Genomic DNA, 72,089 nt, shown 5'->3' with positions numbered 1-72,089 from the left:
AAACCTGGGAGCATAGTTTCTCCAGCTTTGTTCTTTTTTAATCAAAATTACTTTGGCTATTTGTGTCTTCTGTAGTTCCATAAAAATTTTAGAATTATTTCTTGTAGTTCTGTGAAAAATACTATTGGTATTTTGATAAGAATTGCATTGAATCTGTAGATTACTTTGGGTAGTATGGACAATTTAACAATATTAGCTCTTCTAATCCATGAGCATGGAATATCTTTCCATTTGTTTGTATCAACTTCAATTTCTTTCATCAATGTTTTATAGTCTTTGGAGTATAGATCTTTTACCTACTAGGTATTTTATTCTTTTTGGTGCAATTGTGAATAGAATTATTATCTTAATTTTGATGTTAGCTGTGGATTTGTCATATGTGGTCTCTATGAGGTATGTTCTCTGTAAACCAACCTTTTGAAGAGTATTTATGATGAGAAGTTAAATTTTGTCAAATGCTTTGTCTGAATCTATTGAGATAATCATGTAATTTTGGTCTTTCGTTTTGCTGATGTGGGGTGTCTGTGGATGTATTTGCAAATATTAAGCCATTCTTGCACATCTGCAACAAATTGTGTGGTGAATTATTATTTTATTGTGTTGTTAAATATGTGTTGGTTAAGGATTTTTACATAATTTCATCATGGGTACTGCTCTTAATTTTATTTTATTTTTGTACTGTTTTTGTTTTTGGTATGAGAGTAATATTGATCTAGTAAAATGCATTTGGAAGCACTGCTTCCTCTTCCATTTTTTGAAATACTTTGAGATGGATACGTATTAATGTTTTAAATATTTGGTAAAATTCACCTGTGAAAGCATTTGGTTTTGGATTTTTGTTTGTTAGGAGGTTTTTTGTTTGTTTGTTTTTTTGTCTAACTTTTTTATTGAAGTATAGTTAACACGCAATGTTACATTAGTTTTAGTTGTACAGCATAATACTTGACAACTCTATACATATGCTATGTTCACAAAGTGTAGCTACCATCTGTCACCTCACAGTGCTATTATCATACCACAGACTATGTTCTCTGTGCTGTACTTTTTATCTCCATGGCTTATTCTTTGAATAACTGGAAGCCTGTACTCTTCATTCATTCATTTTGCCCATCTCCCCACCATCATCACAGCTAGCAACCATCAGTTTGTTCTCTGTATTTGTCTGTTCTGTTTGTTGGTAGGCTTTTGTTTTGTTTTTAGATTGCACATATAAGTAAAATCAGATGTGTTTTCCTTACTTATTTCACTTAATGTAGTGCCCTCTAGGTCCATCAATGTTGTAGCAAATGGTAAGATCTCATTCTTTTTTTATGGCTGACTAATATCTTACTGTGTATACCACATCTTTTTATCTACTCATTTATTGATAAAGACTTAGGTTGCTTCCACATTTTGGCTATTACAAATTGTGCTTCAATAAACATAGGGATGCATATATCTTTTCAATTTAACGTTTTCATTTTCTTTGGGTAAATACCCAGTAGAGGAATTACTGGATCATATGGTATCTATTTATAATGTTTTAAGGAAACTTGATACTATTTTCCATGGTGGTTACAACAATTTACGTTCCCTTTTCTCTGTATCCTTGCCAACATTCTTACTTCTCATCCTTTTGATGCTATTTTTTTTTGCATTTCCCTGATGATTAGTGATTTTGAGCATCTTCTCATGTATTTGTTGGCCATCTGTATGCCTTTGGAAAAAATGTCTATTCAGGTACTCTGCTAGTTCCTTAATTGGATTATTTTTGTTCGTTTGTTTTTCTTTTCTTTTTTTTTGGTGCCGTGTTTCTACAAGTTTTTTTACATATTTTGGATGTCAACTCTTATCAAATATCACTTGTAAATATCTTCTCCCATTCAAGTAGGTTCCTTTTTTGTTGTTGATGGTTTCCATCTCTGTTCAAAAGTTCTATTTTCATGTAGTTCCAATAGTCAATTTTGCTTTCATTTCTCTTGCTGAAAGAGACATAGCTGGAAAAATGTTGCTAAGATCAACGTCCAAGTGATTACTGCTTATATTTTCTTTAAGGAGTTTTATTATTTCAAGGTTCACATTTGAGTCTTTATTCAATTTTGAGTTTATTTTTGTATAAGGTGTAAGAAAATGTTCCCGCCCCTTTTCTATCGTCCTCGGCTGGGTGCCCTTCAGGAGACCTGAAACCCAGCGAGTCCCGGAAAAGCCCCTGGCTATCACCAAGCCCAGTTCTGTGCTAGTTAATAGGCACCTGGCGACTTTGGTTGTCCTCAGGAAAAATGACTTTGGCAGCACCAGGGCCCAGCACAAGTCTAGAATGGCTTCAGCTAGTTCCAGTGAATGGAGATAAATGCGATGTGATTCTGCCCAAAGTACATATTTTATTGGAAAAGTGATCACCTTTACACCAAAAGCTGATTAGTAGGCAGCTTACAGGAGGGAGGAGTAGGGGACCCCTTTTTCAGCCGGTCCTCTGAGTCGAGTTGGATAGGTACCAGACCAGCCTGAACATCCACAGAATCAGCCTGAGACACAGGAAGATACATCTGGATCTCTACAAATGAACATCTCCAGAGCTGAGTATTGAGGTACGAAGCGGGGAACCGTGACACTGTGCACAGATATTGGAAGATAAACGGAAGGGGGAGGGAGCTCCGCATTTGGGCACCGGGAAGCGGTAGCCACCTGCACGGGGGAGCTGGCGGACTTGCAGACTGCACCCATGAAAGAGCAGACTGAGACCGTGAGCCGGGGAACGCGTGTGACCAGATGGAAATGGAGCTCCGGTGCGCTCACTGGAACCAGACTGAGACCGGGAGCTCCAGAGCGCGAGGAGGTGGCTGGCAGCTGGCAGTGTTAGAAACACAAAGGTCAGAGACACGCAGGCCCTGGAAGTGAGGGCTGGGACACCAGGTGTGGGGCGCACATCCCAGGAAGCTGCAGGGTTGACCAGCACCAACAGAAACAGAGTTAAAGTGGCCAGAACATCAGTGAAGAACAGTCCGCGATCCCTCTGTTCTGAGACAGAGGCTGAGATTCGGCTACTGCTGCTCTGACTCTCAGAAGAGGCACAGCAAACCACCAGGGAAAGCCGCCAGAGAACAAAAGCCTGGAAATACTGGCTCACGGTGTGCCCATCCCCATGCCCCCTCACAGAGGACATGGAGACTCTACCCAAACAGGGTTGCCTGAGTATCGGTGCAGCAGGCCCCTCCCCCAGAAGGCAGGCTGAAAATCAAGAAGCCCACATCCCGGGGCGCCTGGGTGGTGCAGTCATTAAGCGCCTGTTTTCAGCTCAGGGCGCGATCCAGGTGTTCTGGAAAGGAGTCCCTCATCGGGCTCCTCCGCTGGGGGCCTGCTTCCTCTCCCACTCACCTGCTTGTGTTCCATCTCTCGCTGGTTGTCTCTCTGCCACATAAATAAATAAAATCTTTAAAGAAGAAGTCCACATCCCTAAGGTCCCTATAAAACAAGGGCCCACGGCCTGGGTCCCGGTCAATAATTTGGGCTCTGGACAACCCCACAACCTCTCCTCATCAGAATGACGAGAAGGAGAAATCCCCCCCAGCAAAGAAAAGACAATGAGTCTGTGGCCTCTGCCACAGAACTAATGGATATGGATATAACCAAATTATCAGAAATGGAATTCAGAGTAACAATGGTCAAGATGATGTGTAGACTTGAAAAGAGTATTAACGAAAATGTTAATGAGAATATAGAATCTCTAAGGGTGGAAATGAGAGCGAATCTGGCAGAAATTAAAAATCCTATGAGCCAAATGCAGTCAAAACTAGAGGCTCTGATGGCCAGGGTGAATGAGGCAGAAGAATGTATCAGCGAATTGTAGGATGGGTTAGTAGAAGAGAAAGCTAAAATAGAATCTGGGCTCAAAAAAATCCATTCTCAAGAATGTAGGTTACGGGAGATTACTGACTCAATGAAACAATCCAATGTCAGAATCATCGGCATCCCCAAGGGGGTGGAGAAAAACAGAGGTCTAGAAGAGATATTTGAACAAATTGTAGCTGAAAACTTCCCAAATCTAGCAAAGGAAACAAACATTCGTGTTCAAGAGGCAGAGAGGACCCCTCCCAAGCTCAACCATGACAAACCTACACCACGTCATGTCATAGTGCATTCGCAAATATTAGATCCAAGGATACAGTATTGAAAGTGGCCAGGGCAAAGAAATTTCTCATGTACCAAGGCAAAGGTATCAGAATTATGTCAGACCTGTCTACACAGACCTGGAATGAGAGAAAGGGTTGGGAGAGCATTTTTAAAGCTCTTCCAGAGAAAAACATGCAGCCAAGGATCCTTTATCCAGCAAGGCTGTCATTCAGAATTGATGGAGAAATAAAGACCTTCCAGAATCGCCAGTCATTGACCAATTTCGTAACCACGAAACCAGCCCTACAGGAGATATTAAGGGGGTTTCTATAAAAGTAAAAAGGCCCCAAGAGGGATACAGAACAGAAAGTCACAATCTATAGAAACAAAAACTTTACTGACAACATGGCATCATTAAAATCATATCTCTCAGGGGCACCTGGGTGGCTCAGTCGGTTAAGTGTCTGTCTTTGGCTCAGATCATGTTTCCAGTGTCCTCGGATCAAGTCCCACATCGGGATCCCTGCTCAGCAGGGAGTCTGCTTCTCTTTCTCCCTCTGCCACTCCCCCTGCTTGTGCTGCCTCTCAAATAAATACATAAAATCATATCTCTCAACAATTAGTCTCAATGTAAATGGCCTAAATGCTCCCATAAAACACCACAGGGTTGCAGATTGGATAAAAAGACATGACCCATCCATTTGCTGTCTACAAGAGACTCATTTTGAACCCAAAGATACATTCAGACTGAAACTAAAGGGATGGAATACCATCTTTCACGCCAATGGAACTCAAAAGAAAGCTGGGGTAGCAATTCTCATATCAGACAGATTGGATTTTAAACTAAAGACTATAGTTAGAGACACAGAAAGGCACTATATTATTCTTAAAGGATGTATCCAACAAGTGGATATGACAATTATAAATATATATGCCCCCACCAGGGGAGCAGCAAGATACACCCCCAGCTCTTAAGCAGAATAAAGAGATATATAGATAAAAATACGTTAATAGTAGGGGACCTCAACCCTCCACTATCAGCAATAGACAGAGCACTGGAGCAGAAAACCAACATAGAAAAAAGAGTTTTGATTGCCATACCCGACGAGTTGGACCTCATAGATATATATAGAACACTACACCCCGGAACCAAAGAATACTCACTCTATTCTAATGCCCATGGAATGTTCTCAAGAATAGACCATGTTCTGGGTCAAAAAACAGGTCTCAACTGATATCAAAAGACTGAAATTATACCCTGCATATTCTCAGACCACAATGCTCTGAAATTGGAACTCAACCACAAGGAAAAATTTGGAAGAAACTCAAACACTTGGAGACTAAGAATCATCCTGCTCAGGAATGACTTGATAAACCAGGAAATCAAAAATAAATTTAAACAATTTATGGAGACCAATGAGAATGAAAACGCAATGGTCCAAAACCTATGGGATACTGCAAAGGCAGTTCTAAGGGGAAAATACATAGCCATCCAAGCCTCACTCAAAAGAATAGAAAAATCTAAAATGCAGTTTTTATATTCCCACCTCAAGAAGCTAGAACAGCAACAGAGGGACAGGCCTAATCCATCCATGCATGAGGAAGCAGTTGACCAAGATTAGAGCAGAAATCAATGAATTAGAAACCAGGAGTACACTAGAGCAGATCAACAGAACTAGAAGCTGGTTCTTTGAAAGAATTAATAAAATTGACAGACCACTGGCAAGACTTATCCAGAAGAATAGAGAAAGGACCAAAATTAATAAAATTATGAATGAAAAGGGAAAGGTCACCACCAACACCAATGAAATTGGAAGGATTATTAGAAACTTTTATCAACAGCTTTATGCCAATAAATTAAGCAATCTGGAAGAGATGGAGGCCTTCCTGGAAACCTATAAACTACCAAGACTGAAACAGGAAGAAATTAATTTTTTAAACAGTCCAGTTAATTATGAAGAGATTGAGTCAGTGATAAACAACCTTCCAAAAAAACAAAACTCCAGGCCTGGACGGTTTTCCTGGGGAATTCTACCAAACATTCAAAGAAGAAATAATACCTATTCTCCTAAAACTATTTCAAAAAATAGAAACAGAAGGAAAGCTACCAAACTCATTCTATGAGGCCAATATTACTTTGATCCCCAAACCAGGCAATGACCCCATCAAAAAGGAGAATTATAGACCAATTTCCCTAATGAATATGGATGCCAAAATTCTCAAAAAGATCTTGGCTAATAGAATCCAACAGTACATTAAAAGAATTATCCATCATGACCAAGTGGGATTCACCCCTGGGATGAAAGGGTGGTTCAACATTCACCAATCGATCAGTGTCTTAGATTTTATCCAGAAGGAAAAAGCCAAAAATCATATGATTCTCTCCATAGATGCAGAAAAAGCATTTGACAAAATATAACATCCTTTACTGATTAAAACCCTTCAGAGTGTAGGGATAGAGGGTACATTCCTCAATCTCATAAAAAACCATCTATGAAAAGCCTACAGCAAATATCATTCTCAATGGGGAAAAGCTGGAAGCCTTTCCCTTAAGATCAGGAACACGACAAGGATGCCCACTCTCACCACTATTATTCAACATAGTACTAGAAGTCCTTGCAACAGCAATCAGACAACAAAAAGGGATAAAAGGTATCCAAATCAGCAAAGAAGAAGTCAAAATGTCTCTCTTCGCAGATGACATGATACTCTATATGGAAAACCCAAAAGAAGCCACTCCCAAACTATTAGAAGTTATAGAGCAATTCAGTAACGTGGCGGGATACAAAATCAATGCTCAGAAATCAGTTGCATTTCTATCCGCGAATAATGAGACCAAAGAAAGAGAAATTAGGGAATCCATCCCATTTACAATAGCACCAAAGACCATACGTTACCCTGGAATTAACTTAACCAGAGACGTAAAGGACCTATATTCTAGAAACTATAAATCACTCTTGAAAGACATTGAGGAAGACACAAAAAGATGGAAAAATATTCCATGCTCATGGATCGGAAGAATTAGCATAGTTAAAATGTCCATGCTACCCAGAGCAATCTACACTTTCAATGCTATCCCAATCAAAATACCGATGACATTTTTCAAAGAACTGGAACAAATAGTCCTTAAATATGTATGGAACCAGAAAAAGCCCCGAATCGCCAAGGAACTGTTGAAAAGGAAAAACAAAGCTGGGGGCATCATGTTGCCGGATTTCAAGCTGTACTACAAAGCTGTGATCACAAAGACATCATGGTACTGGCACAAAAACAGACACATAGACCAATGGAACAGAATAGAGAACCCAGAAATGGACCCTCGGCTCTTTGGGCAACTAATCTTTGATAAAGCAGGAAAAAACATCCGGTGGAAAAAAGATAGTCTCTTCAAAAAATGGTGCTGGTAGGGGCGCCTGGGTGGCACAGCGGTTAAGCGTCTGCCTTCGGCTCAGGGCGTGATCCCGGCATTACGGGATCGAGCCCCACATCAGGCTCTTCTGCTATGAGCCTGCTTCTTCCTCTCCCACTCCCCCTGCTTGTGTTCCCTCTCTCGCTGGCTGTCTCTATCTCTGTTGAATAAATAAATAAATAAAATCTTTAAAAAAAAAAATGGTGCTGGCTAAATTGGACAGCTACATGCAAAAGAATGAAACTTGACCACTCTCTCACACCATACACAAAGATAAACTCCAAATGGATGAAAGACTTCAATGTGAGACAGGAATTCATCAAAATCCTAGAGGAGAACATAGGCAGCAACCTCTACGACATCGGCCAAAGCAACCTTTTTCATGACACATCTCCAAAGGCAAGAGAAACAAAAGATAAAATAAGCTTGTGGGACTTCATCAAGATAAAAATCTTCTGCACAGCCAAGGAAACAGTCAAAAAAACTAAGAGGCAGCCCACGGAATGGGAGAATATATTTGCAAATGATGCTACAGTTAAAAGACTGGTATCCAAGATCTACAAAGAATTTCTCAAACTCAGTATGTGAGAAACAAATAAACAAATCATAAAATGGGCAGAAGATATGAACAGACACTTTTCCAATGATGACATACAAATGGCTAACAGACACATGAAAAAATGTTCAAAATCATTAGCCATCAGAGAAATTCAAATCAAAACCACACTAAGATACCACCTTACGCCAGTTAGAATGGCAAAAATTGACAAGGCAAGAAACAACAATTGTTGGAGAGGATGTGGAGAAAGGGGATCCCTCCTACATTGTTGGTGGGAATGCAAGTTGGTACAGCCACTCTGGAAAACAGTGTGGAGGTCTGTTAAAAAGTTAAAAATTGAGCTACCCTATGACCCAGCCATTGCACTACTGAGTATTTACCCCAAAGATACAGATGTAGTGAAGAGAAGGGCCATATGCACCCGAATGTTCATAGCAGCATTGTCCACAATAGCTAAATCGTGGAAGGAACCGAGATGCCCTTCAACAGATGACTGGATTAAGAAGTTGTGGTCCATATATACAATGGAATATTACTCAGCTATCAGAAAGAATGAGTTCTCAACATTTGCTGCAACATGGATGGCACTGGAGGAGATAATGCTAAGTGAAATAAGGCAAGCAGAGAAAGACAATTATCATATGATTTCTCTCATCTATGGAACATAAGAACCAGGAAGATCGGTAGGGGAAGAAAGGGATAAAGAAAGGGGGGGTAATCAGAAGGGGGAATGAAGCATGAGAGACTATGGACTATGAGAAACAAACTGAGGGTTTCGGAGGGGAGGGGGTGGGGGAATGGGATAGATTGGTGATGGGTAGTAAGGAGGGCACGTATTGCATGGTGCACTGGGTGTTATACGCAACTAATGAATCATCAACCTTTACATCGGAAACCAGGGATATACTGTATGGTGACTAACATAATATAATAAAAAAAACATTAAAAAAAATTTATCCTCCCCAAACAATTTTTACCAGTTCCTGGGCATATTGTCATAAGCTACAAGGTTTAAAGTTGAAACAGAAATACTGGTTTTTTATTAAGAATGTTGATTAGTGAGTAATTAAACAATATAATTAACATCATTAGATCTGTCAGAAGAGCATCACTGGTAAAATATGAAAGTTCTGTGAATTTTCTTGTGAATCTAGTAAGATACTTATTTTCCAACTGGCAGGGTAGTGGAGAGACACCCAGCTGAAAAACAGTGAATAAGCCGGACCCATAGACATAGCTGCAATATATAAATCATGCTGACAATGGGAATGAGGTTGGAAGTGGGTTTATTCTCAGTTGACTGCCAGATGAAAACACAGTTTGACCAACACCTCGATTACCGTTTTTACCATAGAAACAATTTTACCATATAACAGTTGTATTTTTTGGAATGGACCCTCATGGGCAAATTTTAAAGTATAGTATTGAATGTTTTTACAAATGAGTATATAAAAATATAAAGATCTTACACCATTAGGGAATTTAAATTAAAAGAATAATGAGATAGCAACTACAAACTTACTATGATAGCCCAAATCTAAAACCAGGCATCACTAAATGCTGGCAAGGATGTGGAGCAACAGGAATTCCCATTCATGGCTGATTGGAATGCAAAACAGCTACCTTTGAAGACAATTTGACAGTTTCTTACAAAACTCAACATACTTTCACCGTATGATCTAACAATCCCTCTCCTTGGTATTTACCTCGAAGAGCTGAAAACTTAGGACATCATAAAAACCTTCATAGAGATGTTTATAGAAGTTTTATTCATAATTGACAAAACTTGGAAGCAACCAAGTAGTCCTTCAGTAAGTAAATGGATAAATAAATATCCAGAGAAAGGTATATTATTCAGCGTTAAGAGGAAATGAACAATCAAGACATGAACAGAACAGAAGAAGCTTAAATGCATATTACTAAGGGAAAAAAAAACAATCTGAAAAGATTACACACTGTATTATTCCAACTATGTGACATTCTGAGAAGACAAAACTAGGGACACAGGAAAAAGATCCATGGTTGCCAGGAGCTTGGTAAGAGGGAGTGATGGCTAGGTGGAGCATAGAGGATTTTTAGGGCATATGATACTTTAATGATAGATACATGTCATTATACATTTGTCAAAACCTACAGACTATATAACACCAAGAGTAAACACTAATAAAAAATATGGACTTTGAGTGATAATGACATGTCAGTTATAGGCTTATCAATTGTAAGAAATGTACCATCTGGTGGGGGAGATGTTAAGGTTGGGGGAAGCTGTGCATGTGTGGAGGCAAAGGGAAAATGGTAATACCTATATTTCCTGCTCAATTTTACTGTGAACCTTAAATCATCCAAAGAAATAATTTAAAGGTCCATATAAACTAAGAAACATAGAAATGGAATGGAAACATTAGAGAATAAATTCCTTAACCTATTATATAAAAGTTAATATTTTACCAGCAGTTTATGGATATCCCATAAAACAAGGATTTATGAAATTCTCCTAGGTATGTGCAAAATTCTATATGCATGTGCTCATAAATGTATGGCAGGGCACGCAGGCTCAAAGAGATAAGCAATGAGGAGATAGTGTTTCAATGAAGTACGAAATAACTGTTGTAGAGCCCACTCCACGAGGTGCTAACTACTGATTCTGTACTAGGGTCTCAAGCTGTCTGTCTCTCAGTGCTGTCACCAGTAAGTGAAAACCAATGGTATATGTAAAAAGTTCAGTGATTGCATTTATTAAGCACTCTACTTTCACCTAGAGTATGAATTTATACTTACAACTGGGATTGGGAAAAAAATAAGTCTGTGTATATTTAGAAGGACATATGTATCTAGGAAACTGAATAAGTGGAATATGAAGTTAATATATGTACTAACAGTTCTGAGAAAATGAAATTTAAACATAAATATAGTTTTAAAACTATTTTTGGTATAACCTTGTTTTTACTCATAATGCCATTTTTTCTGTGTATCATTATCACAAAATGCTTTTTCATAGCATATATTTTTCTTTAGAAACTAAACCTTAACCATTTACTCGGTTCTGTATAAATGTTAATGTACCAGTATTTTAAGATATGGCATCAGTTTCATATGTGGTCACTTTTAGAAGAAAGACATTTAACACTAGTGTTGTGCATTCTCTGCAACTTAGAACACCCTTTTCCCTGAAAATAGTTGTGTACTTCGAAGGTTCTGGAATTTTTTCATCCTCGAAAGCTTATGTTTTGGGGCATCATGAAGCAAGCCCCTTCCTATCATTTAGATAGAGTATTGAGCTAAATTCTGAATACATAGAACAAAGTTTTATAATTAGTATCCTTGAAGCATTCAATGATTTTGGTTAAGAACAAAATGACTCTAATAATCACTATAGAGTATGGGCAGGGCTGTGGTGGCTTCAGAATTTCCATATAGGAGAAGCTTATGTTGGTAAGGGGTGCTTGTGGGGAGCTACAAGACTTGATTTAAACTGTATTTCTCCAGTTTTGCTGATTTTACTTAGATTGTGTTTTCTTTGGAATTTCAGGATACTGAGGAAATTTAATGCTCACTGCCTGCCCCTCCATCAACAAGTCGTAATTTAGCATTACCAACGAAATGTGTCATCAAGAAAATAAGCTTGATGAGAAAAGGGTTTAGGGAAGACTTCGGAGAATATTGAGGTGACTTGAGTCTTCAAGGATGAGTACAGTGAATCATGAGGAGAACCATGGTGATTTAATATACAGAGTAATGTTTGACACATAGAGGGCCACCACTACACGATGGATTTGAGAGGAAAGGATAAAAGGAAGGTTGCTCCATGCACAATACCATGGGGTAGGACGTCAGAGATATTAAAGAGTCGTCCACATTCAGGCTTTCTCCCTCCAGCATTTGCTTTGTTGTTATGTGTAAGAATTTGGAGAAGAAGAATATAAAGCTGGAATGTGCCTTGTGTTTGTTAGTTTACATTTATTTTAAAGGTGTTGAGGAACGATTGAGGGATTCTAAGGAGGTGAGTTAATGAGGAGATTTATACTTTTACCATGGACAACAGTAACTGTGATGAAGGATGTTTAGGGGACACTGAAGCCTGGAGCAGAAATGTCTGTCACAGAGGAGTGCAGTAATTCAAGTGAGGAATAAAAGGAAAAGTTTAAATTCTTAACTATAAAGTGTCAAAGGAAACAACACTTTTCAATAAAGGATAATATAAAGAATAATTTTTGCTCCCTGTTCAATAAAAGCCGAATGACATTCAAGTTGATTTTCTAGACCACTGAGAAAATCTTTATTTACAATAAATCTCAATAAAATTTGCATAAATATATTCCCTCCCTCCCCGAAAAAATAATTTTTGGGAAAATATATGAGTGAAAACATCTATTCAGTAAGATTCTAATCAGCATAACTAGTATTTTTTATTGAAGTATAATCGACATGCAATACCCTCTCAGTTTTAGATGTATGCTATAGCGATCTGATATTTTTTATACATTTTATACATTACAAAATTATCTCCACAATAAGTCTGGTTATCATGTGTCACTACACAAAATTATAATATTATTGACTATATTCTGAACTTTGCCCTGTATAAACTTTAAAATCACTTTGTCAATATCAACAAAATAATTTGCTGGGATTTTGATTGGTATGTACTGGATGTATAGGTCATGTTGGGAAGGACTAACATCTTGACACTATGGAGACTTCCTAGTTACAAACATGGAATATTTCTTCACGTACTAGTTGTTCTTTGATTTATTTCCTCAGAGTTTTCCTCATACATATCTTTGATATTTTGACTTATACTTTTGTACTTAGATTTTTGGGTTGCTAATGTAAATGATAGTGCACTTTTAATTACCACTCTAATTGCTCATCTAGACAAACAATCGATTTTGTATATTAACCTTGTATCCTGCGACCTTGGTATAACATAATCACCTATTATTAATTCCAGGATTTTTTTTTAGGATCAATTTGTTTGGATTTTCTACATGGACAATCCTGTCATTTATAACAAAGAAGTTTTCATTTCTGCCTTTCAAATCCATATACCATTTATTTCCCTTACTTCTCTTATTGCATTAGGTAAGATTTCCAGTACAATGTTGAAAAGAAGTATAGGCAGGAACATCCTTGCCTTGTTCTGAGTCTTACTGGGAAAGCTCTTAACTTCTCACCACTCAGTATGTTGTTAGTTTTAGGTATTTTTTATTAGTCCTTCTTCATGTCACAATATCTCCCCTCTTGGGCAAATTGATTTATTATAAACATGACTTCTTGATATTGCACAATATTTGTTGATTCGAAGTGGTTGAGAGATAAAGGTGAAGTAAAGAAAAATTTCAGAATTTTCTTCTGGTACACCTGAAAAGATAACGTGGTCTAAATCTAAAGTGAATGGTGCAGGGTTGGGAAGAAATTTGAGAAGGTTCAGTTTTAGACAGGTTAAATGTGAAGTACCCAACATGTGGTTCTTTGTAGAAAGGGATTGATGTGAGATACGGATTGGAGGTACAGATGGCCAGCACCCTGATGTCATTAATAGCCATGAGATCATAAAGGGAGGGAGGAAGAGTGGTAGGGAACAAAGGAGATAAACAGAAACTAGAAGAGAGTAAAAAGTGGACAGTGTGACAGCAGCGTCATAGTGCCTTGAGTTGTTCCTTCTCTCTGTCCTTTTTGATATACAAGTACTCCTAATTCATAAACAAAAAAAAGCACCTGTGCACAGCACAGCAAGGGAGCCAAGAGATCCATCCATCTGTGCCCACAAAACTGGGTAGACTGGCTTTTGAAGGAAACTGCAGAGTTAGAGTGTTGGCAGATAAAGCAGTTGGCAGATCAGGCAACGTTGCCTTCAGGACCTTTCTGGAAGAGAAGGTCGAGGGTGAAAACAGAGGGTGGGGCGTCTTCCTGGCTCTGAGTGCTGCAGATGGAAGAACCCATTTGCTATCTCTGAAGAGAGACCTGTGTGACTTAGAGTGATGGAAAGAAAAGAGGAAGGTAGGCGAAAAGAACTGAAGGAACTCATTTCCTTTCAATGCCTCCGGATTCTGGAAGAGGACTGCTCACAGACCTCTGAGACATCCCACTAGAGGATCCCTTTACTGTACCAAAAGCACCCCTGAAGCCCCAGGTGCCAAGCACAAGCCACCTCTGACGCTGCTTCCACTCTTCTTCCTCTTCTTCTTTTTTTTCCCCTTTCTGTGCCATTTTTAAAAAAATGTAGGCGCTCCCAATCTTAGAAGTTGTGTGTGCCTGTAAGAGAAACCAAAAACTTGTGCTATATCGCCACCTTCTGGAAGGTAAAAGGAAGGCTCCTAATTAACAACTGGTTCAATTGTTAAAACCAAAGTAAACAAAACCTTCAATAAGAAAGTCTCGCTACTTGTGCTGGTGGCAACAGAGGCATTTATCATCAAACACTGTGAAAAATCACTATAATACAATGCTGTAGGCAGTACTAAATCTTTACATATCAATAACCATCTGATGTAAATGGATTAAACTCACCAATCAAAATGCACAGAATGAATGGATGGATACAAATGCAAGACCAAACTGTATGCTGCCTACAGAAGACTCATTTCACCTCTGAAGACATGCAAAGGCTCAAAGTGAAAGGATGGAAGATGATATTCTAAGCATATGGAAACCAAAAGAGGCAGGCATGGCCATACTTACATTAGACAAAATGGATTTCAAGCCAAAAGGTAACAGGAAACAGAGATCATTATATAATGACAAAGAGGTCAGTATGTTAAAAAGATACAACAGGGGCGCCTGGGTGGCTCAGTCGTTAAGCGTCTGCCTTCGGCTAAGGACATGATCCCAGAGTCCTGGGATCGAGCCCCACATCAGGCTCCTCCGCTGGGAGCCTGCTTCTTCCTCTCCCATTCCCCCTGCCTGTGTTCCCTCTCTCGCTGGCTGTCTCTCTCTCTGTCAAATAAATAAACAAAATCTTTAAAAAAATAAAAATAAAAAGATACAACAATTGTAAATATATACACTCCCAACACCATAGCATCAAAATATATTAAGCATATAATAAAAGACCTTAGGGAAGAAATAGACAACAATAAAATAATATTAGAGGACTCCATGATCAGCAATGGATAGATCATCCGGACAGAAAATCAACAATAAAAGATTGGAATTGAACGACACATTAGAACAAAGATGGATTTAACAGACATATAAAGAACATTTCATCCAGCAGCAGTAGAATACACATTCTTCTCAAGTACATATGGAACTTTCTCCAGGATAGATCATACGATAGGCCACAACACAAACCTTAGCAAACTCAAAAAGATTGAACTCATTTCAACTATCTTTCCTGATCACGATGATATGAAACTAAAAAAAAATTATCAACAAAAGGAAATGAGAAGATCTACAAAGAAACTAAATAATACACTTCTAAACAACGATTGAGTAAAAGAACAAATTAGAAGGGAATTCAAAAATTAACTCAAAACAAATTAAAATGGAAATATAACATATCAATTACTGTGGGATGCAGGAAAAGCAGTTCTGAGGGAAAAGTTAATAGAAATAAATAAATATAATAAGAAATTTGAAAGATCACAAATAAACAACCTAGGTTCAGACCTCAGGTAATCAGAAAAAAAAAAGAACAAAAGCTGGAAGTGAAGGAAGAAAATAATAGATATCAGGGTGGAAATAAATGAAATAGAGACAAGAAAAATAATACAAAGGATCAACTAAACTAAGAGCAGATTCTTTGAAAAGATCATCAAAACTGACCATTTAACTAGACTAACTAAGAAAAAATGGGAGAAGATTCCAATACAATTAGAAATGAAAAAGGAGACATTACATCTGATACTTCACAAGTACATAGAATCATAAGAGACTATTATGAACAGTTATATGCCAAAAATTATATAAGCTAGAAGAAATGGATACATTCTAGAAATACACATACTAAGACTGAATCAGAAGAAAATAGAAACCTTAAACAGACCAATAATGAGTGGAGATATTGACTCAGTAATCAAAAAATTCCCAACACAGAAAACTCTGGGACGAGAGGCTTCATTGGGGAAGAATTAACATTTTTTTTGAGAGGAATTAACAATTAAAGAAGAATTAAAACTTAAAGAAAAATTAATATTGATTCTCCTCAAACTCTTGCAAAATACCAAAGAGGAAGGAACACTTCCAAACTCATTCTATGAGCCTGGTATTTTCTGGTACCAAAACCAAATAAGGATACCACAAGAAAGAAAACTATAGATCAATATCCCTGATGAATATGGAAACAAAATTTTTCAAAAATTTTTTAGCAAACCGAGTAGAAGAATACATTAAAAGAATTGTACATCATGACCAAGTGGGATTTATTCCTGGGATGCAGAGAATGTTTTGATATACAAAAATCAATAAATGTAATATATTACATCAGTAAGATGAAAGATAAAAATCACATGGCCATCTCAATAGATGCAGAACAGCATTTGAGAAAATACACCATCCTTTCATGATAAAAATTCTTCACAGATTGGGTATAGAAGGAACACGCCTCAGTATAATACTAGGTATAATTACCAAATCTACTACTAACATTATACTCGATGGAAGAAAAACTGAAAGCTTTTCCTCTAACATCAAGAACAAGGCAAGGATGTCCACTCTCACCATTCCTATTTAATATAGTACCAGAAGTCCTAGCTAGAACATCTAGGCAAAACAGAAATAAAAAGCATCCAAATCAGAAAGAAGAAGTAAAATCATTGTTACTTGCTGAGGTATGATATTATATATAGAAAACCCCAAAGAGTCAATCAAAAAAACTGTTGGAATTAATCAGTGATTTTGCTAAAGTGGCAGGATACAAGATCAACATACGAAATCAGTTGCATTTCTTTACACAAATGATGAAACATCCGAAAAAAGATAACTATCCTATTTACAATAGCATCAAAAAGTGATAAAACACTTACTTAGAAATAAATTTAACCAAGGAAGTGAAATTTCTATACAATGAAAACTACAAAATTTTGCTGAAAGAAATCAAAGAAGACACAAGGAAATAAAAAGACATTCTGTGTTCATGGATCAGAAGAATTAATATTATTAAAATGGCCATACTCCCCAAAGCCATCTAAAGATTCAACACAATCCCCAACCGAATACCAAAAGCATTCTTCAAAGAAATAGAAGAGGCAATTCTAAAATTCATGTGGAACCACAAAAGACTACAAATAGCCAAAGCAACCTTGAGAAAAAGAACAGAGCTGGAGATATCACACTTTCACACATACAGAACAGCTAATATCCAACAAAGGAGCCAAGAACACTCAATGAGAATAGTGTTTTCAACAAATGGTGCTGGGAACAACTGAAGAAATGCATGCAGAACAATGGAATTAGATCCAAGCTACGCCACTCAAAAAAAAATTAATTGAAATGGATCAGAGACTGAAGCAAAAGACCAATACCATAAAACTTCTAGAAGAAAACATATGGTAGAAGCTCATTGATATTCAGCTTAGCAATTAATTTTTAAACAAGATGCCAAAAGCACAAACAACAAAAGCAAAAACCAGCCAATGGTACTACATCAAACTTGGAAGCTTCTGCCCAGCAAAAGACACAGCAAAATGAAAAGACAACCTACAGAATAAAAGAAAATTCTTGTAAACCATATATCAGATAAGGGGTTAATATCCAAAATATATAAAGAACTCAATTTAATAACAAAAGAATCAATCTGATTAAAAATATAGGCAGAAGGACTAAACATACATTTTTCCAAAGATGAGAACAAAATTGCCAAGAGGCACATGAAAAGACTTTTAACATCACTAATCATTAGGGAAATGGAGATCAAAATCACAACGAGATATCACCTCTTAGAATGGTCATCATCAAGAAGACAAGAGACAACAAGGGGTGGTGAAGATATGGGAAAAGGGAACCCTTATACGTTGTTGTTGGAAATGTAAATTGGTTGGACCACTGTGGGAAAAAATATGAATAATCCTCAAAGACTGTAAAAAGAGCTACCATACACTCCAGCCATTTCACTTCTTGGTATATGCCCAAAGAAAGTGAAAACAGGATTTCAACAGATACATGCACTTGCATGTGTATTGCAGCATTATTCACAACAGCCATGATATGGAAACAAACCAAATGCCCATCAATGGATGAAGGGATAGAAAATATGAGATACATAAACACAATGGAATCCAGCATGAGAAAGGAGAATATATTGCCATTTGTGACAATGTGGGTGGACCTTGGACACATTATACCAAATGCTTTGAGTCTGACAGAGAAAGACAAGTACTGTGTGATATAACTTATGTGGAATCTAAAACACTAAACCCATAAAAAACATAAAGTAAAATGATAATCACAGGGGATGGGAGAGATAACATTGAGTGTATAAGGATGCAAAATTGTGGTGAATGGTGAATAAGCCATATAAATCTAATGCACATTATAATGAAGATAAACAATAATATTGTACAAGTATACAATGTAATATCACTACATCAGCAATCATATTATAACATATGTGTCTAAAAGTAACACACTTTACAGTCTAAACACACAACATTAAATAACAAATGTATTCATTAAAAAAAAAAAACTGGAAAAAATCTAAGTGAATGAATTGTGGATAAAGATAGTAACCAGCTAAGAATATGCAGAAGGAATGACCAGTGAAGTAGGAGGTAAAGTGAGATGTTTGTCCAAGACAAAAATGACCAAAGTATTTCGAAAAGAAGAGAATGAACCACCATGTCAAAATCTCTAATAGCTCAAGTATGATAAAGAAAAAAAGTATATACATATTTTTAAAGAATTATTTATTTATTTAAGAGGGAGAGCTTGCACAAGCAAGGGAGAAGAGCAGAGGGAAGGGGAGAGATAGAGTGTCAAGCTGACTCCCCACTGAGCTTGGAGCCTGATGCAGGTTCAATGTGGGGCTCGATCCCATGACCCCAAGATTATGACCTGAGCTGAAATTGAGAGTCAGTCGCTCAACTGAGACACACAGACACCTCAAAATTGATATTTTGATTTAGCAAGAACTGCTTCAGTGGCACGATCAAAGAGAAAGCATGACTGAAGTGAATTTAAGAGCTGTTTGGAAGCAAGGTCTTGGAGGCCATGAGTATAGAAAACTATTTCAAAGATCTTAAGTGCAAATGAGAATAAAATGGATCCAGAGAGGAAGAGGAATTGGGATCAAGGGAGGATTTTCATGAGATAGGGAAAGAATCAATATGGTTAGTTATCTAATTGAGAGTGGGAAGTGAGCAAGGAAGGGATAGAGAAGAGAGAATTGCTGAAATAATGTTTCAGAGTAAATCAGAGGGAATTAAATCCAATGCAAACTTAGAAGATTTGGCTTTGTATTTGAGCACAATTACTTCTATGATTACCAGAGAGAGGGTAGAATTGTTTGGTACAGGTATCAATAGATGGTGTTGGGAGTGTCTTTTGATTGTTTTGATTTCCCCTGTGATATGTAATCTAAACCAATATATTGATTATGTATATAGATATCTATATCTATATATCTATATATCTATATATCTCATTCTCTTTCCCTTTGAGTAGCTGATACCTCCAAAGTTAATCACAGTTGAAATATCTGTTGTAGGAGATGGATTCTGCCTAACTTTGAATTCAGCATGACTGGAATAAAACATTGTGTAGTCTTTTTTCTGACTTCTTTTACTCCCCACTCTTGTCCATGAAATGTGTTCATATTATTGTGTGGAATTAGTTCTTTTTGTTATTACTGTTTTACTTTATGGTTGTTGCACAGAATCCCATTGTGCAAATTTTATATTTTATTTTTCCATTCTATTGCTGAGAGAAATTTGGGTTATTTCCAGGTTAGGGCAATTTTAAGTAAAGCTTCTGTGAGCATTCTTGTACATGTTTTTGGTCCACTTAAACACTTCTTGATGTTTACATATACGGTCAAACTCATGTATTCATTAGAGTTCTTTTTTTAAATTTCTGAATTATTTCCATTACATCCAGTGTTAATTGCTAATTGCTGCCACTTTGGTCCTTCACTTTGTTATTTTCAGGTTTTCTCATATGCCTGGTCATTGTTCGTTTTCTGTTTTCCTTTATGAATAAAGGATACTTGAGTTTAATGTAGATAACTTGAAAGGGTTATTTCTATCAATATTTACCTATGAGGTTTCTATATTTCACAATAGAAAGTTGAAGGGTTCAATGAATCTGCATGAAAACATAATTATCTCTTTCATAGAGCATGGAAAAACAACAGACAGAAAAAGGAATCCTTCCAAATGCCAAATTGTGGAAGATTATGCAGCAAGGCACAATGCCCTCATTAGGCTTGCTGACAGTCCTAAATCTCCACACACAGTTCCTTAGTTTTAACCGAAAGTACATATTTTTCATTCACACTGGGAATGAGTATATAGAATTAACAGATTACAGATATGTAGCATACATATTACCATCATTCCTACCTTGTTCCTACTTTTCTTTCTTTGTAACTTTCTGACGCTCTGAAAGGAAGTATGGTTTCCATGTCTGACTAGACTTCCTCTGAAAATTCTTGTTACAAAATTCTTGTTAGTTTGATGATGTTGTGAACTCTTCCAGTCCTCCTCCAGTTGTACTGTTTTAAATTATTCTTATGTTCTTTATTTACTGACATTCCAACTGTGTTAAGGAAGGTTCTCAGAGTACCATCTTGAATTGCTGTATTTAGGCTTTGTATGCCTGTGTGTGTGTGTATGTGTGTGTGTGTGCGCACATGTGTGTGTGTGGTTTTATTGCACACTGCTTCTTGAAGGCAGAATTATTTTCTCTAGCACCTCAAACCCGTAAACCACTCAATTCCATCAAAACTTACATCCATGGGTTGTATCAGCATTTGAATAACATTTGCCTGTGCATGTCATCTATTCCCTGTCTACCCACTAGTCCAATTTAAATGTCATAGTCCAATTTTGTTTTATTTTTTTTCCTTTCCTATTTATTCAACTCCTTGGTTTCTTACTCTGTAGTCTTACTCTGTAAGTTGTCCCCATCTGGAACAAATATAACCATATTTGAGACCCATTATCTATAGGCTAATTGTCTGCTCATGTTGCAGACCTATTACGCTCCTCTTATTAGAATTTGAGCTCCACCAGAAATTTTGTAATATGCACAGTACCAAGAACCGTTGTGATGTCATATATGGACTATCAAAAGTATTTCATAATTGTGAAATAAATAAATGATCTTTTAATCTTTGGATATTGAATTCCTAAAATGTCTCTAGATCTTGATTAGAAACTCAATATTTTTGCTGAACTACAAAATAATTTCATACTACTTTTTCTTTTTAAAAAATTATTTATTTGAGAGAGAGAGAGCAAGCGGGGGGGGGGTGCGCAAAGGGAGAGGGAGAGAGAGAATCCTTAAGGAGAATCCCTGTTGAGCATGGAGCCCAACATGAGGCACTATCCCAGCACCCTGAGATCATGACCTGAACCAAAATCAAGAGTCAGGTATCCAACTGACAGAGACACCCAGACACCCCACATAGTAGTTTTCCTATTTCCCTTTTACTAATATAATTCTTACATATATTTTACCTGCTAATTACAAATTAAATGCATCCCATTATCTCTTAAAGTTCATACATTCTAAACAATTTAGAGCCCATATAAATACTGGGAGATCACAGAATTATTTCATTATATTCTGTATTTACACTTTACATCTTCCTTCATTAAATTTCAGCATTCCCCATTAATTACATTGTGAGGAATCCTCTCAAATGTTTTTATAAAGATGACTTCAGCCAAACAATATAAACAAAACAGAACAAAAATCTTTGTGTTGCCAGAAGTGGCTTTTGTGTTTTACCTGATTTGCTTGCTACTCTTGATTCATCAGAGCAGTTTTATCATGTCTCTACTTGCAAAACTTGAGATTCGGCAAACTGACATACACTCATGGAACAAACTGGCTGTATGTTCCTCATGGCATCCCCTGATTTATATGTTATCTTAGTTTTCACATCATATTTAAAGATACATCGTTTTGGGTGCCTGGGTGGCTCAGTCAGCTGTGTCTGCCTTCTGCTCAGGTCATGATCCCAGGTCCTGGGATTGAGCCCCGTGTAGGGCTCCCTGCTTAGTGGGAAGCCTGCTTCTCCCTCTGCTCCTCTCTCTCTCTGTCAAATAAATACATAAAATCTTTTTTCAAAAAGAAGCATAGTTTCTATTTCATGAGGACAAAGCTTGTTTTAACTTACGGGTTCAAACAAGTTTACTTCTATTCTCTGAGATCAGCACAGCATCTCAGTACTCCTACATGGTAGAAGATAAACAGCAAGTTGATACATTAGAAAAAATACTGTTCGTTAAGTCATTTATGGCCACCAAATAAGACAAATATGTGAATTCCTGGAAACTACCTCATATTTCACAGTTTTCAATATCATTATTTCATTTGTCAAATGAAAAGCTGTCTGAATTTTTATACTCAGTACATGAATTCTTACATAAAATGCCCTAAAATTTGGAGGTAACTTTACCCTTTGGGAACTAAAAAGAAAGACTGGGATTTGATTGATAAACATGTGACAGTCCTAAATCTCCACACACAGTTCCTTAGTTTTAACCCAAAGTACATATTTTTCATTCACACTGGGAATGAGTATATAGAATTAACAGATTACAGATATGTAGCATACATATTACCATCATTCCTACCTTGTTCCTACTTTTCTTTCATTTATGAAACAAGCAAAAAAGAATAATATAGCCTGATTTATAGTGTTAAAGTAAGTGATGAAAAATCTCTCTCACTGGATTGATTATAATATCCATGTGCCCACAGTTTTGAAAAAGGCCAGAGAAAGAGCCAGAATTTGAAATTGTTCATCCACCTGTTTTTAGAATAGAGGCACTCAGCCACCTATATGAGTGATTCCAGTGGTAGAGAGGTAAATATTTATCTGCACTAGTCAACTTGTTGCAAGAAACAGTACATAAATGGCGAAAGGGTGTAACTATAAATTAGCCAGTATTCCTGTTGGTCTTTTAATGCCCTGTACTGAATAATACATTAGCACGCCAACAAAGTTGTGTTCTTTTTCCTGAAAATCTCAGATCCAAACTCTGGACTGCGATCAGCTAACTAACCTACAACTATTCTGTTAAATATGTTGACAGTGGAAAATTTTCAGTATGAGATTCTTTTCATTTTATTTTATGTATCAGTCCCTGAGATAATCTGTGATATGTGTACAAATTTAAATCCCCCTGATCCTCTCTGCCTAATTCTATTGATTATTCTGATCATCTATTTTTTTTTCTGATTCTATACCACTATAGTTCTTAATTCAAGTAACATATTGCTAAGCGAGGGAAAAAAGTGTGTTCAGTAATCTTACAGAAGGGCAAAGAGTGAATGGACTCCAATATGTCATGTGGTTGCAGGAGGGCATGGATGGCCCTCATAATCTTAGAGGTGCATATGATGTGATTCAACTCCAAATGACCATGACTTTTTCTAGCCAGAGGTTTAGGCATAAGTCTGGGAGCCGTATTTTACCAGGGTTGGTAGTACAAATATATGCAGTCTTTATTCTGACTCCCACAGTGATCATTCTGCCTCTCATCTCTCTGTGTATTGGCTCCTTCAATTTAGTTTGGATCGGTCTTCCCAAATCCATCTTTTGTATCTCTGAGTTTTCACATGTCTTGTCCTGTTTTTACAGAATGGCTATTCACAATGGATTTTTTCTGTTCTTTTCAGTGCTGTATTACCTAGGTTTTCTTTTCTGTATTTGTGAGGCTTTTATCACTTTCTTTAGCTCTTGCAGAAAACTTGCATTGTCTTAGATTTGCATCATATCACAGACAAGAATCTTGTCAAATGTTCTTCTTTCTCAAAACATAGTTCCTTATCATTCTAGGTGTGAATAAGATCCTTAATTTCCGGGGACCATAACTGCTTGAACTTTGCTTAAGAACTCCATACAGGAGTGGGCAGAGAGGAGAGCCAGGACATCAGGCAGCTGTGATCTTGTCACTCTTCTGTCACTTTCTCATCCACCGTCCTGAGTCCATGTCCTTACTTCTGCTCAGGAGGACATTAGTTTACTAGCAACAAAACCACATGAGGTTTCTGCATCTGATGGTTTACCTATGTTCAGCTGTCAACAGTTGGTGCTTAAAGGCTTGAACCATTATCTCTTTTTATTTTTCGACACAAAATGCCTATTTCTGGCATAAATGAAGTATATATGCAGTTTTATTTTTTTCTCCACCTCTAATATTTGGCATAACTTTGTGTTCTGCCTTTGCCACCCTGCACTCCACACACCTGCCATTTCAAATAAGAGCAGGTTGATTTGGTCCTATGGGATATACCTGGTTTGAGAGAATTCTAGGTTTTTTTTATGTTTAAAAAAAATGTGTCGACTCATAGCATTCTCCTTTGATTGGGTAAAAAATTTACCATTTTTTTGACTGGTTTTATAAATCATTGCTTGTTTCAGTGTTTTTTCCCCCCCTTTCAAATCTTCAGTTATCTTTTGCTGTGTTAAAAAACAAAACAAAACAAAAACAAAATGAAAAAACAGAGACAAAAACTTGCCTTTCCTCCTGGTGCCCTCTTCCACTCAGTGCAGCTCTGGCCACACCACACAAGCTCAGGCTTCCCGGCTCCTTCTAAGCTCACACCACAGTCATGTTTCTCCAGCTGCCATCATGATCGTCTACCAGCACCTTATCAGCCATGATGCGATGTTCTCCACCTTCTACAAGATCCGGAAGATCACGGAGGTGCTGTGCCTGGAGGTAGAGGGCAAGATGGTCAGTAAATCAGAGGTTAACATTGATGACTCGCTCATTGATGGAAATGCCTCCACTGAGGGCCCCGAGGCCCAAGGTACCTAAAGCACAGTCATCACTGGTGTTGATATTGTTCTGAACCATCACTTGCAGGAAACCAGCTTCACAAAAGAAGTCTACAAGAAGTACATCAAAGGTTACATGAAATCAGTCAAAGGCCAACTTGAAGAACAGAGGCCGGAAAGAGTAAAACCTTTTATGACAGGGGCTGTGAAACAAATCAAGCACATCCTTGCAAATTTCAAAAACTACTAGTTCTTTATTGGTGAAAACATGAATCCAAATGGCATGATTGCTCTGCAGGACTACCATGAAGATCGTGCGAACCCATATGTTATTTCCTTTAAGGATGGTAAAATGCATTTTGACTCCTTTGAGAGAATTTAAATTTAGTTTAATACATATTTAAATCCATCCTGTATAGTGTCCTGGAGAAGCTAAATCCTGGTGGTAGAACAGTGCTAGAAAGCACAAGACGGCCTGCAGACAACTCCTACAGTGAAAAATTACTTCTGGGACTGGAGTATAAAAAACAAGAACCCAAAGTCTTTAAACTGAGCTCAAGTAAAGGGAAAGATTGTACTTATAACTATGCCAACATTTGAAGTGAATTCCTTACATATTTCAACATCTACAAGGAGAAGTAGTTAACTCTGGAAGAGATTACCAAAAGAAAAAAAAAGACTAATACAGTTGAAAAAAATAATAAATCTTGGGACTAGGTATCTGAAATCATCAACATTTACTTTCCTCCTGAATCTGTAATGTTCAATTAACATACCATTTCTCTCTTCCACTAGGTGATAGCTTCCACAGTATGGAGCAAATGAAGTAAGGTTGCTGGCTTCTATGTCTGGTATCCAAACAGTAGGAATCAAAAAGCTGATGCCTGGGACATCTCCAGCTCTTTAGAAATCATCATGTCTATCTGGTCTTACATGTGACTTTTACAGCATGACAATGTAAGGTATGTTCAACTTCCTACTTATCAGCACTGGGCTCTCATGGTCCATATGTTCAGGGAGATAAACCAGGTAGAAACTGTAACACCTTGCATAACTTAGACTAGGAAGTTATGCAGGGTCACTTCAGCCAGATCGTTCATTAGAAGCTGGTTACTAATGCCAGCTAATATTCAAGGGCATGTCTCTCCTTGGAGGAGCATTGATATACCATTGATAGATATACCATGGGTATATCATGGATAGAAGATAGATAGAGGTAGATTGCTGTAGCCATCTCTATAGAGTACAGTAATGAAATTTTTGGCTTTCTTTGCAGATCCATTTATTTCATTCTTTGCCCCAAGTGAGTCCCTTACATTTCGTAGTCATAAGAAGACCCTTTCCATATTAAGAGATCCTCTAAATTTGCTAACAATAATAAATGAAATAATCATAGGACTTGTGGGTACAAAAGCAAGATTGGCCAGATCTGGGAAAGAAGAGAATAAAACCAAAATAAACAACTGGTATTAAAGACTCATGAACAAAAATAATTCCAGGGTGATGTTTAAAGCCATCAGACAAACCAAAGAATAAAATAATAAATAGACTCTCAGAACAAAAATGTCCTGCTGACTTGGAATTGTCCCATCAGGTTATGATAATTTGAGGAGAAGAGGAAGACACAGAACAATAAGCACAAGGCTGGGCCAGGTGTACAGTTAAAGGTAAAGGAATTTGAGAGCTATGGACAAAACAGTAGTATTTGCATTGCAAAACAGCTAGGTTCCTTTTTACTGTGTTGAGGAGTTTTTCCCAGGATGTTGCTGATTATGGGTACCCTTGACAGAAATAGTGTTTACAAAGGTTTCCTACTATTATGGTCTTTGGATTTCTTATTTGTGAGATGGTCTCACTATCTTAGCATCCTTACCAGGAAACAACAAAAGCATAGAAGGGAAATCTGAATCAAGTTAATTTACCAACAAAAGAAAAGGAAATTCCTGAAAGCTTCCTTAGATAAGATTTCTACACTTTAACTTCTTTGGCTAGAGAACGAAGAGAGACAGGAGTGCCCAGGAAAGCTTCCAAGTGATTTTGCGTTGGGCATGAAAGCCAAAATAGGCATGCAAGGGGTTGCATTTGATATAAGACCTGGATTTGGAAGGAGCTAACCCATTGGAAGAACTCTGCCAGCTCTTCCCTAAAGTCTTTACAAGTACCACAGCCGAAATAGGTGGAAACCCCATCTGCTACAGGCCAAATGTGAAGCAGCCAGGAGTAAAGCTGCCCAGGAGAGGGCAGTGATTTAGGGAAGATCATGAAGCCAACATCTCCATAATACTCAAGTCACAAATAATACGAAACAATAACAGCTGCAGTAGATACAGTTACAGGCTTGTAATTTTGTTTTTTTCCAGGTTTCTAGCACATGTTTTGAGGAAACATTGGGTAAATTAATCATCTAGCTTTCTCCTTTTGGCCTATCCTCAGGTAAGAGGGATGTAGGGATACAGCTTGTACTACTGAACCCATAGGTAAAAGATGTTCCCATGTCTATTCCCTGGCTAAGAAACGGGTGTTTGACCTAGGTCCACCAATCAGATGCTCTTGACTACAATTTTGAGTCTTGAATATAGAGGACTGCAGAAGCACAGAGACTGCTTGCAATCATTCCCATGACTAAGAAAAGATTACTAAGATAAAGTATCTAAGGTATGTATATACATATATATAACATGCATACACATAAATTCACATTCTCTCTTTTATTTATGATCTATTTATCGATCTATCATCTATCTCCCCATTTCTTGAAATTCTTGGCACTGGTGATCTTTACCTCCTGTTTAAATTGACTTTTACATTTGCAGGATTTTCTTCTTCTTTCAGGGTAGTCCTTAAGAGAGGCTTTCAAAACTACCATACCTAAAGGAGTTGTTTGCTCCATGGCATGGAAGTAAGATATAAGTATACTTGTTTTAAAATATTGGTAAGCTTCCATATCAGTTGGTTATCTGTATAATATTAATTTTGAAAGTGTAAGAGTAATAAATTATATAAAGTATAATATCAATAACTTGAATTATAAAATTACCACTAATTATAATGAATTTTTACTTTAGTTTTAGCTTATTGTCATTGCATATGAGTAGTAAGCATGGAGGATGTTGATATTTATAAAAACAAAATTATTGGAATATTAAAAATAAATATCCAGACTTAAGGGATAATCCTGCGAGAATAAGTATTTTTGTATTCTCCTTAAATATTAAGTCATAAATCTTTGAATCTTTCTGATGCAAAATTGGAGCAGCTTAGAGCATTTCTAATGCCAATTAAAGTATGGACAAAACAAAATAATTTTTAAAAAGAAACTTCATTTTAATAAGTGTTATTTTACCAGTGTTGTCAATACTTTAACTTTACAAAGAGAGCAATATTTAGTTATTAAAACTGAAAATTTGACAAACCATAAAAATGAGAGAGCCTATAAACTAAATAAATGAAATTGCTAAAGGATGTAGACTATTTTACAGAATTTGGAAGTGATATGGTTTAATAATTTGAAAATGTGATGTGAAAAATAGGGTGAAAGCCTTTTAATTTGTTAACTTTTAATGCTTGGTGAAAAATGGTAAGCTGTATAGGATGAAAAAATACAATTTGTCGAAATTGACATATGATATGCTATTTTAATAAACAATTCACATGATTTAGGTGCTTGTAAAAATAATGGACTTATATACATAACAATTACACGTGATATCTAATAATTATGAAAAACTTAATGTTATTTCCATAAGTTCATCAGTGTCTGGATATTCTGACTGAGACACTTGAATCCAGAGTGCCCCTGGACACAGTGTTTGAATCTTTTTTAATTTTTGTCTGCACACATGTCCTTGGTGATCTAATTCTGTTTCATGGCTTCCTTTACCATCTCAAAGTTTAATAATTTGCAGCTTGTTCCAGGATGCTTTCCCTGAATTCCAGTTTTTTATATCCATCTGTAATAGACACCACCATTTGTACAGACAAGAGATGTCTCATATTAACACATCCCAGCTGAGCTCTAAACCAAACTCTAACACCTGAGCCTCCTCCACCAAACACACACACACACACACACACACACACACACACACACACACGGCCTCTCTATTTCTCTTTTCATTTTCAATTTATGCTGTCCCTGTCCTGGATTATTTTTATAGTCTATAATTAATCTTTTCTATTTATTCTCTTCCTCCTTCCATCTATTTTCATAGTAACAGCCATTATGGATCTGTTAAAATGGAAGCCCACTTTATTACAATACTGCTTATTATCAAAATGTCATTCACTGAGAATCACCACTAACCGGCCAAACTTAGAGGTGTGAGATCGGGCCTTGCAAAGTCTGGGTCCCTATTTATTCCTCACAGACCTTGGATGCCACTGCTCTCACCTGTGCTCACTATGTGGCCTCTCACACACACCTGACATGCTTCTACCTGAAACCATTGCTACCTTGGGATTTTTGCTTCTAGGTGTGGTCTTCTCTACCCACAATATTTACAATGTAGTAGTACCCTTAACTCTGTACTCTGCTTTCCTATGTAATTTTTCTTTAGAACATTATTACTGTCTGAAATACTACGTATTCCTTACTTAGTTTTGCTTAGTTTCTGTCTTCCTCACTAGACTGTAAACTCCAGGAGAGGACAGAATTTGACCTTTTGTCTAGTGCTATTCCCATATCTAGAATAATGCCTGGAGCATGACCAGAGCTGAATAAATATATACTAAATCAGTGAATGAACATTGGTTGTCAGCAGACATAAAAATTCACCTTGAAGGACGTCCATGTCCTGACCTCCAAACCTGTGCATGTGCTACTTTACGTGACAAAAGGATTGTGCTGATATGATTAAATTAAGCGTCTTGAGATGAGAAGATTATCCTGCATTATCCAGGATATCCCCTGTAATTACAAAGGTCTTCATAAGAGAAAAGCAGAGGGGTCAGCATCAGAGAAGGAGATGCAACCACAGAATACGGGGTCAGAATAAGAGAGAGATTGAAAGAACTTCACTGCTGGTTTTGAAGATGGAGGAATGGGTCAAAAAGCCTGGGAATGCCGATGATGGCTAGAAGCTGGAAAAGACAAAGGAAAGGACTCCCCCTAGAGTTCCAGAGGGAGCATGGCTCTGGATTTCAGACCCAGGCAAACCCATGTCAGACTTATGACCTCCAGAACAGTAAAATTTAAAAAAAAAAAGTGTGTTAGTTTAAGTCACTAAATTTATAAAATTTGTTATGCAGCAATAGAAAACTATTATAAGTACATTGCATAAATATCATTTTACTATTGAAAGCCAGGAACTATGGATTTTCCTCCAAATTATGGCATTTGAAGTTGTTAATTATATATAAATTTTATATACATGAAATCCAAAGAGTTTCCAGGTTTTCCTGACTCAGATAGCCACAAACAAATGTTTTATAAAAACTGTTCATTGTACATATAAAAATATCCAAATAAGTTACCTTTCTACTTAGAGGTTATCCAGTTTAAGAAGAGAACACAGGTGGGGTGCCTGGATGGTTTTGGTTTGAGCATCTGACTCTTGATTTCAGCTCAGGTCATGATTTCAGGGTCAGGGGACAAGCCCCATGTGTCAGGCTCCTCACTCAGCGGGGAGTCTGCTTCTCTCCTTCACCCTCTTCCTCTGCCCCTCCCACCCCCCCTCCTGTACACGCACTGTCTCTTGCTCTCAAATAAATAAATCTTTTTTTAAAAAAGAAGAAAACACAGGTAATTTATATAAAGGTTAGCAATTCAAGGCAGAGTTGTTGATTAGGAAACAACTTTTGCATCTTTATTTGAAAACAGAGCAACTCACTTAAAGATAGTAATAGTGAGTCAGGAGTAAGCAATGAAATAGCTCTGTGCCTTAGTTTCTTCATCTGCAAAATAGGAATAAAAGTAATACCTTGAATAACTTTTGAGACCAAAAAGTCTCGATAAGCAAAGTGTCTAGAACATTGACTTATTATAAATACATAAAAAATCCTAGTGTTTGCTATGACTTTTTAAATATGGAAGCCCATCGTCTACATCCTTCCCTATTGAATATTAAAAACATGTATTATTTGAGTCTAAAAATCAAATTCCATTAGAATGCTTATATCTTATTTTTCATTTGCTACTTTTTTCTTTGTGACCTTAGTTAATTTATAGAGACATAAATTTATAAGTGTAAATATTCTTTTTTACTCATTAGTGAAGGCCACAGATGAATTTCTTAAAAATGTTTTACAATGCTTTATATTTACATGGGGTAGAGCTCCACACATGTAATAATTCCAAACTTTGGTATCACTAGAAAATTAATATTCCTCTAAATACTTTATAGTGTTTACACAATTAATGAAACTAAACACTAATTAATATTTTAAAAAAATATTATATCTCAAATTCAACATTTATTGCACTATACAGATGGTCCCTGACTTACAATGGGTCAACTTACAATTTTTTGATTCTTCAATTGTGCAAAAGCAATACCCATTCAATAGAAACTTTACATTGAATTTTGGTCTTTCCCTGGGTTAGCAATATGTGGTATGATGTTTTCTTGTGATGCAGTCTTGTGGCAGTGAGCTGCAACTCCTTCTCAACCGTGTGATTTCAAGGGTAAACCACCAATACACGTAGAACCATTCTGCATCCATATAACCACTCTGTTTTTCACTTTCAGTGCAGTACTCAATAGATATTCAGCACTGGTCAAATAGGCTTTGTGGTAGATGATTTTCCCCAACTGCAGTCTAATCTAATTGTTCTGAGAACATTTAAGGTAGGCTTGGCTAAGCTATGGTGTTCTATAGGTTAGGCGTGTCAGTTACATTTTAACTTACAATATTTTTAACTTATAATGGGTTTATTACTATGCAACCCCATTTAGTTAAAACGTACAGAAATCTAATAACAAGCTTATTCTCTTAAATGTTTTAACATTTAAAATTAGATACATTATAACATAAAGAAAATGAAATAGGTCAGTTTATTTAAAGGATTAATTCTGTGAATAGCCAACCATTTCCCATTTCCAGTTGGAAAGAAAAAAAAAAAAAAGCAAAACCAAATCAAACCATATCACACTTTCATTCTTCTTCCTTCTCTCTCTCTTTCCTTCCCTCCTTCCCTCCTTCCTTCCTTCCTCCCTCCCTTCCTTCCTTCCTTCCTCCCTTCCTCCATCCCTCCCTCTTTCCCTCCCTCCCTCCACCCTTCACTCCTTTCCTTAATTCCTTTCTTTCTTCTTATTCACACGAAATGTAATTTTGTTTTTTTAAAGATTTTATTTATTTATTTGACAGAGAGAGAGACAGCCAGCGAGAGAGGGAACACAAGTAGGAGAGGAAGAAGCAGGCTCCCAGCGGAGCAGGGAGCCCGATGCGGGGCTTGATCCCAGGGTCCTGGGATCACGCCCTGAGCCGAAGGCAGACGCTTAATGACTGAGCCACCCAGGCGCCCCTCGAAATGTAGTTTTGGCTTAGTACATTTATATTTTGAAGGGTACTACTGATTTAACAAAGAAATGATGACTGTGTTTTCTGACTCCAAAGGCTGATACTTTACAGAAGGCATGGTCTGGGAGGACATAGAAAGGAAAGATAGAGCAAGTACTGTCACTCCCAGGACTAATGGCAGTTGCTGGAATGAGGAACACAGAAGCAGAAAGCACAGGAAGCACTAGGCACCTTCTCCAGTCACCATATGTCAAGAGCTCTGGAACATCCCCTGCTGGCAAAGAAGCCACCTGGCAAAGAAGTGTTATTTGCGAACTACTTATAAAGACAACACAAAGAGTGAAATAAAAGTGTAACTTTAGAACTTGAGTCAATAATTCAATAACCATGTCATGGCTTTCTATCATTTCAACCCAATAAAGTACTTGAAAATGTGAAAGCCTCAGTACCTCTTTGAATTTTTACATTTAACGCTTTTATATGCTTTCAATTGGATGAGTAGAGAAAAAGTCTGTCATAAAGTCAAATGAAATATAACATCTCAGATATTTTATTAGAAATCTAGCTAGACACAGGAAGAAAGGATGAGTTAGTTGATAAAGTACTTCAAATGTCCTACTAAAGGGTGAGGTATTGGAAATAATCCTGAGAAAGAGAGCGCAATTCCCTAACTACTCGCATGTTTAATTGGGCTGTTATCACATTTTCAGGGCTCATATGGTACTTCCCTTCTTTTATTTATTTATTTTTTAATGTTTTTTTATTATATTATGTTAGTCACCATACAGTACATCCCTGGTTTTTGATGTAAAGTTCGATGATTCATTAGTTGCGTATAACACCCAGTGCACCATGCAATACGTGCCCTCCCCTCCACCCATTTTGTTTCCTCTGTAAAAATGCCTAAGCAAACTGGAGTATCAGGCCATATTTATCTAGTATAGGAGACACTATTGGTGGTCTGTCCCAGTTCCCTTTAGTGGGCTGGTGCTCCCCTTCCCCGCCAGCTGGCTACCCCTCTTCACCTAAACTGACATGATGGTAGGCTGCTATGGACACACAGCCGTATTCTTCTCTTGAGAAATGTCCTTGAATCAACTTGAATAAGCCTCTGAGGCTGGATGGTTTTATAATCTTTTTCCTCCTTCTCTCCAACACTTGCTCACCCAAGTGGCCTGTAGCCTATGACTGATTGTTACTGAGCTACTGAGCTGGGTGAGCAAAAGGCCATTCCTCTAGCCTCCACATGAAATGTACTCAGTGATAAAGTTCATGTTCCAGAAATACTTGGGTGGATGAGCTCACATTGCATTCCAGCAAAAATGCATTCTTCCTTAGAACTGTCCCCTTCCCTACGCTGTTTCCTCTCCTTCCTAAAACTTTTCTGTCAGAGCATCATCATTCTAAAGCCCTTGAAGCTGATTCCCCATCACAGGATATGATTCTAGGGAACCTGATTAAGGTATTAAGAATCCAGAAATGTAACGTTAGAAGAATTTCCAATAAAAGCTCTTCCTTATTTTGAGAAGTGAGTGACAAGCTGCATAGTGCAGAAGTTTCTGTTACTCCTCTGGGGCCATTTATCTTCCAGTTATCATGGGAAGTTTAGAAGTTTAGGATTTGCAATAAATAGCTTGATGAAGTGTCCATGAAAACTGTAATTTCAGTGTCTGTTACCCTCTGAAGGACTTGCCCTTCTCCTGAGCTTTCTAGTTATATAACCAAGCCTCTCACCCTAAATGAGACATTGCCAAAAACAGGCAGATAGGCTAAAATGTTTTGAACAAGAATGTTAAGGGATCAACCAATTAAATCACTGTTATTATCTAGACAAAAATAGATAAAATGTGCTAATTAGAAAATAATAAAAAATAAGAACCACTAATCACCAAAAACACACATACAAATTATCTAGTTAGAGAAGAAGAAAGCAGCACTTCTGAGTGCAAATTACTGCACCTGAGATGCGGGTGTTTTGCTAAGCAGAAATAGAATTTTAAAAAGATGCCTTGTCATTTTGTATGGAGGGCAGAGGGCTAACCATTTTACAGCTGACTCAGAGAACAATAGCCAACCGACCTGGACTTTAATTGAGGTGGAAAATAATCTCTATGCAGATTTTCAGATAGATGGTTTTGGATGTATTTTAAGTCTCTGCATGAGTACCTTTGATGAAAGGATTCCAAAGCACTGCTGCAGTTATAAGCGTCTATACCACTTAAGAGGTACTTCACAGTGGAAGAACTCTGATATAAAAACAATGAAGAGTTAGATTCAAAAGTTCATAAATTCAGTTCCAGAAACCATTGTCAGGCCCAAACATCTTGCATTTTAAATCATGCCAACTAAAACTCGTGTTGACCTAGCTATAATTGCATTTAATGCAAGATCTGTAAATATGGTACAAAATAGCTGAGAAAATACAAAAAATGATTCTTAAAAATTGTGAATTAAAGCATCTCGTGGGCACCCAAAATAGCCCTCTACCCATTAAGTAATAATGGGCTGCCCGAATCTTCAGTATAATCATTTCTTTTTCTTTCTTTCTTTCTTTCTTTCTTTCTTTCTTTCTTTCTTTCTTTCCTTTCTTTCTTTCTTTCTTTCTTTCTTTCTTTCTTCCTTTCTTTCAAGATTTTATTTCTAAGTAATCCCTATACCCAATGTGGGATTCTAACTCACAATCCTGAGATCAAGATTCACATACTCTATGGACTGAGCCAGCCTGGCCCCCCTCTTTTTCCTTTTAGATAGAGAAGAGAACAAAGAGAAAGGTCTGATTACTGATGCTTTGTATTTTACTCTTACATGGACAGAAACTGTTGAAACAGCTAAATATTTATAGCTGGAAGTCTCTAAAGAGTTAAGCTTTACAGTCTCTGAATGCCAAATATCAAAAGCAGAAGTAGGAATCACATTGGGCATGAAAATCTGTGGAGTATTTTGTCCAGCTGGATGCAAATCAGTAGTTGAATAGATGTAAATCATAGTCAAAGATACCCAGATAAAAGTAACAGGGAGCTGCAAAGTAATAGACCGTTACCTGTATTGAACTCTTGCTTAGTCTTACGTTGACTAGAGATGGATACTCGATAGATGTTCATTAGCAACATATCTTTTAAGGATATTCACAACGCAAAAGCAACAAAATTGTGAGGAAAGTACTTTCCCTTGAGTTATTTAGAAGATTTGGGAAGGATGGTCTTCCCTGTCCTGATAGTGCAATTAACTTTCATATTTGTACAAAATCAATTATTATATATGAAGCCCTTGTAATTGATCTAAAGAGCAAACAGTTTAAACATTATTTGTATATGTCTGTCTATAGGGGGGGTATGTGTGAAGAAAGGAGAAATATATTTATCCAACAAGGAAAGATAGATCACTTTTCCATATTTTGCATTGCTGATTTGTAAAGCATTTAGTTAAAGATATGGAAAAATAAATTTTAGCAATTTTTATTTGTTAAAGAACTTTTTCTTTTCTTTTCTTTTTATTTTTTTAGAGTAGGGAGGGGCAGTAGGAGAGGGAAAGAGAGAATCTTAAGCAGGCTCCATGGGAGCCCAGCTCGAGGCTTGATTTCACGACCCTGAGATCATGACCTGAGCTGACATCAAGATTTGGATGCCTAACTGACTGAGCCACCCAGGAGCCCCATAAAAATTACATAAATTTTCAAATAAAAAGGGAACTATTCAAATATATATTAGGAATATAGCCTTTTTAATAAACAGATGTAAACAGGAACTTAATACTGACATCCTATACAAGCCCACTCATTCATATATTTGACCATGAAACCTACTGATGGTAGATGGTCATCACAGTATTTACAAACAAACCACACACTTCTAAGCAACTGCATGGTTCAAAAACAAAACACGAGGGGTATCAGAAAGATTTTGAGCTGAGTGAAATTGAATTAAAAAACAGACCAATCAATATATAAGGTTTATGGAATGCACCTAAATTAGTGCTTAGTGGAGAATAGGTTGTGTCAGTAACCTATACTAGAAAAAAAAGCAAAAGAAGAACAAGCTAAGCATAAACCAAGCTAAAGAAAGAAGATAATTAAGATGAAAGCATAAATCAATAAAATAGAAGACAGAAAAAATAGAAAAATCAATGAAATTAGAAGTTGGTAATTTAAACAGATTAACAAAAATGACAAACTTTAGCCAAATGATCAAAATAAAAGAGAAAAGATGGATGTAGACTCATTCAGCTAGACTTGAGGATAAATTCATTAATCCTTACCTAAATATTCAATTACTTTTCCAACAATATACCCAGCTAATTCTAGGGGACATAGACATGTCTTTTCTATAATTTTTATTTGGACAACTGGCTAGCCATGTGCATGAAGGAAAAAAAAAGATCTTAAACTCTTACCTCATGCCATCTGACAATTAACTCAAAATGAGATTGTAGACATAAATGTAAGAAAGAAAATCTACTTTAACTTCTAAGAGAAAACAGGGGAGAAAGTCTGTGTGACCTTCGTTTGGGCAGATGGTTTTAGTATGAAGGCAGAAGCATGACTCATAGAAGGGAAAAAAATAGGGTTCATCAAAATGAAAAGCTACATGCTTTTAAAAAAAACCATTATGGAAAAGAGACCTATGGACTGGAAGAAAGTGTGCTAATCATTCATCTCTACAAGACTTCATTCAAAATATATGAAGAATTCTTAAGACTTGTTAATAAGGGAAGACAAAAATCCAACAGAAAAACCCAGAAAAAGACATTTTTACAGACAATGTACTGAAGAAGGTATATGAACGACTCACAGGAAATTGAGAAGGTTCTTAGCATTGTTATTCATTAGGGGAATGCAAATGAAAGCCACAGAGAAATATCACTAAATTCACTAGAAATGCTATAATAAAAAAGAAAATATTAAGTGTGTGTAAAGATGTGAAGTACTGGAACTACCCCACATTACTTGTGGGAATGGAATGTGTTACAGACACTTAGGGAAATTAGTGTGATAGTTTTCTTAAAAGTTACACATACACTTACCATAAGAACTAAGAAAAATAAAAACATGTTCACACAAAGACATGTACTTGAAATCCTTGGAGGGATTATACACACTAGCCAAAACCTGGAAGCAATGTATTGCTTATGAACCAGTGAATGGATAACCAAAATATGGTACATCCGTACCAGTGGAAAGCAATTTACCCGTAAAAAAAATGAATTAAATGCTAATACAGTTTACAATATAAATCTCAAAAATGTTATTTTTAAATGAAAGAAACCATACACAAATGGCCATGTATAATGGGATTCCATAATATGAAATGACAAGCAAAGGTAATTTTAGAGCCAGTGGTTGCGGTGGAAGGAGGTGAGAACAGAATAAACTTCACATAGCACTGGAGAACTTTTTGAGATAATGGGAGTATTCTAAAACTGGATCGTAATCATAACTGCACAACTCCATGAATTTACTAAAAATAAAAAAAACATATGTAGACCTACGATGAGGGAATTTTATGATATGTAAGTTTGACTTGATAAGAAGTTAAATTTTAAAATACTTTAATAAAATAAATATTAGAACAATTGCTGGGGAATAGTGAAATAAAGTATCTTGTGTAGATTTAGGAGGCTAGTTCTCCGTTGGTTTTTCATTTTTTTTAATGGTCTGGCTTTGTCTTTTCAAGCGCATTCCCCTTGTTTACAATATAATGCTAATGGAGGCAAGGGGGAGATTTTTTTCCTCAATGGCAAGTACTCTGGTGGTGTTTTTTTCTTAGTCCTTGGTGGATTTCTGCGGTAAGTGGCAGAAGTGCAGCAATAGTTGCTTGTTAGAAGATACTTTCAAGAATTGATGAGTAGGTTCCAAATGTTCCCAACATTGGTCTAATTATTTTGCTGGAAATTGTTCCAGTATATTTGACATAAAAATTCGATTTTAAATGTTCATTTCTTGAGTCATTTGATTTCTCTTCAGGGTAGCTGAAGTTTGGATATTGCCCTCTTGCATCATTTAGATAGGAAGAAACAGATGAATCATCAACTCTTTTGTTTGTTTAATATGGAATGCTTCATAAATTTGTGTGTCATCCTTGCAAAGGAGCCATGCTCATCTTCTTATTCTTCCAGTTTTAGCCATGTGTTGCTGAAGTGAGCCCATCTACCAGCTTTTGAGATTACCTCTTTAATGCTTTAAGTAAATCAATTTAATGTGAATTCTTCACAGTATTGATTTTGTTTAATCTACTGTTGCCAATTTAAAAGAGAAAATAAAACACTTGGAAAATGTTACAAAATAAAATACTTTTATGAAAACTCCTTTCCAATAATATTTAACTAATTTTTAATTTTCCAGGTTTTGAAATTTCCAACTTAAGCTAATCAATATTTAAAGATACCAAAAAATTAATTTAATACCAAGTTTTGAATTCATTAAATTACTGGGTCTTGATGGAAGTATATAAATACATATGTATTATAATATTAATATTATATATGTTATAATATGCAATAATATGCATAATGATATGCAATATTAATATTGTAACATATATAATTAACCACCTAAAATGTTTAGTTGATGTCCAAGATATAAATAGAGAAAGGAAATAAGTAATTAGTGAGTGTAGGAATAGAATATGCCATCATTTAATGCACCGGGATTTTTTTTTTTTAAACATCAGTTTGAAATCTTAAGGTATAATCCTTAATGCAATACCAAATTAGAAAATTCCTCATATTAACTCACAACTACTATTGGTTGGGTTAAAAACATTTTGAAGAGTGATATTTTAAAAAATAAAGCATATTTGGTGATGCCTTATTTAAATACACTGAAGCAAAGGTGAAAAAAGTTACTTCTTAAAAACTATGTTTTTCACAGTACAGTTCATAATATAAGGCTTTATTTAGTAATAGCATTCGAAGATTTAGAAAGCTGTAATAATGTAAGTAATGGTAGTTCAGGTTAGTTCTAAATAGAACAATATCCTGTTAAATGTAAAAGCTCTGTTCAGATCAGTAGGATTTATGACCTATTTTATCTAGCAACACCACCAACAAAGAAGCCTCTTATGAAAATCCAACATTTTACTTTGCTGTCACTTGTCTTTCTCCGTTTAATTCCAAATAGTAAACATCCTTATGACAATTTCTGGAAAAGGATTTCTGATTCAGATATGAAAAGTTGTGATTAATTACTCCAGTGATTTTATTTTGGTTTTTATAAATATTTAGAGGTTTAGTTTTAATTTAAGAAATTTTATAAATTTGTAGAGATTTCCTAATTTTAGGTAGGGAAGAATAAAAGGAAAAACTCAAGTTTTAGTCAATGTCTTTTAGCCTTTGTGTGGGTTCTATTATAAATATAGCTTATCTGAATACTGTGGGCATGAGTTTGACAGGAAATTTAATTGTGCTATCTATCTGCATGCATTTGCATGTTCTTTATTATTAAATATCAAAGTGTAGGTTTAGCTCTAAGATGGTTTTAAATAGTCAAGAGCTTTCAAACATTGTTTTTTTTTTTAATTAAAGCATAGCTCTGAAATTTTGAAAAGGACTGTACATGACTGATTTATTTTCCTTATTTTATTCTCACAACATCATAACTATGCATTTTTTAAAAATTTGCTTAACTCAATTGCTATGAACCATAACATGAGAGGAAACTCTATATCATAGTTTTAAAAAGAAGTAGCCAAAATTTTTCTACAGTACTTGTACCATTTTCACTTTCCCACTAATAATGGTTGAAAGTTCTGGTGACTCCACATTTTTGTTAATATTGTAAATTGTAGCCATTCTGTTTCATTTTCTTAGCCGTGACTTTGTGTAGTGAGAAATTTTTTATTTTGATGAGCCTTACTTATCAATTTTTCATGTTTTCTTTTCCGTAGTCTATGATATCTTCATACGCTCCCATCTTGAAGATATTTTCCTATGTGTTTTTGCAAAACTTTTATGAGTTTTGTTTTTCAGTCAGGTCCACAGCCTATCTCAATTGTCTTTAGTATGTTATACAGTAGAAGTTAAGGTCCACTTTATTCTGTAGAGATGTACACGTATTTCAATATCATCATTTAAAAGACTTTCATTTCCCCCATTTTTCGTTACTGAAAAATGAATGACCATATAAATATTGTCCTATTTCCAGAATCATTATGTTGTTCATTGACCTAGCTGTTGAACATTATACCAGTACTATCGCGTCTTGATTACTGAAGCACTGCAGCAAGTCTGAAAACAGGTAGTGTTACTATAGCAACGTTTTACTTTGCGAAGATTGCTGTAGATATTGTAGATACTTTGAAATTCCATATAAATTTTAAAATGACTCACCGCATCACTCACCCTACCACACACACACACAGCCTGATAGAATTGTGATGAGGCTTGCATTGAATCTGTACCTCAATTTGGGAAGAATGGTTATCTCAGAAATAATGAGTCTTTATATCCATGAACATGATATAGATCTTCATTTTTCTAGTTCTTTTTAAAGATATTTCAGTAATACCATATGGTTCCCAAGAAAGAGGTATTGCACATAGTTGGTGAAATACCTATGATGTTTTTATATTGTGCATATAATTGTGCATGTAATTAACTTGCTAACTAACTGGTGCTGGTATAAAAACATAATTCATTTTGTAAATTTACATAGTGCCCTACCACTGACTAAATATATGCTTTACTTTAAGTATGTGTATTTTAAGGAGACCTTGGGCTTTCCTGTGAAACACCCATGTTATCTGTTAATCAATAATATTTGACTTTTTGTTTTAAATATGCAATATGATCTTGGAACTTCTTGTAATGCCAGAACATGAGGAAGTTCCTAAAAGACAACATGGTGGTATGTCAAAGGCACACAGGAACTAACTCAAAGTCCTCTCAAAGGTCAAACCTGAACATATTGTACATTTACAACATATTGTAAAATAAACGTCAGCCCATACTGATACAAATGAACGACTGAAGAGAGATGTAAATGTCCCGGGGAGAAGAGAACAGTTTCCAAGCAGAAGAATTCCAAATACCCTGTGTCAACACTCTGTCCTCAACTCCCACCCCTTATCTGTGAGCTATGGAGAGTGACTTCTTTCTAAATAATTCAGTGTGGGCAGGAGGAGGGGAATGGCATTACACTGAGCAACCTGAAGAAGACTCCCTGTGCCACAAGATGATTGCTAACATCACACGGATAAGTCATATTGATGGCATGAACCTTTGAGATGATGGATGAAAAATGTTAATTTATCTGTGTTGCCTTCCTCTCCAAAACCCATAACCCCTGTTTCACCATCAAAAAGAGATCCCTAAATTAAGGGCCTTTTGCAAAATACCTGAACAGTTCTCTTGAAAAGTGTCAAGGCCATTAAAAGACTCACAGCCAAGAGGAACCTAAGGAGGTATGGCAACTAAAAACAATATCGTACTCAGGACAACAACAACAACAACAACATTGGAAGGCAGAATGTCATAAGGAAAAGAGGAAAAAATGAAACAAGACAAAACCAGAGAAGGAGACATACCATAAGAGACTCTTAGGAAACAAACTAAGGTTGCGAGAGGGGAGGGGGGTGGGGAGATGGAGTGGCTGGAGGATGGACATTGGGGAGGGTGTATGTTGTGGTGAGCGCTGTGTATTGTGTAAGACTGATGAATCACAGACCTGTACCCCTGAGGCAAATAATACATTATATGTTGCCAGGAATGGCCAGCAACCCCTGTACTGGCGGATGAAAGATTACTCCAAACTTTGCTGTGAAAGAGAGAAGGCAAGGGGGGGTCAATGCTCAGAGACGAAGACCCTTTGCTCTTCTTTGCTTCCGCTTTTATTGGTCCTTCAGGATAATCACAAATCCTTATCACTGTTTCTCAAGCACGTGATGTGTGACAAGGAGTCTTACTGGAACTAGGAGGATCTGTTTATGGGAAAGATACGATATGCTAATATGTGTTCTACAAGTTCTGCTAAACATAGACTAAGGGACAATGCATACGTCTCTTAGATCACAGGGCGGCTGTTTGAGCTAAGAAAGCTTCAGGGAAAGCAACTCCCTGTGGCATTCCAAGGGCAGAGTGGTCACTCAGGCCTTGGCATTCCAAAAGCCTACTTCCTTCTCCAAAATCTTCCATCGCTCCCAAAACCTTCCATCACTCCCAGAAGCTTTCATGTTACATTTTAGCAGGCCAGGTATTATGGCTGATATCATGCTCTACATTAACCCCCAAAAATGTTAATTTAAAAAAATTAAAAATTAAAAAAATAAAATAAAAATCAAAATAAAGAACTATCAAAAACCTGAAGGAAAAAAAAACAACATTAGATACAAATGAAAGAAATTTGGAACAAGTATAGACATTAGTTAATAATAATGTGTAAACATTTTTCTCATTATTTGTGACAAAGGTATGCTAGCAAGGTAAGATTTAGCCATGGGAGAAACTGAGTGCAGGATTTGATTTATCAAAACTCTCTGAAGCATTTATGGAAGTTGTATACATCTGCAACTATTTTCTTAAAAAAAAGTTTACCCAATTTGTAAATAAATAAGAATATAAACAAAATTTACCTGGTTAAGGTGGTATAAACATAGGGAGTCTGACCACTATTTTATATTTTATAAATCATAGTAAACAATGGTTCTTATAACATTGTCTTTACATTAGTAAGAGTTTTCTTTTTTACAATAAAAAAATCCTTTATTATAGACTTTAATCTAAACATTAAGCTACTTTGGATATTTGTTTTAGGGATAAGAATAGTCATGTATTTATAACAAAGTGCCTAGAAACACTACTTCTTAAAAACTATACCTCGATTATGCTTGTGATAATAATATAATCAAATAATATCTTGACATATGAGAAATCTGGTAAGACAGACTAATCTTTAGCATTGAATATCAGTCAAATTAGAAAGGCATGCATTGTATTTTAGTATGACCATTGTATTTTAGTCATGAAATTTGCATATATTAAAAGAACTAGTAGATATAACATGTAAATGTTACACAAATAAGCATTCATGCAGAAAAATATTTTTAGAAAATTAGTGGTTAGTTGAAAAGTTTTTGATTCTTTTTATCATTCAGTTGTAACTGGTAAAAAGAAAAGGGTGTTTAACTATTGGTCAAGAGCACTGTCAAGAAAGGCAATTGTCTTATAATGGTTCCTTAATTTTGAATAAGCCTCTCTAAAACTTAACGTATTTTAGGCACAAATAGTTAGAAGGGATTAGCATAATGTAAATATCCAAAGTTAGGTGTTGTAAAGTTTATATAGGAAAGTAAAAAGCTCATTTAGCATGGAGACCAGGAGTATTGAGTAAATAAAATATGGAAAATACTGAACAGATATAATTATGTTAGCATCTAAGGTTTATAAGCTAAACAAAAACAAAAACCTTACCTATCAATAAGTTCTTTAAATATAAATGTGTGAAACTCTCCAATCAAAAACCATAAACTGGCTGAGTGGATCAAAAAACAATACCCAACTATATGCTGTCTACAACAATCACTTTAGATTTAAGAGCACACATAAATTGAAAGTGAAGGGATGGGAAAAAGGGTTGCCATGCAAATGGTAACCAAAAGAAATCAGTGGTGGCTATATTTACATCATACAATATAGACTTTGAGTCAAAAACTGTTACAAGTGATAAAGAAATTCATTATGTAATTCATATATAAAGCAAATATTTCCAGATCTGAAGGAAGAAATCAACAGCAATCCAATAATAGCAGGAGGCTTTGATATTCTAGTTTCAATAATATAAAGAAAATTAATAAGGAAATGGCATATTGAACACTATAGACCAAATGAGACATCTGAAGAACATTCTATCCAACAGCAGCAGAATATATATATTCTTCTCACATACACATGGAACATTCTTCAAGCTAGATTATATGTTAGGGCACAAAATAAGTCTTAATATATTTAAAAAGTATAGCCATCATATCAAGTATGTTTTCCAACCACAATGAAATGACTAGAAATCAATAACAGAAGGAAACTGGAAAAGTTATGAATTGGAGGAAAATGAACACAATCCTGAACAATCAATAGACTCAGGAAAAATCAAAAGAGAAAACAAACAAAAAATATCAAAACAAATGAAAACCAAAATACAAATACCAGAATTTATGAAATGTAACAAAAGCTCTATCAAGAGGAAGTTTATAGAGGTAAGCACTTAATTAAAAAAAAAAAAGATCTCAAATAAATCAATTTTAAACCTCCAACAATATGGGCAATCTAGTCTAACATTAGCAGAAGGAAGTAAATAATGAGTAGAATAGCAATAAATGTATTAGAAGTAGAAAAAAAATCAACAAAATTAAGAACTGTTTTCTTTAAAGATAGGCAAACTGGCAAACCCATAGTTAAATTAAGAAGGATAGAATAAAGAAGACTTAAATAATTGAAATCAGGAATGAAGAGGAGACATCATATTTGATGCAACAGAAATTTAAAAAGCTCATAAGCAAGTGCCATGAACAATTACATCCCAAGTCAGATAATCTAAAAGAAGTGGATAAATTTCCAGAAAAGGATGGCCTACCAAAGCCAAACGGTGAAGAATAGAAAATATGAAGAGAACAATAATAAATAATGACATGGAACCAGGAAACAAAAACTTACAAACAAAGAAAACATTAGGGCCAGATGGCTTTACTGGTGAATTCCACTAAACATTTAAGGGGTTAACACAAATTCTTCTCAAAATTGTCCAAAAACTTAGAAGGAATACTTTCAAAACTCAAATTGTTAGGTCAGTTTATCTCTTCCTTCCAAATCTGTATACCTTTTATTTCTTTCTTGTTTTATTGGGTAAGACTTCCAGTACAATGTTGAAAAGGAGTGTAGCAGGAGACATTCTTGCCTTATTCCCAATATTAGTGACAAAGCTGCTAATTTTTCATCATAAGTATGATGTTAGCTCTATGGCTTTTCTCCAGATATTTTTATCAGGTTGAGGTGATACTGTTATTTTTGCCTGAATATGTACAGCAGGTTACTGATTTTCCTGGCTTAAGTTATATCATTAGCACTTCTTCATTTCAAAGCATCTCCATTTCTTGGCCGGACTGAGTTTCTAAAAACAGATTCTAGATATTCCACGATAATTGTTGGTTGATTGAAAGTGGAGAGGTAAAATAAATAAAGGTGTAGTCAAGGAAAACTTTGAAGTTTAGTCTGACACAACTAAAAAGATAAAGTGGCTATAATTTTTTTTCATAAGTTATAATTTATCCACTTTTATAGTTGTTTATACAGAGAAACCAGTCCAAGGAATTGTTGAAAAGGAAAAACAAAGCTGGGGGCATCACGTTGCCAGACTTCAAGCTATACTACAAAGCTGTGATCACAAAGACAGCATGGTACTGGCACAAAAACAGACACACAGACCAATGGAAGAGAATAGAGAACCCAGAACTGGACCCTTGGCTCTTCGGGCAACTAATCTTTGACAAAGCAGGAAAAAACATCCAGGGGAAAAAAGACAGTCTCTTCAATAAATGGTGCTGGGAAAATTGGACAGCTATATGCAAAAGAATGAAACTTGATCACTCTTTCACACCATACACAAAGATAAACTCCAAATGGTTGAAAGACCTTGATGTGAGACAGGAATCCATCAAAATCCTAGAGGAGAACATAGGCTGCAACCTCTTTGACATTGGGCACAGCAACTTTTTTCATGACACATCTCCAAAGGCAAATGAAACAAAAGATAAAATGAACTTGTGGGACTTGCATCAAGATAAAAAGCTTCTGCACAGCCAAGGAAACAGTCAAAAAAACTAAGAGGCAGCCCACGAAATGGGAGAAGATATTTGCAAATGACACTACAGATAAAAGACTTGTATCCAAGATCTACAAAGAACTTCTCAAACTCAGTACAAGTGGCTGCAATTTTAACTGAAGAAGGTTTTGGAAAATATGTGAGGAGGTTCAGTTTTGGACAGGTAAAATGTAAAGTATCCAGTATGCAGATCAATGCAGATAAGAACTGATGTAAGATATGGACTGGGGATATACCAATGGCCAACACACTGATGACATTAATAGCCATGAGATCACAAAAGGAAGGAGGTAGAAAGACAAATCAGAGCCTAGAAGAGGATCAAAAATTGGGACAAATTAATTACATAGATTGTGAGTAAGGAGAGTAACCAGCTAAGAATATGTGGAAGGAATGTCCAGTGAAATAAGAGACAAACAAAGTAAATGATTTGTCCATGATAAAAGCAACCAAAATGTTTCAAAAAGGTGATACTGAACTACCCTGACCAATCTCTAATGGGTCAAGTATGATGAAAATTGAAAATTGACTTTGATTTCACAGAGGAAAATCACTGATGATATTGACAAGAACTTTTTCAGTGACATGATCAAGGAGAAACATGACTGGAGTAAATCCAAGAGATATTAAGAAGTGAACTTAGAAACATGTGTATAGAAAAAGCATTTCAAAGAGCACAACTGCAGATGACAATAAAATACAGCTAGAGAGGAAAGGGAATTGGGAACAAGGGAGGGTTCCCATAAGATAGGGAAAGTACCAACATGGTTAATTATCTAATTGAGAGTGGGAAATGACCAGGGAAGAGATAGAGAATTGCTGGATGGTATTCTTGAATAAACAAGAGGTACTGAAATCCAATGTGAACTTGGAAGATTGGCTTTATATATGAGCATGAACACTTCCATAATTTCAGAAGGAAAAGTAGAGTTATTTGGTATAGATATTAATAGATGGTGTTGGGAGTATTCTTTGATGGTTTTTTCTCCCAGTGAAAGTGATCTTAATGTACAGTTATACCTATAGATATAGATAATAGGTATAGATAAAAATATAGATAAATGGTGATAGATGATAGATAGATGCTAGATAGTAAATGATAGATAGATAAATAAATTAGATAGATAGATAGATAGATAGATAGATAGATAGATATAAAAAATACTCAGGTTAATGTAGACAATTTTCAATCAACTCAGTAGGCTTCCTCATTCCTTCTCATATTGAGTACCTAATACCTCCAAAGGTAATCACAATTTGAAACTATTACAGTAGATGAACTCTGCCTAACTTGGAACTTAACATAAATGGAGTCGTACAGTATGTATTCTTTTTTGTCTGACTTTTTCACTTTTCATTATGTCTACAAGATTTATTCATGTTATTATGTACACTTAGCTCTCTTTGTTGTTCATGTTTTATTTTATGATTGTTGCACAGAATTCCATTGTTCAATATTATGTTCAATATTCCACTACAATTGAGTGGAATTTGGGTTATTTTCAGTTTGTGGCTATTTTATTTTATTTTTAAAAAGATTTTATCTATTCATTTATCTGAGAGAGAGAGAGAGAGAGAGAGAGAGAAAGAGAAAGAGAGAGCAAGCATTAATGGGGGAAGATCAGAGGGAGAGGGACAAGCAGACTCTGCACTGAGCACAGAGCCTGATGTGGGGCTCAATCTCACAACCCAGAGACCATGACCTGAGTTGAAATCAAGAGTCAGACACTTAACTGAATGAGCCACCAGGCACCCCATGATAATTTTTTTAAAGATTTTATTTATCTATTTGACAGAGAGAGAGACAGCCAGTGAGAGAGGGAACACAAGCAGGGGGAGTGGGAGAGGAAGAAGCAGGCTCCTAGCAGAGCAGGGAGCCTTATGTGGGGCTCATGGATCCCAGGACTCTGGGATCATGCCCTGAGCTGAAGGCAGATGCTTAATGACGGAGCCACCCAGGTGCCCCTCCCCATGACAATTTTAAATAAAGTTTCTAGGAATATTCTTGTGTTTTTGATCCACATAAGCACTTCTTGATGTCTGTAAATACAGTAAATCTTAGAATATAGTCATTGGGATTAAAAAAAATTCTATGAATCATCTCCATTCCCTCCAGTATTGTTAATTGCTGTCACTTTGGTCCTTCTCTTTTTACATAAAGATTTTCTCATATATCTGGTCATCATCAGTTGGGTATCTGTTTATAAATAAAGGACATTGATTTAATGTAGGAAATTTTGTTGATCTTTTCAGAGAAACAGCTCCTGGTTTCATTGATCTGTTCTATTGTTTTGTTTTGTTTTTAGTTTTTCTATTATTTATTTCTGCTCTAATCTTTCCTTCCTCTAATCTCTTTCCTTCTTTCTGCTGGTTTGGGGTTTTGATTGTTCTTTTTCTAACTCCTTTGGGTGTATGGTTAGGTTGTTTATCTGAGATTTTTCCTGCTTCTTGAGGTAGACCCGTATTGCTATAAAGATCCCTCTTAGGACTGCTTTTGCTGTGTCCCAAACATTTTGGACCATTTTATTTTCATTGTCATTTATTTCCATGTAATTTTTTTTTCTTCTTTGACCCACTCATTGTTTAGGAGCATGTTATTTAAAGTCTATTTGTCCAGTATAAGTATTGCTATTCTGGCTTTCTTTTGACATCCTTTTGCATGATAGGTGTTTCTCATCCACTCACTTTCAATCTGCCAGTGTCTTTAGGTCTGAAATGAGTCTCTTGTGGGCAGCATATGGGTCTTGTTTTTTGTCCATTCCATCACCCTACATCTTTTGATTGGAGCATTTAGTCCATTTATGTTCAAAGTAATTACTGATAGCTACATATTTATTGCATTTTGTTACTTGTTACTTGTTTTGTGGTTGTTTTTGTAGTTTCTCTCTGATCCCTTTTTCTCTTGCTCTCTTTCATAGTTTGGTGACTCTGTTTAGTAATATGCTTGGATTCCTTTCTCTTTATTATTTGTATATGTATTACTGATTTTTGACTTGTGGTTACCATTAAGTTTGTATATAACATTTTCTTCATATAAATGTCTATATGAAGTTGATGGTCACTTAATTTTGAGCCCATTCTTTATTCCTCCCCCCCAAACCCCAGCACACACATGTTTTAGGCCTATGGTGTCAATTTTACATCCTTTTATTCTGTGAATCCCTTGACTGATATTTACAGAAATATTTATTTTTACTTTTTTTATGTTTCCTACTTTTCATACTCTCACTCATGGTCTTTCCATTCCACTCAAAGAGTCCCCTTTAATATTTCTTGTAGGGCTCATTTAGCAGTCATGAACTCCTTTGGTTTTTATTTGTCTGAGAAAATCTATCTCTCCTATTCTGAATGGTAGCTCTTCTGGATAGAGTATTACTGCCTGCATATTTTCCCCTTTTAGCACTTTGAATATATCATGCCACTTTCTTCTGGCCTGCAACATTTCTGATGAAAAATCTGCTGATAGCTTTATGGGTTTCCCTTGTATGTAAGAGTCTTCTTTACTCTCGCTGCTTTTATTTATTTTTTCTTTATTGCTACTTTTTGCCATTTTCATTACTATGTGTCTTGGTGAAGATCTCCTTGGGTTGATTTTATTAGGGGATCTCTGTGATATCCTGAATCTGGATATCTGCTTCCTTCCCCAAATTATGGAAGTTTTCTGCTATTGTTTCTTCAAATAAATTTTCTACCCCCATTTTTCTATCTTCTTCTGGAGTCCCTAGAATTCAAATGCTTTTATGCTTGGTAGAGTCACTGAGTTCCCTAAGCCTATTCTCATTTTTCATAATCCTTTTTTCTCTCACTTGCTTGGCTTGACTACTTTCTATTACTCTGTCTTCTGTGTCACTAATTCATTCCTCTAGTCTATTATTTATTCCATCAAGTGTATTTTTAATTTCAATTATTGTGTTCTTCATCTATAATTGGTTCTTTTTTACCTCTGTTAATGGGCTCACTGATGTCCTCCACTCTTTTTATAAGTCCATTGCATATCTTTGTAATCATTCCTTTAATTCTTTATCAGGCATATTATCTATTTCTCTTAGGTCTCTTGTGATTTTGTCCTGTTCTTTCATTTGGGACATATTCCTCTGTCTCCTCATTTTGCCTAACTCTCTGTTCCTCTCTGTTAGAAAATTCAGCTATGTCTGTTGCTCTTGAAAGTAGTGGGTAGGTGTACACTTTTAATAAGATATCCCTGGCGCTCTTCTCAAAGGATGTACAGCCATTGCCACCAAACCCAGGTTGGCCTGGGCCACTGCACAAAAAGCACACGGGTGGGGGTATGGTCCCACAAGCTGTGCATGCAGGTCCTCTTCCACTGGGGATATACAGCAACTGAGGAGACCGCACCAGTCAGGGCCACTCTATGAACTGTGGGCAAGCAAGTCATGATTTCCATTTTAACAAAGTACATACATCCTTTCACAGGAGGTCAGGAGATGCAGCGTTGGTAAGGTTTGCATGGGTCTTCTGGGGGGAGGGACCTGCAGTGCCAGTATTGAGGCAGGTCTGCTGGAGGGGGTGGGGTATAGTGTAAGCAAGTTAGGTAGGCAGCTCCCTACAAGCAGCTGTGTGATTATACTGGGAGATAGGGGACATAAATGGCATCTGCCAGCTTCTCTTTCCTGGAGAAGTCCATGAACAAACTCTGAGATTAGTAACTAACTCTCCCTTTTGTGTACCTTAGGCATTTTTTCAAACTGCTACTTCTAAGCTGTATCTCCTTGGGCTGTTTGTTGTGCTGTCTCTTTAAGGGTGAGGACTCAGCTTCCTATCGCCCTTTGGGCTCTCTCAGAGCCAAGCCCACTGATGTTTAAAGTTCTAGGCTTTAGGTCCTACTTGCTATAAGAATTCATGATATTTAGCCCCTTTGATTTTCAAATCCAAATGCTATGGGGATTTGTCTTCCCTGTGCAGGCTCCTTGGTGTGAGAGTTGGTTTCTTATCCTTCTCCATGCCCACAGCTCCCTCCCTCGAGTGGCCAGACCCAGGGGGTTTAGATCCCCACCACATCTCTGCCCTTCCTACCTCCTCCATGTGGCCTTCTCTACATTTAGTTGTGGAGTTTGTTCTGTCAGTCTTTGGGTCATTTTCTGGGTGATTTACATGGATGGGAGTGTTATCCACCTGCATCTGTGGGACATGATGAACCCTGGGTCCTCCTACTCTTCCATCTTCCCCTTGACCCCTATTCAACTATTATTTTCAATAGGAAAGATGTGGAAACAACTGAAGTGTCCATCAATGGTAAATAAGTAAAGAAAAATTGGAGCTTGGGAAGATGGCATAGCTAGGAGATCCTGAGCTCACCTCCTCTCATGGACATGTGTAGTCTGCAACTACATATGTGAAACTCGCTGTGAAAGTTATTTGAAGACTAGCAGAACAGCTCTTCCACAGCTAAGGATATAAAGAAAAAGCCACATTGAGAAGAGTAGGAGGGGCAGAGACATGGTTGGAAACCAAACTCAGCATGACAACCCACAAATGGGAGACATATCATAGGCATGGAGGTCCTTCCTCAAAAGCGAGTTGATTGAGCCCCACATTGATCACCCTCCAACCTGGGGATCTACAGTGGGAAGACCATCCCCCATAAAGTCTCACTTTGAAAAAAATCACTGGGCTTAGCTCAGAGAGCCTGAAGGTTTTAGGAAACTGAAACTCCATTCTTAATGGGCCAACGTAGTATACCACTCCATTGCAAGACCCAGCATAGAGTCAGCAGTTTGAAAAGCACCTGAGTTATAGGTGAAGGTGATTTATTGACTATTTAGGGCATTGCCAGAGGAGCAGAAATTTGTAAAAACTTTCCCAGGAACAGAAATTATGTTTGGCACCATTTTTCTTGTTCTCCTTTAGCCTAGCTGGTCCAACTCCTTTGGGAGCCAGTTCTGACACTCTCCATGTACCTTGCTAGCACCACTTGTCCTGCCTTGGCATTCCCCAGTAGACCTGGCCCATCTTACCCACACACCCTACTGGGCACCCCTCCAAAATAGATTCCACCTCACCACACCAACTGGTAATCCTTGATCAAGACTAGCATTCCCCCAAAGGTACTACTGCCCTACAACACATTGTGTAGCCCTGACCAAGACCAGCACCCCTCCAAAGCAACTCCTGCCCTCGGAAGGAAGACCAACCTGTCCAACAGCACACCCATAGCAGTTGCACTTAGTCCTCTCAGCTAGCTGTGCTGGGGTCTAGACTAACCTACAGGCACGCCTGCAATAACTGCAGCCTGGCCTTTCAATCAGCTGCTCCAAAAGTCAGCTCTGCAGAGGCGCCTGGGTGGCTCAGTCGTTAAGTGTCTGCCTTTGGCTCAGGGTCTGATCCCAGGGTCCTGGGATTGAGCCCCATGTCAGGATCCCTGCTCTGCTAGGACCCTGCTTCTTCCTCTCCCACTCCCCCTGCTTGTGTTCCCTCTCTCGCTGGCTGTCTCTCTCTCTCTCTATCAAATAAGTAAATCAATCAATCAATCAATCAATCTTAAAAAAAAAAAAAAGGTCAGCTCTGCACACCAACATGCATGCCACAGTCCCAGCACAATCACAACAGAAGGGCATGCACAGCTCACTAAAGAGACATTCCTAGAGTTCCAGGTTCTCTTGCCTGGAGGTATTATATTATTGGGCCTCACAGGATGCTATCTACACAAGGCCACTACTTTTAAGATCAAGAGACAAAGATGACCTACCTAATACATGGAAACAAAGAGTCTGAGAAAAAGAGGAGACAGAGGAATAAGTTCCAAATGATCAAACATAACAAAATCTCAGAAAAAAGAACTAAATATAATGGAGATAAGCAATCTACCCGAAAAAGAGTTCAAAGTAATGGTCAAAAGATGCTCACCAGATTTGAAGTAACGGTCGATTAACTCAGAAGAATTTCAACAAAGACATAGAAAATATAAAAAGAACCAAACAGAGATGAAGAATACAATAACTCAAATGAAAACTACACTAGAATCAACAGCAAATTAGAGGATGTAGAGGAATGGGTTAGCAATCTAAAATAATGGATAGCAGAAATTATCCAAGCTGAAGAGAAAAAAGAAAAAAAGAAATAATAAAGATTGTCGAAGAGAACTTTGGGACAACATCATTTTTACTCTGGGAGTAAAAATGTGGTGTTTTTAGGCTGTGTTCAAACTTAGGTGTCCATCAACTTAAAATAGATACTACATCCATAGGATGTTATATATGAACCTCAGTCAATTGAATTTTTTGGTTCCCCATACAAAAGTTTACACTACAATGTAGTCTATTAAGTGTGCAACAGCATTATGTATAAAAAACAATGTCAATAACTTATTTAAAAACACTTTATTGCTAAAAAGTGCTAACCATCATCTGAGCTTTCAGTGAGTCATAATCTTTTGCTGGTGGAGGGTCTTGCCTTGACACTGATGGCTGCTGACTGATCAGGTTGTTGGTTGTTGAAGGTTGGGTAGCTGTGGCAACTTCATAAAACAAGACAACAATAAAGTTTGTCACATTATTGACTCCTCCTTTCACAAATAATTTCTTTGTAACATGTAATGTTGTTTAATACTATTTTAACCACAGTAGAACTTCTCTCAAAATTGTAGTAAATTTTCTTTAACCATGCCAGTACTTTGTCAACTATTTTAATATAATATTCTAAATTCTTTGTTTTCATTTCAATAATCTTCACATAATCTTCGCCAGGAGTACATTCTATTTCAAGAAACCACTTTTTTTGCTCATCCATAAGAAGCAACTCTTCATCTGTTAAAGTATTATCATGAGATTGTAGCAAGTCAGTCACATCTTCATGGTCCATTTATAATTTTAGTTTTCTTTCTATTTCCACCACATCTGTAATTACTTCCTCCACTGAAGTCTTGAACCTCTCAAAGTCATCAAGGGTTGATTAACTTCCTCCACATTCCTATTACTGTTGATATTTTGACCTTTTCCCATTATTATGAATGTTCTTAATGGTAATAAGATGGTGAATCCTTTCCAGAAGATTTTCAATTTACTTTGCCTGGATCCATCACACAAATCAGTATCTATGGTAGCTAGAAGTATATTAAATGAATTTCTTAAATAGTAAGACATAAAAGTCAACATTACTCTTTGATTTATGGGCTGCAGCATGGATGCTGTGTTAGCTGGCATGAAAACAACATTATTCTCCTCATACATCCTCATCAGAGCTCTTGGATCACCAAGTGCATTGTCAATGAGCAGTCTTATTTTGAAAGGAAATTTTTTTCCTGTAGTAAGTCTCAACCGTGGGCTTAAAATATTCAGTAAACTGTGTTGTAAAGAGAAGTGCAGCCTCCAGGCCTTGTTATTCCCTTTATAGAGCACAGGCAAAGTATATTTAACATAATTCTTAAGAGGCCTATGGTTTTCAGAATGACAAATGAACGCTGGTCGCAACTTAGCTGCATTCTCCCCTAACAAGAAAGTCAGCCTGTCCCTTGCAGTTTTGAAGCCAGGCATTGGCTTCTTTCTGTGAAAGTCCTAGATGGCATCTTTTTGCAATAGAAGGCTGTTTGATATATATTGAAAATCTGTTGTTTAATGCAACCACCTTCATTTACTATCTTGGCTAGATCCTCTGGATTACTTGCAGCTTCTACATCAGCACTTGCTGCTTCACCTGGTACTTTTACGTTTTAGAGAAGACTTCTTTCCTTAAACTTCATGAAGCAACCTCTGCTAGCTTCGGACTTGTTCTGCAGCTTCCTTACCTTTCTCAGCCTTCAAAGAACTGAAGAGAGTCTGGGCTTTGCACTAGATTAGGCTTTGTCTTAGGGAATATTGTGTCTGGTTTCATCTTTTATTCAGACCACTAAAACTGTCTCCACATCAGCAATATGACTCTTTCATTTTCTAATAATTTGTGTTCATTGGAATAGCACTTTTCATTTCCTTCAAGAACTTTTCTTTGCATTCACAACTGGGCTAACTGTTTGGCCAAGAGGTCTATCTTTCAGCCTATCTTGGCTTTTGACATACCTTCCACACTAAGCTAACTTATTTCTAGCTTTTGATTTAAAATGAGAAAAGTATAACTCTTCCTCTTACTTGAGCACTTACAGGCCATTGTAAGGTTTTAATTGACCTAATTTCAACATTGCCATGACTCAGGGAATAGAGATGCCCAAGGAAAATGAGAGAGATGAGGGAATAGCTGGTCAATGGAGCAGTCAGAAGACACACACCATTTATTGACTAAGTGACTTTCTTACATAGGTGCAGGTTATGGCAATCCAAAACAGTAACAATAATAAAATCAATGATCATTAATCAGAGATCACTGAAATTAATATAATAATAATGAAAAAGTTTGAAATATTGCAAGAATCACCACAATGTGATACAGAAAAAGTGAGCAAATGTTAAAAAAAATGATGCCAATAGATTTGCTTAACATAAGGTTGCCACAAACCTTTAATTTGTTAAAAAAAAAGTAATAACTGTGAAGAAGGAAAAAAAAAGCATAATAAAATGAGATGTACCTGTATTATATTCAAATTGCAGGAAAGTAAAGACAAATAGAAAATCTTGAAAGAAATTGGTGGACAGGGACACCTTACAGAGGAATTAGGTTAAGAAGGACACCCAGTTTCTCTCCTAAAATAGTGCAAACAAAAAGATAGTGAAGTCAAATATTTAACACATTGAAAGAAAAAAAAAATAAACACTGCCATCCTAGAACTCTACACATAGCAGAATTATCTTTCAAAAGTGAAAGAGAAATATCTTTTTATCAAAGAAGATACACAGATAGCAAATAAGCACATGAAAAGATGCTTCATATCATATGTCATCAGAGAAATGCAAATTAAAACAATAACAAGATACCACTGCATCTATTAGAATGGCCCAAATCCAAACCACTAATAATATCAAATGCTGGTGAGGAATAGGAACTCTCACTCAGTGTTGATAAAAATGCAAACTGATACAGCCACTTTGGAAGACATTTAGGCAGTTTCTTACAAAACTAAACATACATTCACCAAACAATCCAACAATTATGCTTATTGATATTTACCCTAAATATCTGAAAATTCATGTATGCAAAATCCAGCATGTAAATATTTATAGCAGCTTCATTCATAATTGCCAAAACTCAGAAGCAATCAAGATGTCCTTCAGCAGGTGAATGGATAAATAAACTGTGGTAAACTCAGACAAAGGAATATTATTCAGTGCTAAAAGGAAATGAGCTATCAAGCCATGGAAAAAGCATTGAGGGACCTTCAAGACGTATTACAAAGAAGCCAATCTGTAAAGTTCATGTGCTTTGTAATTCCAACTATATGCCATTTTGGAAAAGACAAAACCATAGACACAGTAAAAAATTTAGCGGTTGCCAGGCATCTTAAAGCAGGAAGAGTTGAGCTGGAGAGCACAGAGGAATTCAAGCCCAGTGAAACTATTGTGTATGATACTATCATAGTGTATACATGTCATGATATATCTTTCAAAACCCATATAACGTATAACTCCAAGGGTGGATCCTAATGTCAACTATGGACTTTGCATGATAATGCTGTGCCAACGTAGCTTCATCAGTTATAACGAATGTATCCCTCTGTTGGGGGATGTTAGTAATGGGGGAGGCTATGCATGTGTAGAGGCAGAGGTATAGGGATATCTCTATAGCTTCCTCTTAATCTTGTTGTGAACCCCAAATTTCTCTTTAAAAAAGTCTATAAATTTTTAAATCCATTTAAAAGCACCAAGAAAAGTACTTGGGCATAAATCTAACAAAATATGTGCAGGAATTATTTGTAAAGGTCTACAAAAAGTTTATGACATGAATCAGAGAAGATATAAATACATGGAAATATATTTCACATTCACAACTTGATGAAGGAAAATGATGCTGGATCAATTGGATATCCGTATGCAATAATAATAATAATAATAATAATAATAGTAATAATAATAATCCAGACAGAGACCTTACACCTTACACCAAATCTCAAAATGAGTCATATACCTATATGTAAAATGTAAAACTGAAAACTTCTAGGAGAAAATCTGTCATTTCCATGGGTTTGGTGATAAATATTTAGATGCAACACAAAAAAACACAATCCATGAAACAAAAATTGATAAGTAAAACTATTTAAATTAAAAGCTTAAATTCTAAGGAAGACAATGTTAACAAAATTTTAAGACTGAGGGGGGAGAAAAACTGTTGTATATCATATACTTGATAAAAGATGCATTGAATATATATAAAGACCTCTTACAACTCAACAATGAAAAAACAAACTACTGAATTAAAACTGGGCTAAAGATCTGAGAAGACACAACACCAAAGAAGAAATACACATTGCAAATAAGAATAGAAAAAGATGCATGCATTAATTTTATTGGGAACAGGCACATTAAATATACTTTAAATATAGTTTTACCATATGACAAGCAATCATGCTTCTAGATATTTAGCAAACTGAAAGCATATGTCCACACAAAAAACAAGTGCATGTTTATCACAGCATTGCTCATAATTGCCAAAACCTAGAAGTAACAAAGCTGTCTTTCAATAGGTGCCTGATTAAGCAAATATATATATATATATATATACAACACAATCCCTCTCAGTGATGAAAGTAATAAACTATCAATTCATGCAACATGGATGAAACTTAAATTTATAATGCTAACTGAGAAATGGAAGTCTCAAAACGCAGCACATCGTATGGTAGTCAAGTCTAGTTTATGATACTTTGATAGGTCAAAACCATACAGATAGAAAACAGCAGTGGCTTAAAAACCCTATGGCTTGGGTTGGGTGGGAGAAATGAAAACATGAAGAATAAGGGATTTTTTTTTAACACAATGAAAATTTTCTGTATGATATATAATGGAGGATACATGATATTTGAATGTATCTAACACTCAGGGAACTTTAATGCACAAAAAGTGAAACTTAAGCAACTTCCAAAAATCAATACTAAGCTATGGAATTCTGGAATGGAATGCAGACAGTAGCAAAAAAAATTTAATTGTATTGCAAATATAACATAACTTCACCGAAGTGAGATGGAAAAAAATGTTGATAACCTAAATAACTTTTGAAAAATTGGACAAACTGTAAGACAACTCTGTGTGGTAAATTTGTTTCTCATGAGGATAAATGTTATTAATTCTGAAACCACTGCATATACGGTGATACTGAGCAACTAAGTAAATAAACAGTGAATGATAAGAATGAAATTCCTCAGTATTGCATTGTTTGAGGTGGGAGACTACCGGTAATCAAGAGGTAAAGACTAGAATAAACCACGTGGTAGTAATGTGGAATGAAACGCATCAGCACATTGGAATAACTCATTTGTAGCTTAATATAGATTAAGTTAATATATCTTTATATGTGTGTGCATGGGCACACACGCAAACTCACTGCCTATATCTTAGTTTCTGATACTATTCCACAATAAAAGGAATTAGGGTTTCTTGGAGAGATGACTAATTCTAGGACCGAGAGATAATATACAAAATGAGTGTGTCTTATAATACCAGAATAAGGAAATGCTGATATAAAAAATGACCTTCCTATGTCAAAGGGACACAGGAACTAACTGCAAATCTTTCAACGGCTAAAGCCAGAACAATTTGAGTGGTAAAATGTAAAGTAAATATCCTTGATTCCATACTAATATAGATAAATTACTGAATAAATAAATAAAGATGGGGGAGGACCAATCTCCTATACAGAATAATTCTGAATAATTTATGTAGATATTACCCCCAAGGAGTTGGAACTTGTCTCCTCACCCCATAACTGTGGGCTACGTATAATGATTGCTTTTCAAAGAGTAGAGTCTAGAAATAAGGTTAAAGGAAATAAAATTATCTTTAGAAACCAAAAGCTAATTCGACAAGGTGATAAGGTAAACATCATCACTGATAAGTCCTGCTGAAAGCATCTACTCTCAAAAACATGTTGATGAAAATGGCAGTTTACCTCTGTGATCCTGCTCCTTAAAATTCATAATCCCAGTTGAAATAGAAAAAAAAATCAGACAAATCCAAATTGAGGGACTTTTTTTTGATTGATTGATTTTTTATTTTTATTTTTTATATTTTTATTTTTTAATGTTCAATTAGACACTGTATAGTACATCATTAGTTTTTGATGTAGCATTCAATGATTCATTAGTTACATATAACACTTAGTGCTCATCACAACACATGCCCCCTTAATACACATCACCCTGTTAGCCCCCACCCCCTCCCCTCTGAAACACTCAGTTTCTTTCCCAGAGTCCATAGTCTCTCATGGTTCATCTTCCTCTCTGATTTCTCCCTCTTCAGACTTTCCTCCCTTCCCCTATGGTCCTCCATGCTATTCCTTATGCTCCACATATGAGTGAAACCATATGATAATTGTCTTTCTCTGCTTGACTTACTTCACTTAGCATAACCCCCTCCAGTTCCAACCATGTCAATGCAAATGGTATGTATTCATCCTTTTTAATGGCTGAATAATATTCCATTGTAGATATGTACCACTTCTTTTTTATCCATTCATCTTTTGAAGAGCATCTCGGCTCCTTCCACAGTTTGGCTATTATGGACATTGCTGCTATGAACATTGGTGTGCATGTGCCCCTTCTTTTCACTACATCTGTATCTTTGGGATAAATACCTACTAGTGCAATTGTTGGGTCATAAGGTAGCTCTATTTTTAACATCTTGAGGAACCTCCATAGTGTTTTCCAGAATGGCCATACCAGCTTGCATTTCCACCAACATTGTAAGAGGGTTTCCCTTTCTCCACATCTTCGCCAACATTTGTTCTTTCCTGCCTTGTTAATTTTTGCCATTCCAATTGGTGTAAGGTGGTATCTCATTGTGGTTTTGATTTGTATTTCCCTGATGGCTAGTGATGTTGAATATTTTTTCATGTGTCTGTTAGCCATTCGTATGTCTTCTTTGGAGAAGTGTCTGCTCATGTCTTCTGCCCATTTTTTGACTGGATTATTTGTTTTTTGGGTGTTGAGTTTGAAAAGTTCTTTATAGATCCTGGGTATCAGCCCTTTATCTGTAATGTCATTTGCAAATATTTTCTCCTATTCCGTGGGTTCCCTCTTAGTTTTTTTGACTGTTCCTTTGTTGTGCAGAAGCTTTTTTATCTTGATGAAGTCCCAAAAGTTCATTTTTGCTTTTGTTTCACTTGCCTTTAGAGATGTGTCTTGAAAGAAGTTGCTGTGGCCGATGTCAAAGAGGTTACTGACTATGTTCTTGTCTAGGATTTTGATGGATTCCTGTCTCACACTGAGCTCTTTCATCCATCTTGAGTTTACTTTTGTGTATGGTGTAAGGGAGTGGTCCAGTTTCATTCTTCTACATGTAGTTGTCCAATTTTCCCAGCACCATTTATTGAAGAGACTGTCTTTTTTCCATTAGGTATTTTTTCCTGATTTGTCAAAGATTAGTTGACCATAGAGTTGAGGGTCCATTTCTGGAGTTTTTATTCTGTTCCATTGCTCTATGTGTCTGTTTTTGTGCTAATACCAGGTTGTCTTGGTGATCACAGCTTTGTAATATAGCTTGAAGTCAGGTAGCATGATGACCTCAGCTTTGTTTTTCTTTTTCATCATTCTCTTGATGATTTGGGGTATTTTCTGGTTCTGTACAAATTTTAGGATTGTTTGTTACAGCTCTTTCAAAAATGTCAATGGTATTTGGATCAGGATGGCATTGAAAGTGTAAATTGCTATGGGCAGGATAGACATTTTAACAATGTTTATTCTTCTGATCCATGAGCATGGAATGTTTTTCCATCTCTTTGTGTCTTCCTCAATTTCTTTCATAAGTGTTCTCTATTTTCTAGAGTATAGATCCTTTACCTCTTTGGTTGGGTTTATTCCTGTATCCTATGGGTTGCTGTTGTGAATGAAATTGATTCCTTAATTTCTTTTTCTACAGATACATTGTTAGTGCATAGAAAAGCAACTGATTTCGGTGCATTGATTTTGTATCCTGCAACATTGCTGAATTGCTGCATGAGTTCTAGTAATTTGGGGGTGGAGTCTTTTGGGTTTTCCACATAAAGTATCATGTCATCTTCAAAGAGTGAGAGTTTGACTTCTTCTTTGGCAATTTGGATGCCTTTTATTTCTTTTTGTTGTCTGATTGCTGAGGCTAAGACTTTTAATGCTATGTTGAATAAAAGTGGTGAGAGTGGGTATCCCTGTCATGTTCCTGACATGAAAAGCTGAGAGCTTTTCCCTGTTGAGAATGATATTCACTGTGGGCTTTTCATAGATGGTTTTTATGATATTGAGGAATGCTCCCTCTATCCCTATACTCTGGAGAGTTTTAATTAGGCATGAATGTTGTATTTTGTCAAATGCTTTTTCTGCATCAATTGAGAGGATCATATGATTCTTGTCCTTTCTTTTATTGATATGCTCTATCACATAGATTGATTTACAAATGTTGAACCACCCTTGCATCCCAAGAATAAAACTCACTTGGTCTTGGTGAATAATCCTTTTAATGTACTGTTGGATCCTATTAGCTAGGATCTTGTTGAGTATTTTGGCATCCATGTTCATCAGGGATATTGGTCTATAATTCTCTTTTTTGATGGGGTCTTTGCCTGGTTTTGGGATCAGGGTAATGCTGGCCTTATAGAAGGAGTTTGGAAGTTTTCCTTCTGTTTCTATTTTTTGGAAGAGTTTCAGTACAACAGGTATTAATTCTTCTTTAAATGTTTGGTAGAACTTCCCTGGGAAGCCATCTGGCCCTGGACTTTTGTTTTTTTGGGGGAGGTTTTTGATTACTGCTTCAATTTCATTGCTGGTTATTGGTCTATTCAGATTGTCTATTTCTTCCTGTTTTAGTCTTGGTAGTTTGTAAGTTTCCAGGAAGGCATCCATTTCTTCCAGGTTGCTTAATTTGTTGGCATATAGTTGCTGGTAATAATTTCTAATAATTGTTTCTATTTCCTTGGTGTTAGTTGTGATCTCTGCCCTTTCATTCATGATTTTATTAATTTTGGTCCTTTCTCTTTTCTTTTGTATAAGTTTGGCCAGTGGTTTATCGATCTCATTAATCCTTTCAAAGAACCAGCTTCTAGTTTTGTTGATCTGTTCTACTGGTTTTCTAGTTTCTATTTCATTGATCTCTGCTCTAATCTTTATTATTTCTCTTCTTCTACTTGGTTTAGGTTTTATTTGCTGTTTTTTCTCCAGCTCTTTTAGGTATAAGGTTAGCTTGTACATTTGGGATTTTTCTAATTTTCTGAGAGAAGCTTGGATGGCTATGTATTTCCTCTTAGGACCACCTTTGCAGTATCCCATAGGTTTTGGACTGAAGTGCTTTCATTCTTATTAGTTTCCATGAATTGTTTAAGTTCTTCTTTAATTTCCTGGTTGACCCAATCATTCTTTTGCAGGATGCTTTTTAACTTCCAAGTGTTTGAATTCCTTCCAATTTTTTTCTTGTGTTTGAGTTCTAGTTTCAAGGCATTTTTGTCCGATAACATGCAAGGAATAATCTCAATCATTTGGTATTGGCTGAGACCTGATTTGTGACCCAATATGTGGTCTATTTTGGAGAAAGTTCCATGTGCATTCGAGAAGAATGAGTATTCTGTTGTTTTAAGGTGGAATGTTCTGTATGTATCTATGAAGTCCATCTGGTCCAATGTGTCATTCAAAGCTCTTGTTTCTTTGTTGATCTTCTGTTTAGATGATCTGCCCATGCTGAGACTGGAGTATTAAAATCTCCCACTGTTAATGTATTATTGTCAATCTGATTTTTTATTTTGGTTAATAGCTGGCTTAGGTTGTTGGCTGCTCCCATGTTGGTGGCATAGATATTTACAATTGTTAGATTTTCTTTCAGTTTTTACTGGTCCTGGAAGCTCTTTATCTCTCTGTCCATTCTGAATGACAGCCTTGCTGGATAAAGTTTTCTTGGCTGAATGTTCTTCTCATTTAGTACCCTGAATATGTTTTGCCAGACCTTTCTGTCTTGCCAGGTCTCAGTGGACAGGCCTGGCTTTTTATGATGTTCTTCCCTCTGTACATAAGAAATCTCTTCTCTCTAGCTGCTCTCAGGATGGCTTCCTTGGTTCTGAGGTTTGTGAGTTTTACTATTACATGCTGGGGCATTTGTCTCTTCTCCTTGATCTTGGGAGGGGTGCCCTGTGCCTCTAGGACATGTATGCTTGTTTCATTCCCCAGATTAGGGAAGTTCTCAGCTATGATTTGCTCAGATATACCCTCTAGTCCTCTCTCTCTCCCCACCCCCTCAGGGATCCAAATAATTCTGACACTGGAACATTTCATGATGTCATTAATTTCTCTAAGTCTGTTCTCATGGATTTTAAGCTGTTTGTCACAGGCCTCCTCCTGTTCCTTCCTTTCTATCAGTTTATCTTCTAGATCACTAATTCGTTCTGCCTCATTTACTCTAGCTGTTAGAGTATCCAGTTTAGAGTGTATCTCATTCATAGCATTTTTAAGTTTGGCTTGATTAGCTCTCATTTCTGCCCTTAGAGATTCTATATTGCCACCAAAGGTTTTCTCAAGCCTAGCAATTGACTTCATAATTGCTACCCTGAAGTTTGTTTCTGACATCTTGCTTATATCCATATCCATTAGGTCTGCGAGAGAGGCCATTGTCTCTGGTTCTTTTCTTTGTTGGGAGTTCCTCCCCCTAGTCATTCTGTTGAGGGGTGGTTGAGAGGATGTACAGAGTCCAAGATATCAACCACAATCCAGGCAAGATGCACGATGGAAAAATCCAGAGTGGTTAGAAGCCACCACTGAAAAAACACAGCCAAAATGAAACCCAAGAATAAAATTTATAGAATTAAAAAATTTTTTAAAAATTAAAGATTAAAAATTTTTTCAAAAGGTGTGGGTGAGGGGAGGGGGAGCTATAATCTCTTGATGTGGGCAAGGTAGGGTGTTTCAGTTCTTCCTGGGTATATTTTGTTCTCTTTGTTAGAGGACACTACTTCCCAGAGTTACAGGGAAAATAAAACTGCTATATATGCAAAGATAATATTGAATAGGGGGAAAAGGATTACATTGAAGCTTATATCTATATATAAAATGTATATATAGAGGTGTGAAAAAGTACAAGTTAAAAAGCTACTATGAAATATGTTATATTAAACATCTAGCTGAAATGAGAAATAGGTAAAAAGAAAAAACAGAGAAGAAACATGAGAAAGAATAAAAAGAAAAAAAAATGTTGTATCTGAGAAATACACAAGCCGTGAGGCAACAGCTGGAGCTCAATATCCTATTTTTCCCTGGTGATGGGGTTTTACAGTTTTATGGGAACCCTAGGGCTGTCATCCTTTTGTTCTTCCAGCTTGTCTTCTGGAGGCGAGGCCTGCCAGGTTGTTTTTCAGGCAACCCTGCTTGGGTGGAGTTGCCCTGCCCCCCCCCCCAGGGGGCTGGGCTCTATGCAAACTGGTTTTTTGGTCTTTTGTTCCCTGGTGGCTTTTCTTATCCTTTCGGAGAGTCAGAGCAAAGGAAAATGATTGCACCCAGACCTCTGCCCCAGGGCAGATAAGTGACAGTCTGCTCCTCTCTGAAACCTCCAGACCACAGTCTCCCTTTCTGTAAGCACTGCCTCCCACTGGTGGTACACGCCCCCAGCGACTCTCTCAGCGGTCAACTCATGCCCCCGCTTGTCTCTTCCCCTTGTGCTTCTAAAACTGTCAGCGGTCCCAAGTCTGTGGGGGCAGCAGCGGCAAGCCTTGGGTCCACAGGTGCAGGTCTGCAGGTGCAGGTCCACGCAAGCGGCCTCCCTGGGTGGGGGCGTGGACCCCTGCAGCTCCTGGATCCTGTTTGAGCGCTGTTATCAGGCCTTTCCCGTCCAGCCGCTACACGCTCTGCAAATTATCACCGGTCCACCCAGTGCGGGACGCTTTCACGCTCTGGTATTATATCGCTTCCCAGGGGTCAGCTTATGGCGGCTCCCTCCCACTTCTGTTTATTTTCCAATATCTGCCCGCAGAATCACAACTCCATCCTTCATACCCCGCAATTGCTGATTTTCTGCTTGTAGAGATCCAGCTATATATTCTTATATCTCAGGCTGATTTTGGGGGTGTTAATGGTTTGGTAGATATCCAGGTAAATTTGGGGGACCGGTTGAAACGGAGTCCTCTACTTCTCTGCCATCTTGCCCCCTTCCCCACCAACTTTCTATAAGATACCAGACCAACGCACCTCGAAAATGTCAAAGTCATAAAAAATAAGTGAAGTCTGAGAGAGTCACAGCAAGGAGAGTCTAAGGAGATATGACACTAAATGGAAGGTGGTATCTCTTACAAGAAGCTGGAACAGGAAAAAAAGTCAGGTAAAATTACATTTTTTTTCCTAATATGGGCTTTAGTAAATAATATTGTACCAGTATTTTTTAATTAGTTTTAATAAATGTACCAAAGTAATATAAATTGTTAACAACAGATAAACAATTGATAAACTCAGCATGAGATTTGGTTTCCAGGAACTCTGAACTATCTTTGCAATATTTTTTTATCTAAAATTATTTTTGAATAATTTATTTAAATAAAGAAACAAAAAATAAAAACAAAGTTTACCTGATCACTCTAGTATAGAAGTAGGGAGTCAGACCACAGTTTTATGTGTAATTTTTATTCTCGTGACTACCTCAGGGGAAAATAACTGACAACTTTTGAGTTACCACTTAATGCTATGCATGTTCAAAAATGACATTGGCTTTTAATCTCTCCTTTATATACCCTTCTTGTATTATTTTTGTAGTTTTTAAAAAATCTCCTTGTATGATTATTTTAAACTAGATTACAATAGTTTTACAAAATTCATACTTTCTACCGTATGCTTATTTAAAATCATAAGTATTGTAGTTGGTATAGAATTTTAGGATTAAAGAGAAATAATGAAAGTCATGAGATTAATGCTTGTAAAAATAATTAAAATTTATTAATGAAGTTATTAAATCATACACCAATGTTACATTATTAAAGGAAATACATGCCTTCTTTTTACAGACACTGAGTCTATATGACAAAAAGTAAAGATTCACAATTATTTTTCTTTCATCATTACTAGCATAACAATCCAATGAAAAAGCTTAGATCGATATTTATGCAGCTGTGATCTGAGGGAAGCATATTCAGAGGTCAAATGGTGAGACCATCAAATTTTTGTTTCACGTTTTGCTTGGTGGTCACATGTTTGATATAATTATTCCAAGTACAGTTGACCTTTGAACAACATGGAAGTTAGGGACACTAACCTCTTGTGCAGTAGAAAATACACATGTAACTTCTGTTTCTTCAAAAACTTAACTACTAATAGCCGACTGTTGACTGGAAGTCTTACCCATAACGTAACTAGTCAATTAGCACATATTTTGTATGTTATATGTACTATATACTGTATTCTTACAGTAAAGTAAGCTAAAGAAAAGAAAATGTTACTAAGAAAATCTTAGGAGTGCCTGGGTGGCTCAGTCAGTTAAGTGTCTGCCTTCATCTCAGTTCATGATGCCAGGGGTTCTGGGATCAAGCCCCACATTGGGTTCCCCCTCAGCAGGCAACCTGCTTCTCTCTCTCCCCCACTTGTGTGTTCTCTCTCTCTCTGTCAAATAAGTAAATAAAATCTTTAAAAAAAAAAGGAAAATCTTAAGAAAGAGAAAATAATAAATACTATATTTATATAAAAAAAAAGTCTGTGTGTAAGTGAACCCACGTAATTCAAACCCCTGTTGTCCAAGGGTCAGATATACTATATCTTCTACCTTCTAATTTTTCTGATGAAATTCCCATTACATAACTACATTACTAAGTCATTTGAATTTAATAATGCAGACTGATGGTACAAAGAATGTCTTCTGTAATATTATTGAATTTAGAACAAATACGATTTATTAATTGCTGGAATAATATGCAATGATTAATTCCCCTATTTAAACAAAACAAAAATGATTTTAAAATTATTAGAAAATTTTCATTTTGTAAAGACCTCCTTTCCCAAGTCAATCTTTATTTTATTTCAAAATATCAGTGCTATTTAATTAATGAATCCTGCTAACTAAATGAGGCTTTTGTTCTTAATATTTGAAACTTCTCCCCTCTGCACTCTCTAGCACAATTCCCATTATATGTTTAAAATTAGATTTACTTTCATTCTATAAAAGGACTTTCCTAGTTGATTTTACCATTTTTTCTTAGTTCTGTTTATTCTTAATTTTTTTATTTTAATACTTAAATACTAAATATTTAGTTATATATAATTATATATATATATATATATATATATATATATATATACCCTAATGTAATTTATGTTTTAGTATTGAAATCCCATATAAAGGGTAAAATTTTGACTTTTATTTGTAACTAAACCAAACAAAGGCCAGAGGTTAGAACCATCAAGCTTGGCCATGGAGCAAATAGGACAAGGTTTTTAGGAGATTTTGTTTGAAAACTTCAAAAAAAATTCTAAGACTTTGAGTGCATTGAATTATTGTTTTTAATTTTGATTAAAGTATAATATGCACTAAACAATGAACATATCACAAAGATATAGATCAAAGGATTTTCATGACGAAATATGCCTATTTAACCAATACTGAGCTCCAGAATCCTAAAATTAGCAGCACATCAAAGACATCCTTTATATTCCCTCTCCCATTTACCCCTCTTGAAGAGTAGGCCCTGTCTGATTTCTAAGAGAATAGAACAGTTTCAATTATTTTTTGACTCATATAAATGGAATCATATAATATGTATTCTCTTGTGGCTGGTTATTTCACTCAGTATTTTGTTTGTAAAATTCATCCATATCTTTACATGATTTTACATGTAAAATGGTAGTTTTGGTAGTTTCTAGTTTTTTGACCATCATAATTAGTATTTCTATGAACATTTTATTACATGTCATTCAGTAAAAATACAGAGACATTTCCACTGGGCCTATAACTTGGTTTGGAATTGCTCAATCGGAGTGTGTGCAATCAAGGTTAGTAAATACTTCAAAAGCAGTTTTCTAAGTGGAGGCATGTTTACATATCTAACGTCAATATATGAGAGTTCCAATTAGTCCATATCCTTACTAAACAGTTGACTGTTCCAAAATGTTTATTATAGTCGTATTGGTGTATGTAATATGGTATCAGTACCAATCTTTATTATACATGTTTTGCAAATATATTCTCCAAATATCCTAATAGCTTGTATTTTTATTGTTTTAATGAAAGTTTTTGATAAAGAGAACCTCTTAACTTCAAAGTCTGATTAAGTTTTTCTTTTAAATTTACATATTTTCTTTTTGTTTGAATAATCTTTGCCATTACCAAGATTATAAAGTTGACCTGTGGTGTGTTTGGTTTTTTTCCTCCAATAGTTTGATTTACCTCTGGCATTTAATATGAAATTCGTCTGGAGTATACAGTGTCAATAGAGAAAAGGGTGCATCATTTCCATATGGATATCCAATTGACCCAGAACAAGTTATTGAAAAGACTATTTGGTCTCTCCATTCTCTTTCATTGGCCATTACCACACTCTCTTAATTTCTTTAGTTTTATCACAGTTCAGGATATCTGGTATCATTATCCCCTGTTTTCTTCTTCTTCAAATTGCCATCGGAGTGAAAGTTTGGGTTGGTTTTGTCAGAAGCTCAGTGTACCCTCTCACTAGCACACTAACCACTTATCTAGTGAAAGTTGTTTTAAAAATTATATATGGAATTTACCTAAGAAAATATAACACTTGGAGAAACATTTATCCATAAAACATATAAATCTTTGGAAGAACAGCAATAATCTGTGGCCTTTGAGCTACAATCTCCTGCCCCTCCCTCTTAGGCTTTATATTATGTAAATTCTATTCTGAGTATGTGTGGCCAAGATGATGGTGCCTACTTCAACTCTCAACTCCAAATCTGGAACTCTGGTTTCATTCAAACAGGTGCAAGCTACTTATGAAGTGTTGTGGAAGCTCTACTCTGGGTGGCCATGGCCCAGCACAGCCACCAAGCTCCCATTCATAGGCTGTGGGTTCTGCTCCAGGTAATCAGACAGGATACAGAAGACGTGATTTTTCCCTGTCCCAGATTCCTCATGCCAAGGTTTCATGCTGGGACTAGCAAGTCAAGAAGACCACGGTATACCAGGCCCTCTTGTAGACTGGAAAAGTCACTTCAGAAGAAGTAGCCTATTATCCCAAATATCTAAACATTGAAGGATAAATGTACTACCCAGGGAAAATTTGGCCATGAGAATAGCTATTCTTGAAGAGACTGACTTTATTTAGAACAGAAATGTTCATGACTATAGATATCGTCATAAACAATGGAGATTTTGGTAGCAAAAAATTAAAAGGGAGCTAATAATTCAATGAATTGAGTAGCTATAAGCAAAATGGCAGAGCAGCCAGAACTTTAACATAAAGAACCAGAGAAAGAGATAACAAACAAGACTCATCTTGAGATCACACTCATCCTTAAGAGTTTAGAAGATTGTGTATTTATGCAAAGCTGCACCTGTTCAGTAGCAATCAGAGTGTGACTTGTGGTAGATCTGAAGACTTTCCAAGCCACATATGTTTCCATGGACAAGTGTGGCAATTACTTCACCATCTGAGGAGCAACCAAGAAAAGAAGTTTAGTGGTACGAGTCCTTAGATGACTACAGAAGAAAATCACAAATTCCCTGAACTGTGAAAGCAGTTCTCAAATCACACACACATACACACACACACACATCCAATAGTAGAGTGAAAATTTGAATCAAAGGTCTTGGGTACAAACTATTTTATTTTATTCATTATTATTATTGTTATTATTATTATTATTAATTCCAGTATAATTAACATACAGTGTTTTATTAGTTTTGGGTATACAATATAGTGATTCAATAATTTTATACATTACTTAGTGCTCATTACAGTAAGTATACTCTTAATCCCCTTCACCTATTTTACCCATCCCCCTCCTATCTCCCCTCTGGCAACCACCAGCTTGTTCTCTATATTTAGGAGTCTGTTTTTCAGTGTGTGGGTTTTTTTTTTCCCCTTTGTTCATTTGTTTTGTTTCTTAAATTCCACATATGAATGAAATCATAGAAGACACACAGATAGCCAAGAAACACATGAAAAGATGTTCAACATTACTAATCATCAGGGAAATGCAAATCAAAACCAAAATGAGATATCACCTCACATCTGTCAGAATAGCTAAATCAAAAACACAACATAACATGTGTTGGTGAGGATGTGGAGAAAAAGGAACTCTGATGGTAGAAATGCAAACTGGTGCAACCACTGTGAAAACAGTATGGAGACTCCTCAAAAAAATTAAAAAGAGAAGTACTATATTATCCAGTAATTCCACTACTGGATATTTTCTCAAAGAAAAGAAAAACACTAATTCAAAAGGATATATGCAGCCCTACGTTTATTGCAACATTATTTACAATAGCTAAGATGTGGAACCAACTTAAGTGTCCACTGATAGATGAATGGATAAAGAAGATATATATATATATATATATATATATATATATATATATATATATATATATATATATATATATAATGGAATATTACTCAGCAATAAAAAGAATGACATTTTGCCATTTGCAACAACATGGATGGATCTAGAGAGTTTAATGTTAAGTGAAAAAAGTCAGCTGGAGAAAGGCACAAACTATTTTAACTAAATGGCTCATGCTGACTTAGATGCCAGAATTAGCAGACAAAGAATTTAAAGCAGCTACTATAAATCTGTTCCAAGAACTAAAAGAAACTACTTTTATGAATAGATAAAAATGTAATAAGAACTCATCAAATAGAGAATATTGACAAAAGATAAGTATTATTAAAAAGAGCCACATGTAAATTCCAGAGTTAAAAAGGCAACAAACCCAGTGAAAAATCCCTAAAAGAATGCAACAATAGATTTAAGTTGGCATAAAAAACTCGGCAAACTTGAATATATATCAATAGACAGTATACAATATGAACAAAAGAAATCATCAAAATGAAGAATAATAAATAATGCCAAAAAAAATTGTAGGATGCCATTAAATGCCCCAACATACCCATGATGAGGGCTTCAGAAGCAGAGGAGAAAAAGAAAGTGGGGAAAAACAGATTTTCAAAGTAATAATGATTGAAAACTCTCCAAATTTTATGAAAAACATTAATTACACATAAGAGAAATTCAGTGAACTCCACATGGGATAAACACAAAAGCTGTATCTGCAGAAACATCATACTAAAAATTACGAAAGTCAAAGACAATAGAGAAAATCTTGAAAGCAACAAGAGAAAAATGATTTATCAAATATAAGGAAAGCACAAGTTCGACAGCTGACTTCTCATTGGAAAAAATAAAATTCAGAAGGTAGTGGAATGACATATTGAGCATGCTGACAGAAAATAAAAATAAAAAAAAATCCTATATCCAGCAAAGTTACTCCCTCAAAGTCCAAGGATAAACAATGATGTTTTAGATTTAAAAACATAACAAATAAAACAAAACAAAATTTAAAAAATGGAGAGAACTTGTTTTCAGGAGACCTGCCTTAGAACAAATACCAAAGGAAATTGGTATTTCTTCTGAAAGGAAGTGACGCCAGACAGTAATTCATTTCTACGTGAAAAAAACCAAAGAATACCACTAAAGGTAATTATTTAGATAATGATAAAAGATGGTGTAACTACATATTTTTACTCCTTTCCTTTTTGATTTAAAAATCATTTGCATAAAACATTAATTATAAAGTTGTATTGTTGGACCTATAATATAGAAATGTAATATATCTGACAGCGACACACAAAAAAGGAGGGTAGGACTGAAGCTGTATTAGAATAAGGATAGACATAATTT

At 36.1% G+C, this 72,089-nt stretch overlaps 2 pseudogenes; one reads left to right on the top strand and one right to left on the bottom strand.

Annotated features, from left to right (window-relative positions):
* Positions 1 to 24,802: 24,802 nt before the first annotated feature.
* On the top strand, positions 24,803 to 25,333 carry LOC113270027 (translationally-controlled tumor protein-like; annotated as a pseudogene).
* A 13,113-nt stretch (positions 25,334 to 38,446) lies between these two features.
* LOC113270080 (U6 spliceosomal RNA) lies at positions 38,447 to 38,547 on the bottom strand (annotated as a pseudogene).
* Positions 38,548 to 72,089: the final 33,542 nt, after the last annotated feature.

The sequence above is a fragment of the Ursus arctos genome, unplaced genomic scaffold (assembly GCF_023065955.2).
Source record: "Ursus arctos isolate Adak ecotype North America unplaced genomic scaffold, UrsArc2.0 scaffold_11, whole genome shotgun sequence".
Classification (NCBI taxonomy): Eukaryota; Metazoa; Chordata; class Mammalia; order Carnivora; family Ursidae; genus Ursus; species Ursus arctos.
Note: the sequence above shows the minus strand (reverse complement) of the source record. Positions and strands in the feature narration are given on the sequence as shown.